This window comes from Equus quagga, chromosome 9, assembly GCF_021613505.1.
Source record: "Equus quagga isolate Etosha38 chromosome 9, UCLA_HA_Equagga_1.0, whole genome shotgun sequence".
NCBI classification, from domain to species: Eukaryota; Metazoa; Chordata; class Mammalia; order Perissodactyla; family Equidae; genus Equus; species Equus quagga.
In genome coordinates, this window is record NC_060275.1 from 26488123 (window position 1) to 26558150 (window position 70028).

At 52.3% G+C, this 70028-nt stretch overlaps 1 protein-coding gene across 2 annotated transcripts; it reads left to right on the forward strand.

Moving 5' to 3' along the window:
• Positions 1-11237: 11237 nt before the first annotated feature.
• SMAD7 (SMAD family member 7) lies at positions 11238-40344 on the forward strand. Of its 2 annotated transcripts, none has more exons than XM_046672009.1 (4): positions 11238-11850; positions 13141-13194; positions 18880-18954; positions 38318-40344. In XM_046672009.1, the coding sequence occupies exons 1-4, from the start codon at positions 11238-11240 to the stop codon at positions 38854-38856; spliced, it is 1281 nt and encodes a 426-aa protein (XP_046527965.1). In that variant the 3' UTR covers positions 38857-40344. The 2 variants fall into 2 exon arrangements, with proteins under 2 accessions (XP_046527965.1, XP_046527966.1); XM_046672010.1 differs by having other exon boundaries at positions 18883-18954.
• Positions 40345-70028: the final 29684 nt, after the last annotated feature.

Consider the following 70028-nt stretch of genomic DNA (forward strand, 5'->3'; position numbering starts at 1 on the left):
GGATGACAGGGCTCTGGGGACCGTGAAACATGATCCTGTGAACTGCCGGGTACAAATCGTGAGTGCTGTTTGAGTCCCAGAAGGGAGGTCAGAGTGACCAATTGTTACAGAGCCCCAAGGGACCGGTGACCCACAAGTGGGTCCTTTTGCCCAGACCCACCCTTGCCAATAGCATGAGACCAGGTTTGGAATAGCAGAGCAGAAACGTTAGTCATTGATCACTGAATGGAGGAGGCAGAGCTCCAGCTCCAAAACACCTTCTCTCCAAGGGAAGGTGAGCAGCGTTCCTATGGGATGTGAAGGGGGCGGGGTCTCTGCGTCATGGTTTGGGGTGGGGACCTTTGGGGCTTGCGCAGATCTTCCCTTCTTGCACACGGCATCTTTTGAACACGTTTCCTTTTGTGCATAGCACCCCGTGGCCACCCAGACCTTTATGGTTTGGATTGGTTCTGCCGTTTGGCCACCTGGCCTTGTTCTGGCTTGGTTCCTATGAGCACGTACAATTTAAAAACAAAGCATTAGAGAGGCCGGCTGTGGCTGAGTGGTTAAGTTCTCGTGCTCTGATTCAGTGGCCCAGGATTTCCCTGGTTCGGATCCTGGGTGCGGACCTAGCACTGCTCATGAGGCCATTCTGAGGCGGCGTCCCCCATAGAAGAACTAAAAGAATCTTCAACTAGAATATACAACTATGTACTGGGGGGTTTTGGGGAGAAGAAAAAACAAAAGGAAGAAGATTGGCAACAGATGTCAGCTCAGGTGCCAATCTTAAGAAAAACACAAAGCATTAGAGCGGAAAATGTTTTACGGACCTCCCTGGGTGACACAATCATTCATTCACTCACAGGGCACCTCCCGTGTGCAAAACAGCTAGGGTCAACCAGCCAGCCAGAGCAGGACGGTTGTTTTCCTGTTTCTTTTCACCTGTACATTTGCTGTGTTGTCTTTTGGATGTTTGGGACAACTGTGCATTCCTGGGTGCAGAGACATGTAGATGGAGGGAGAGAGGAGTTCCGGACTTGAAGGTGCTGCTAACCAGCTGCGTGAGCTTAGAGAATTTTCTCTCCATCTTCTTGGAGCTCTGGATGAGAGGAGGCGTGTGAAGACCCTCAGACAGGAAGGGGACCAAGGGGGGAAAGGCAGAGAAACCGAAGTAATTAGGAGAGTTTTAATTAAGTCCCCTTGACTTATGGGACACCTTATTCCTGAGAAAGGTATTTAGACTTTTCCAGGTCTCTCTCGGTCTGAGATTCTATCCTTGGGCTTTAAGCAGTAGTTCGTCATCTTTAGGGTTTTGAATTGAGGGACCCTCAGTTCAATGACCAATATTTAATTTTGCTAAATAAGTCTGTAAATAAATACCATCTGTTGTCACCACTATTTCATAAAAGCTAGGGCACATTAATTCCCCAAACTACAAAGGACATCATCTCAGAATAAACGATTTATTCTTCTGTTATTGGTCAGACCTTCATTTTTTCAGTCAATATTGGTGGGTGCTTCCTGGAGGCCGGTCAGGGTGCTTGATGTGCTATACTGGTACCTGTCCTCATGGAGTTGACAGTGGTGTTGGGGGACAGACAGGGATCAAGGAATTGGAATTAAATGTGTAACTTCAAGTTACAAAAGCTACAAAAGGGAAATGGCTGGGGCTCTGAGGGTGGATAACGACAGATAACGGCGGAGGCGGGGTGACCTAATCCCAAAGACTGGGAGCCTGGAGGAGCAGTGGGAGAGGAGAGAGGGGCATTTCGGGCTGAGAGGCAGCACAGGCACAGGCCCTGGGGTGGAGGGAAGATACTGAGGGGACAGAGAGGGGAGGGAGGGGCGCCAGGCCACTCAGGGCTTTGTAGGCCAAGGAAAGGAATTCGCGTTTGTTCCAAGGGTGGTGGGAAGACCACTGGGTGGTGGTGCAGTCAGACCAGCACTGAGACCGACGTCAGCAGAGGGGGATTGTCGGATCCGAGGGATCCACCAGAACAGTCACCAAAGAGATGCTGGTGGCTTGTGTCAATGCTGGTTGTGGTGGGTGGACCTGGGGAAAAGCAGACGAGCTGAGAGGTATCTTGAAGGTAAAACCGACAGGATTGTTGAGGCTGGTTTGGATAAGGGATGCCGAAGAAAGTTGTTGCTGTCCAGGCCGATCCTCTGTTTCTGACTCCCACCAGTGGATGGAGTGGGGTGGGCTTTCTGAGAGTGGAGCTCTGGAGGAGAAGCAGGTTCTGGGAGGAAGATGCCCTGTTTGGGATGCAATGGGCTTAAGGTGCCTTTGAGACATCCAAGGGAGGTGTCAAACAGGCAGGTGGATGTGTGGACTGGAGTTCAAAGCAGAGGCCAGCCTTTTAACTTGACTCCCTTTCTGCATCTTTGGCTGTCATGGGGCCACCTCCTGGAGAGGAGTGGGTGGCTGGGGTCGTGGCTAGAAGGAAGCCTGACTTTTCTCTTCATGTCCTTTGTACTCTTTGAATTGTGTAGTACCACTATGCTTGTATTACTTATTCAAAAATAAATAAAATAGAAAATGCAAACTAAAAATACCAAATAATTTAGCGTTTGAAAAAATGCACTACATTATGCAAACTTGCCCCTGGATGATGCGTCTGGTGTTTGGACTGGAGATGGCGAATCTCTAGGCTATGTAACTTTTAAAATCCCTTCTAGCTCTTACCCCATTTTACCGTAGGTTTCCTTATCTTTTCTCATTAGTCTACCAGACTCAAGCAATGCTGAATAACATCATATTCCACCGACCTTGAAGGCCTTCAAAATAAAAGTTTACGGTGGGGGGGGGGGGGGGCGGTCTCAAGACTGAACTTGGCAGTGGCCAGTCCCACCCACTGGGTATCTCCTTCCCTGTGAACCTCTTCGCACTTCCTTGCTGCTGTCATAATTCTCAATGAATTTATTTCTAGGACTCACAGTAATGCTAGAAAAGAAGCAGAAAGGCTTTTTATTGTGGTCTCCCTTATCCCCCTCTCATTCTAAGAAAAAGATTTCCCAAGCTTGTTGGTTTGTTTTTAAACTCTGATGCTGGCCTCGCTTCTTTGACAAGCTCCCACCTGGTCCTAGGAAAACCCACACAAAGTCCCAGACTCTAGAAAAAGTGGCTTCCTTCTTCCTTACCTTATCACTCAGACGCTTATCTCCTCTAAGAATTTATTTCCTAGGCTTGGAAGGTTAGGCAAAATTAGCTAACAGGGCGGCTCCGACCTCAGAATCCATGATAATCGTGGTATTAGCATCTGTATGCTGCATCGTTTACATAGCGCTGTGCTGGCGGAGTGTCCACACCTCGTCCCAGCCACCCCACGGTGAAGGCTTTGTTCTCTGACCCCACACGGGGTCTGGCACACACAAGGCCTTGTGAATTCAGTGTTTGTTATAGCAGGAAGGCAGACAGACTACAGAAACAGGCCTCGCAGCTAGAAATGGCAGAAAAGTATATTGAACCCTAAAACTGGGTGAAGGGTCCCTTCTGCTCCCCCTGGATCCTCAGCTGTAGAAATGCCTTGGCCATCACTCATGGGGCTGGGCTCGTTTGGTGGGTCCCAGAACGTGCCAGGGGCAGCATGTGTGGTCACCTATGACTCCTTTGCTCTACTACAGACGAGACATCATTCAGCCCTTCTGCAGGCTGCCCAGTTCTGATTCACCATTACCAGATGTCTCATCGCTCAGATCCTAACCGGCACTTACTCGGCAGAATCGAGCACCAAAGTCATCCCCTAATGACTTTTGGCAGGGCAACGGGAAAGATAAAAATAGGGGAAAAAATCAGAACGGAGCCAAGGTTAACTTGGTAGTCCAATATGACTGGGAGCTTGGAATCTGGAAGAGTGTGGCTCGAGATTCCAACGAAGACCCTGCCTGCAGCATGGACAGTGAGGAGTAACAGCAGGGCACCTCCAGGTGCCTCGGAGTTAGCTCAACCTTTTCTTTGTTTTTTTTCCCCAAAGTCCCTCAGTACATGGTTGTATGTCCTAGTCGTAGGTTCTTCTAGTTCTTCTATGTGGGACACCGCCTCAGCGTGGCTTGATGAGCCGTGCTAGGTCCATGCCCAGGTTCTAAATGGCGAACCCCAGCTGCCAAAGCAGAGCGCGTGAACTTAACCACTCGGCCCCAGGGCTGGCCCCTTAACTCAACATTTATCCCCTTGCTTTACTGTCTTTTTAAAATCAAGTTTTTAGTGCCAGTGGAAATCATCCACACTGCACGTCTCTTCATTTATACGGCAATAATAATTTTTCACGGTTGGCATTTGAGAGCATTATCTAAGTACCATGAGTGAGCTGTCACAGGCCAACTTCACTGCTGATGTCCCTTCCTTCCACTTGTGTTACAATGGGCATTGTTTCCTGACATGAACTAGGTTGACACCAGTGAGGCATGACTGTTGATTTGAGAAACGGAGATCATGGAGATTTTCCTGGTTCTTTGAGGAGAAAAGTTTCTGTAACTAGAGATGACCTAGTGTCGTTCCTACAATATCTTTCTACAAAGAAAACTTTCTTCCGAGGGAAAAGATCACCCAGGATACCCATTCCAGGGGCCTCACCTCCACTACTGACTTCCTTCAGCTCGGGAGCGTTTATAGATACAGTTATACAACTCAAGAGACGAGCACAGCTTGGGTTTTGAAGAGAGCTCAAAGGTGACAGAAAACTACAGTTTTGTTCTTCTTTTGTGGTTTCCTTCTGAACAAGACCATTCGTACCGTGAGCAACTCTGCCTGGTTAGTCAACGCAGCCAACCTGGTCCAAAAGATTTCTTCCTTTAGGAAACCTTTGGAGACCCCCTCCAAGACGGAATAACTCCCTTGATCTTCTGTTCTCCCCAGCAAGCGCCTGCATTCCTGCTGCCAGGGTCACATTTTGTGAGTGTTGGCTGTTTTCGTATTTCCAGCCTTCTCCGAGACTGTGCACTTCTTGAGGGCCGACGGTGCTTGATACTAACTGGATGTCCCTCCAAGCTCTCACCTGGCGCCCGGCACCCCATCTTGAATCAATGCTGGCTAAATGGATGGAGAATCATGTGAGCTCAATTCTGTTCCAAAAAGCAAAGGCTCTCATTTTCTCAAATCGGGCAGGCTCCTTCCTGTGCCTCTGTCATCGCGACATCAGTATTTATGAGGCTGTCCGTCCCCGGTTAGGACTTGTGCCTGACTGATACCTAGAATGATTTTTGATTAGGACTGGCGTGTTTCCTCATTGACTCTTGCCAGGGTCATGACGAGGCAGCTCCACCCTTGCTGTCTGGGATGACACATCGGCCTCTGTTGTCATCGGCCTTCCTGTAGTAACTGCCCCACAGAGAGAGAAGCTGTCTACAGCCTCACTTCCACATGTGACCTCGCCAGCTCGTCCTTTTCTACAAGGACATCAGAACAGCAAATTTCAGGAAATGAGAAAAGCAGGCAGGGATTCTTTTTGAAAAGAACTTTAAGTGTGTATATTTTTAAATAAAACCCATATTCACATGGCGCAAAATTCAAAAGGTACAAAAAGTTATGTACAGTGAAGTTATATCCTGCCATGTTCTTCAGCCGTCCAGTGCCCCTCCTTGAAGGAAACTGTGTCTCTAGACGACTATATATTTGAATGTCTATGTTGTCCTTGATCTTTACCTTTTGTGCATGTTTCTCTTGTCTCCTTCAGAAACCATTCATTTTATCCCGCTCTTTCCCTGTGCAACTCCCACTACTTAGCTGAGTGCCCTGGACAGCCACCTGGCAAACGTTATGGATCAGTTGACAGCATGTCTGTAATACAAGAATATTTGATGAGTCGGGGCCTATAGCATCTTTATTTGATTGTGAATTAGATGCATTTTCATTCACTTCTGTTCTTATTCTGCCAAGATAAGCCAAGAAGCGTTGATTGTCACATCGGCCCCACTCACGCTGTCTTCCTTTCATGACCCATCGCTTCCATTTGTATGGCTGCCAGTTCAGGATGGTTTAGGGCTCACTCACACATTTTTTTCAGGAGACAGTTGTGCAAGAAATGTCGATATTTTCCAATGCTTTCTTGGCCTCTTCAATTGTTTCTTCTTTTGGCTTCTGCATGGAAAGGTCCTCATTCCTGCCTCACCCCTGCCCTCGGACCCACCGACACACACTCCCATGCGCTTCGGCCTCCCTCTGCCCTTCTCCTCCAAGGACCACTGCAAACGAGAACAGTAGTGAAGACAGGGAAGACAGGACGGGAGGGTATTTTGAGCTTTTGCTTAGGGTTGCTTGTAGGTGTAGAGAGTTTTGCAGATTCTTTTTTTCATCCTCCTCTTTCTCTTTCAAGTCAGTCTCCCCCTGCCAGTTGTGGAGGGGTTCACCTGCTTCTCCTCTACTTCCTGTGTGCTCTGCTGCTCTCCGTCTTCATGCACCCAGGGGGCCTGACTGCTCAAGACCAGGGGCCTTGGAGCAATTTCCCTCTCGCTTCCTCTCTCCTCTAGATGCTCAGCCAGCGGTCAGTCAAGTGGCGGCCCCCGCAGTCCTCCGGGTGCCAGGGGCCAGTGATTAAGTAGCCAGGTCTTTAGCTGACTCCATCCTTGTTTGTCATAACTCTGCTGCAAGTTATTTTGGTCTCTGTGACTTGTGGCTGCACCATGATTAGGGTTTGATTACTATCACCAAAGTGACTAAAAGATGAAAATAGAAGCCACAACAGGAAATAAACAACTGCAAATGAGATATTTTATTCCATATTCCCTGCCAGCAAATGATTAGAATCAAACTCATTCACAATAGTTTGGTGAACTCCTAAACTTTTTTTTTTTTTTAAAGGATCAGAATAGTTTGAAACAGGGTGCTTGTCAGTCTCGTGTGCCTGTGGAAAGGAAAAGAACTCCCTTTCTAGGCACACCAGCCAGCTGGGAGTTCCTCTACCGTCCAGCGTCTTTCTTGGAACGGAAAGAAATAAGAACGCGATGGGGTGGGGCTGGCTCTTAGGAAGGCTTGGGGTGGTACCTGATTCAGGGGATGCCAAGGAGCCATCAAGCAGCACCAACCATTGTAGCTACTTGCCCAGCATCTCACCCATCGCCTACCTTGGGTAGTAAAATGGAGGAGGAGAACCACGTATAGAAGGCAAGATACGGGTGACGCCTGAATTAAAACACCCACAATTACACTATATGGGGACATGTCTGTGCAAGTATATGCACGTTCCACCCAGACAAGCTGTGACGTCAGATTCAGCTCCTGAAACACCCACTAAACCTACCTGCCCTGTGTGTGCTCGGGCCTCTCATCACAGAGCATCAGATCACTGGCCAGATTTCCAAAAGAGTCTTCGGATTCTCCGTTTAGCCAAGAAGCTTAATTAGAATTATGACATTTGCTTTCTCTGTTTATTTAAGTCCTTCCTGTCACTTTGCAGCCTGGCCTAGTCTCTCTTGAAAAATGAGGACCTTCTAGTGAGGCCCAGAGCAGAGAGAGGGGATAGGACCCCGAGAGGGCAGGAAATTCGCCCAGAAAGCTTTTTAAACCCTGCCAAGTGCTCGACTAGCTGTGAGGGTCACCAGTAGCACAGGCTATTTAACCAGTGACTGGCAGAGCCCCAGCCAGGAACCAGGTTTTCTGACTTCTAGTCTGGTATTCTTTCTGAGCCTTTCCAAGGGGAGTATATTATACATTTCTCAGACACTTCAAAAATCCCGTTCTGTCTCTTCCATTTTTCCCTGCCAATGACGATTTGCTCACCTGGATCCAAACCTCCCCCTCTTCCATATTCTCCTGGGCTTTCTCAGCTGTGGTCTTGGCAAGTTGCTTCTTTAGAAAGTTTCATACACACACACACACACACACACACACACACACATAAGGTTTCAATGCCCTTCTCAATAAGTAACATTTTCATTTATAACAAAATTATGATCTTATACAATTGCAGCCTTATAAAGTAAATGTTTAGAACGCCAGCTTCTGCCCTGTCCTACACACCTCTGCATGGCTGGGCATCCCAGTGTCTTCCAGGCCAGTAAGTTTAGGGCTCCCTTGCCTGAAGATGATCATGTAACCAATGTCTCTTGTTTTTCGCTAACATTATATCTCCAACGGTGCTTTTGGTGGGGTTGGGGGGGGGGGGAGTGGTCCAAACGCCCCTTTAGATCCTATCCAACTCTGTTGATTCCTAAATATTTATTAAGCATCTCTTGCATGTCAGACTCTTTTTAAGTTGCTGGAGGGTAGGGGGCTGAGCTACAAAGCTAAGAGTCATCTGTTCCTTTTCCTTTTAAGAACGTTTAATTTAGCTGGGAAAAGAAAAATAGTGCATTTCATCTTTTCTAAAGATTCGTTAAAATCTCCAATGAGTTTCATTGTCCTCATGATCTCACAATTCCAAATGACTTTTAAAAAAATCTGACTTCACTGAATAAGATGTGAGGTTAGATCACCATGCCAACTAGTGGCCTCAACAACACCGATGCGTATATATGTAAGTCATTAAGTATCACCAGGTTTCACCAAGTAAAAGCGTTCTGGTCCCTTCCCCTACCAACCCTTATGCATTTCCATGCAGCAATCTGCCAGCTCGGTCTATGCTTCTCCCCAGGCTGGGGTTAGGGATAAACTCTCTGACTCTAAGCACCTTGAAAGGTACGAGGCCGAGGAGGGCGCAGAAGCAGCCCCCGCATGTATATGCATGCCCTAGGCAGGTCTGCTCCGAAGGTAACCTTCCCGCGCCGGGAGGCGGGGTGGAGGAGGTCTTCCGGGCTCCGGAGGAAACCTGCCGGCTGCAGGCGGGCGACCCCCCCCCCCCCCCCAAACTTCTCCCGCCAGGATGCTGCCCCTCGCAGTTCGTCAGTCAGCCAAATGCATTCCAGAGCTGTGCACAAGACACACTTCTCCAGGCAGTCCTAGAAACCCGAGCCCGGAGCGAGAGAGGGCGGGAGGGAGCGCGCGGCCGCCGCTGAGGTCACATTCGCGCCGCCTCCCCGCCCTCGGCGGCCCGGCTGTTCCCTCCAGTGCACACTTCCCGGGGCCTCGGTCCAGTCCGGTGTAAATGTCTTTTAAACCGAGACAGCGGTGTCCTCCCCCTTCCCTCCCGCGCGGCCAGGGGATCCGCCGCCAGGGCCTTTAAAACAGGACGAATGAATGAAGCGCGTAGGGCGAGCGCGCGCGGGACGGCCACGGCGAGGCTCTGTGGGTTGGGTCTAAATTGGGCCACCGACCCGCTCGTTCCGCTCCAAAACTCGCCGGCGAAGCCCGCTCAGTGCTCTCGGGTCTTCCCATTTCTCCTCTGATCCGGCCAGGTCTCAGTCGATTCTGGGAGCTTCTCTGCTCCCCACCTTTATTCCGTCCCCCCATTGGTCTCCCCTCTGCAGACCCAGGAGGGGGTGGCGAGGGCGGGGGGGACGGCAGGGGGAGAAATAGCTTTTAGAAACCCGATCTGTTGTTTGCGAAACACAATCGCTTTTTTTTTTTTTAAAGCGACAGGGTGTCTAGACGGCCACGTGACGAGGCCGGAGCCGGGCGCGCCACTGCGCAGTGGAACCAGCAGAGCAGAGGGCCGGGGGGGGGGGGGGGGGGGGGGGGGGGGGGGGGGGGACGGGGAAGAGGCGGCGGCGGCTGGGGGCGGGGGAGGGAAGGGGGAGGAAGGGGGCGGGGGCGGGAGGCCTTGCGGGAGGCGGCGAGCTCCGGGCACACTCGCTCGCTCGCTCGGCGCACGGAGGATCCTGTCCCCGAGCCGCGCCAGCCGAGCCAGCCGGGCGCCGTGCTCGGTCCGCTCGCCGCGCCGGAGAGAGCTGCCCGAGACAGAGCCAGCCTGCCGGCGCCGAGCTGCCGAGCTCCCGGCCCCGGAGCCCCTGAGTGCGGCGCGGCGAGCCCCCGGCGGCGGCAGAAGGACTCGAGCGCCAGGAGAGGGCGGACGGGGGACAAGGAGGCTCCCGGAGCCCGACGAGGAGACTCTCGGAGGAGGAGGCGGCGTGAGGACACCGGGGCCTCCTGCCGCCGCAGCCGGGTCGGGGCGAGCAGCCCACACGGGGAGCCCCGGCGGCCAGCCGCGGCCAGGGGAGGGGGCGCCGGTGGCCCCCACACTAGCGAGCCGCTTGCTCCTAGGAGGGCGAGAGCGCGCGACCCGCCAGGGGCCCGCCGCCGCCGCCGCGCCGCCCTCCCCCGCGCTGTCAGCCCCGCCGGGCGCAGCCGCCGCCGCCGCCGCAGCATCTTCTGCCCCTGCGCCCCCGCCAGCCCCGAGGAAGTCCCCGCCGAGGACCGGGGCCCCCGGGAGCGCAGGAGGAAAGACCAGAGACTCCCTTAAAACAGCCAGATGCGGAAGATTGAAGCAGCCTAGCCAAAGCGTTCTGTGGATTAAAAAAATATACGATTTTTTTTTTTTGGCCGAAGAAAAGGAGAGAAAGACCAGTGGAGCTTTGCAAGGAAAAAAGGGGGATGTAACTCGTGGATACGTTTTTTCCACCCCTCAAACGTCTCGTTCTACTTTGTAAACATTTTATTTTTTTAAACCCCAGCTCCAGCCGGACGCCCCCAGACCTCCGGGGTGCGAGGAGGTGGTGTTTTTCATTGGCTTTGCATATTTGGTACTTAGATTTTGAGAAAGCCTCCTTATTTCGCCAGACATCTCATGCGGGGTGAAGTCCACTCGGCCCCCTCCCCCGAGTCTTCGTGTGCACGGAATTCGAGGAGATCCGGTTACTAAGGATATAGAGGAAAAAAATAAATCGCGTGCCTGCTTTTTTTTTTTTAATTGCCTGCTTTTCCCCACCCCCAAATTAAGTTGCTTAGCAAGGGGGAAAAGAGGCTTTTTCTCCCTCCAACAACCCAGCCGAACGCCTTTCGTTTGTTGCCCCCGCGGATCTTCCATGTAGGAAGCTGAGGCTGGCGAGCCCGACACTCGGGAGCCGCTGCGGGGGGGCCTCTTTTTGGGGAGGCGCCGACCCGGGCAGGCTTCGTCGCCCCCAGGGAAGCGGCGGCCGCGTTCCTCCGGGGTGCGCCGGGGCCCGAGAGCCGCGCACGGCGCGGGCCGCGCGGGGTGGGGCAGCCGGAGCGCAGGCCCCCGAGCCCCGGCGGGCGCCCCCGGGCCCCCGCGCTCGCCCCGGCCTCCGGGAGACTGGCGCATGCCACGGAGCGCCCCTCGGGCCGCCGCCGCTCTTGCCCGGGCCCCTGCTGCTGCTGCTGTCGCCTGCGCCTGCTGCCCCAACTCGGCGCCCGACTTCTTCATGGTGTGCGGAGGTCATGTTCGCTCCTTAGCCGACAAACGACTTTTCTCCTCGCCTCCTCGCCCCGCATGTTCAGGACCAAACGATCTGCGCTCGTCCGGCGTCTCTGGAGGAGCCGTGCGCCCGGCGGCGAGGACGAGGAGGAGGGTGCGGGGGGAGGCGGCGGAGGAGGCGAGCTGCGGGGAGAAGGGGCGACGGACGGCCGGGCTCATGGGGCCGGTGCCGGCGGCGCAGGCAGGGCTGGCTGCTGCCTGGGCAAGGCGGTCCGAGGTGTCAAAGGTCACCACCATCCCCACCCCCCAGCCGCGGGCGCCGGCGCGGCCGGGGGCGCCGAGGCGGATCTGAAGGCGCTCACGCACTCGGTGCTCAAGAAACTGAAGGAACGGCAGCTGGAGCTGCTGCTCCAGGCCGTGGAGTCCCGCGGCGGTACGCGCACCGCGTGCCTCTTGCTGCCTGGCCGCCTGGATTGCAGGCTGGGCCTGGGGGCGCCCGCCGGCTCGCCGCCCGCGCAGCCTCCCTCGTCCTACTCGCTCCCTCTCCTGCTGTGCAAAGTGTTCAGGTGGCCGGATCTCAGGCATTCCTCGGAAGTCAAGAGGCTGTGTTGCTGTGAATCTTACGGGAAGATCAACCCCGAGCTGGTGTGCTGCAACCCCCATCACCTTAGCCGACTCTGCGAACTAGGTAAGAAGTTGTTCTGTGCCCCCCCCCCCCCTCCCCCTGGCGCCCAAGCGGTGGAAGAAAAGCCCCTGCGGGCTGTGTGTTGTGCAGCCACCTCTGGAGGGGAGTGTACATTCCCTCCTGGGAGGAGACTTGGGGGACAAAAGTGGAGAAGGGATCCGGGGAAACTGGAAGGGCATTCCCCGGGGGTTCCCTTCGTTTTTTCTCCTTGGTTGCCCCGAGGGGGGCTTATGGGCACTGGTCGTGCACACACTCTACAGACATGTGGTTAAAAATGAGACGCTGTCATTTCCGGATCAGCTAGGGGGTGCAGGGAGAAGTGGGGGGTCACGCCTCCCCCGCACCCGGAAAGGCGTTGAGGTGTGTGGCCGAGTTGGATTCGGTCCAAGCCCGCGAAGGAAGGCTGGGAGAAGCGAATTGTAAACGCTGGAGAGTCTCTGCTTCTTTAGTAAATACGGAGAGTCACGTCGTGCACAAGTGGCTCGGAGACTGCCCTGGCTGCGCAGCTTTGGGGTTTTTGGGACAGAGAGGGTGAGCATGGGAGGCCGAACTGATATCTGCTCTCATCTCTGCCAGCCCAGGGTGGAAAAGAACAAGCAGTCAGGAGAAGTTGGGAGTCCCCTACTTTTTCCTTTCTTTCAGCACGGGAAGGCGCAGGCTATAGGACTGTAGACTACAGGTCTGCCCCCAGCGCCTCCGTGACGTTGCTGCCCCTCACTGCGCTGGGGCCTGGGCTGCGCCGCTGAGACCCCCAGCCGCCTCCTCTTTATCCTCCCCGCCGCCTCCATTGCTTTCCTTTTCTCACCGTCTCCGTGCGGGCGGATGGGGGCGCGTCTCCCGGGTGGGCTGGGGAAGGGGAGCCCCGCGTGCCTGGCGCGGGCGCCCAGCGCAGCGGCGGGGGCGGAGGTGACTTGCGCCCCTGGGGGGCGGGCCGGGGCGGGGGACGATGGGAGCGGGGCTGAAGTTCGGGGATGGGGAGGGGGTTTGTAGACCCCCGCCCTGGGAACTGCGAAGTGCGCGGCCGCGGCCGAGCCGGTGGTTTCCAGCCGGGCTGGCGGAGCGCGGCGGCCGCCGCCGCAGACGTGGAGGAGCGCAACGCCGAGGCTGGCGCCAGGCGGCCTCTTTTGTTTATCTGACAGCTAAATATCAAGGCACTCACCGCCTCGCGGCCCTGCCTCCAACCCCCACAGCTAAGACAAACAGTTGGGCTAAAAGAATGCCTCTGTTATCATAAGTTTCTATCTCTCTTTCTCATGGCCTGGCCTTTATTTTCTCTTACTTTTTAAATTCCAGAGTCTCCCCCTCCTCCTTACTCCAGATACCCGATGGATTTTCTCAAACCAACTGGTGAGTAGATGCTTTTAAAAATACTCTTCCTGTCTTAAGTTAGAAATGGAGCCTCTTAAGTCTAGAACACGGATTCTAATGTCTAGGCAGCGGCTTGGGGAGGCGCTGGGTTTTGCCCGGAGATGGTTATAGGTTTCCTCTGTTGAAAGCCTGGTGGATTTTTCCTGTTTTTGTTGTGGTATATATATATATACATTTAGGGGGGTGGGCAACGACGTTTCCGAGATATGCTGTTTGCATTTTGCTCCTTTTTCGTCTGTTTGCACTCCGTGGCCGAAGTTGGCTCCGCATTAACACGTGGAATTTGGTCCATGCAGAAGTGTCTTGGGAGCCAAATAGGACAGGTTGCTGGGAGAACATGGAGACTTTGGGAATACTGGAAACATCGGAGGGAAGAATGGATAGTCTGATAGAAGGGAAGACAGTTTAAAAAAGTGCAGAGAAGATCGTGGTTTGGAGTAAGAGATTAGAAAATGTGAAAAGTGGAGGCAACAGCATCCTCACCTGCCATTCAGCACTCTCCCGGATTTTCTCAGAATCCTTGATAGGGGCTATAAAAGTTTTTAGCATAGCTCTGCCTGCCTGTTGCTTTGTCACCCAATGGCATGGAGCCAGGGCGAAAGCCCGTCTGAGACTGGCACCAGCCCTGTTGCGGTTGTCTGCATTCAGCTCTGGTTGGCAGTACCAGGGCTCACCCTGTGGTGCTAAAAGTGCCAGGGAGAAGAGGGTCAGCAAAACTGGGACGTGGAGGTGACAACAGGGACGAGCCCCTGTGTCTTGGCGCCCCTTCTTACAGTAGGAGATTCATTTGCTCAGAGGATGGATTGGATCTGGTCTTAGGGCCTGGATACCGGTGCCTGAAACATGGAACTTTTGTGAAGTTTTTATTTTGCTGAGGTTCTGGGAGAAGGAGAAGTGAAGGGTTGGGCCCCACTTGGCTCTTGGAATACTACACGTCCTTCCGCCTCCTGCGTTCTGGCTGTTGGGCCTTTCCCCCCACTAATTAAAAGTTTTGCTGGGGCGTTGTCATAAATTAAATACTTTAATGAACGGTGTAACCGAAGCCCGTGCTATGCAGCCAGCCCTCCCTATGCTATGCAGCCAGCCCTCCCGGGACTCCACCCGCCCTCAGGTCGGGAAGGCGGTGCTGCCTGCCTGGTGCCTGTAATAAGTGGCTTGCGGAGCATGTGTTATTTTGCTTTCGATTTACAAAACACCAGATAAATGGTCATTAATGAGGAGATAACCAGCTCTCTGTATTTCTAACAAACGTTAACTGAAATTACCAAGCTCTGTTTCCTCAAAGAATGTAACTTGACTGGGTTTTTGGCGTGGAGACTCGAGAATTCTTTCATGAGGTTAGTTCTCCAAGGAGCCAACTCTGTCCTGGTTTTGTTTTTCCTGCTGTAGTCTTCAAATTTGGAGGTTTCCCTTAAAAGAGAGAGACCAGTCACCCTGGCCCCAGGGGTAAAGAGGACTACTGGTAAATGTTCCCAGAAACTTCCTAAAACCCCAGAAAAGAAGGGCCACCTTCTCTTGGGTTTCCTGCAGAGATACTAGGATAAATCTGTTCGCGGGATTTAAGCGGTCACTCTGCCAGGCCAGGACCTCATTTTCAGTGAGTGGAGTGATATATTTATTCATTAGCAAGTGTTGACATTAGGTAGCAAAATGTGTGTAAACAGAGAAGCCACAAAGACAGGAATGTGCCATTTCCAAGGGGGAGAAAAGTTCTCCAGATCAGCCAATAGGAAGTGATTAACCTGCCAATCGGAAACTCAAACAGCTGGTTACTCACCCAAAACGTTTTTGTTTAAAACAAAACAAAAAAAGGAATGAATAAAGGTGCCATGGTCTAAGGACATGAGGTGGCAACAGCCGAAGCCCCCGTGGAAGGAACTGTCCTGGCCCGTTGGAGGGCAGCCAGGTCTGGGAGTGGAGGGGCCCTGGACAGGTCTGAGGCTGGTTTTGCTGGCTGCTGTGGCCAGGGGTGTTGAGGTCAGACATGCAGATGGGATGCTGCCTCGGGTTTTTATCCTCACCTTGTACTTGGGAGGAGAGTATCTGGCTGGGGAATTTAGATCAGCCGCTTACATTCTTAAGTTTCTAAGCCCTAGGTTGAATTTGTGGTCTTGGGTTACTAGGTGAGAACCAGGCATAAGGTTTTACAGTGGACAACTGTTAAAATCTGAGCCAGTTACACGACTAAAGGAATCCCGTCTGTGAAGTCTCCAGCTTGGAAAGTGGCAGTGGCAAGGGGCTGGGCTCGGCAGCCTTTGGAGGAACTCAAGGGCTGAAAGCCCAGAGCTCCGTTTTGCTAGGGTTCAAGCCATTCCACTGCAGCGTTTGGGAGGGCCTGACCTTGCAGACTTGGGTGCTAGGTGGGCCCAAGGCAGCATGATCTTCTGCAAAGGAGTGTGTTAGATATGGCTGAACCCTGGGGCAGGGTGGCTGTGACTTGGGGCTATCAGAAGTCAGGAAGGGCCACCCCCCTCCTCCATTGCACAAGGAATAAGAACACGCTGTTTAAAATTAGATCTCAGTTTATGGGGTGTATAATGGGGATGCTGTGGGGGATTTCTCTCTGGGCTCTGCTCCCTGTGTCCACTGTATCTGATGGTCTGAAAGGTTGGAGGGATGTTGCTGGGTGCACTGTACTTGCTTAGGCTGGGGACCCAGGTGACCAGTGCCATAGGCAGATGGAGCCTCCAAAGCCTGGTTGAAAAGTCTGGCACCTAGCCCTGCCTTTACCTCTTAACTCAGGCTGCGCTTAATTTTTCCAGGCCTCTGTTTAAATCCAGATGATCGAAGAGTTAGATTATATGATTCATTCATTTGCTCATTTATTGGTTCATTCATTCATTCTACAGGCCTAAGGATGTGCCTGCCTAAAAATGGGATGGTTCCAATGCAGAGGATTGTCCTGTAACCAGGTTGTGAATTGGGGCAGAGCTAGGACACTTGGGGTATAGTGATGGGCGGGGCGGGTTGGGGGTGCTCTTCTGTCCTGGACAGTGCTTAGGATGCTCAGAACTAAGTCGACAAGAAGGTGCTGGCTCTCCAGGAACCATTCTCTTGGTGAGAGAAGTGGGATCCCCAGCTCCCTCACCTTGTACCCTTCTCAACAGCTCATTCCTTGGCTGCTCCCCTGGCTTGTGTCTCCAGGGCCTCCCTCTCTGCTGGGAGAGGGGAGTGAGTCTTTCTCCCACAGAACCCAGCGCTTACTGGGTGCTTGGTAATGTTTAGCAGTGGATGAGAGCCAGGAATGCCCTGGAGCTGAGTGTGTGCCAGCCTGGGCTCGGGGGAGCAGGCAACACAGGCAGAAGCTGAGACCCTGACTTGGGAGAGCTGTCTTGGCGGAGCTTTTTTGTGGGTGAGGGATGGAGATGTGGCTTCTTGGACCTTTACGAGCCTGGCAGTTGCTTGAGGCCAGTCTGGATGCTGAAGACTCAGCCTGACTACCTGCAGGAAAGACAGCTGGGACTCTGGCCTGCCTGAGGAGGGAGAGCTGTGGGATAGGCCCTGAACTCTTGGGTATAGCCCAGCTCACTGGGTGGCCCCTTGGGCTAGTCAGTGACACCTCAGTTTCCCTGGGTGCGTGTTGAACAGGTATTCTTTGCTGCTTCACAGGGGTGGTGGGGAGACCTAATTAATGTTTGTAAGTCCCTCCTGAGATCAAAGGCCCTGCAAGAGGGCAGAGCACCGGTTCATAAAAACACTTGTGGTTGCCAGTGTGGAACTGGCTTACCTTTGATCTGAGATGGGCTGACACCCTCAATGTGGTCCCAGGTCTGCCAGGAGATGCTGGGCTCTTCCTTTGAAACATACCTTGCCTCTGGCATTCAGCCAGCCAGAGCTGGGAGCGGGGAGTGGCAGTGGAGAAGTCCTCGTGTTTAATGTGGGGGTGTCTTCCGTTGGGGGGGTAGGTAGAAGTCTATCTCTAGAACATGGGGAGACCATCAAAGTAGTTTAGAAAGTTCAGCGTATACATCATTGAACAAGCAGCTCCATTTCCTGCCTTCCCTATTGTTTTCCATTTGATTAAGTGTATCCTGTAAAATTGTATATTCCTGTTAGGAATTATTCTTTACCCTGATAAAATGAGATTACACACACAGTCTTTTCTCTCTCCCCTGCCCGCTGCTGCCACTCCTCTGCTCCCCCTTCCCCTGTTTAGGAGAATTCTTGAAAAGTTGTTCTTCCAGCCTGAGAGAGAATGCTGGAGAGGGATCAGAGAGAGGATCTCAGAGTTGAGGGGGGCAGGCAGCAGAAACCCAGAGGTGGTTTGGGGCTATGTGTAGGCCAGGCTCAGCACCCCCAGCTCCCTTTTTCAGGGATTGGAGACAGCTACTGGGCTGCTGACAGCTCCCCTGGGCTGCCTGTCTCTGGGCTCCTCTCACTTGGCTTCCTATTTGCCAGCGTGGCCAAGTGGTTCCAGTGGGAACCTGGTAATGCACACCCCAGGGGCATCCTGCCAGTGGCCTGGGGTGGGGGGACTGGAATTTGCACCGTCCAGCCTGGTGTGTTTGCTGGGGAGCTGGGAAGCTCGGCTCCTGAACCGGCCTTTCTCTGTGGATTCCAGTAAGTTTGGCATTGGCAGTGGTGCCTGATGAACTTACAGGGTCTTGTGTATTTTTGTTCTGTGGGATTAATTAGTTGTGGTTCATGGTCTTTATTTTTGTCTTATTGCTTAGAGGGAGGTTATCCAGTCTATTTCTCAGCTGGATTTGCCATTATTCTCCTTAACATTTAGGTCACGGTGCTGAGCACCCGAGGGTGACAAAGATGTTGAAGAGAAGCCTATGGTGTAGTTAGGGCAGACAGGATCTGAAGGTAAAAGATGACTAAAGACAGCAGAAGGAAACTCCATGTGCTGGGTGCCAGAAGATTTTATAGGGACTGAGGGCGGGGAGCCTTGCAGGACTGGGGTTCCCGGGAAGGTTTCCAGAGATGGGGAGTTGGGACTAGGCCTGGAAGGAGCTAGAACATTTCCCTTCCGGCTGGCAGCCTTGCTGAGAATGTTCTCTGTCCTGGTCTGGTGGTGACTTCACACGGATGTCTCCATGAGTAAAATTGATGGAGTTGTACTTGAGATGCATATGCTTTGCTGTGCTCGTTACATACTACCTCAGTTAAAAAGGAAAAAGTCCTTTCCATCCAACACAGTCTCGAGAAAGTCCTAAAGAACTGGCAAGTCTGTCTTTAAAAAGATAAGTGCGAGACTCTGGTCTGTGGGAGTGGCAGAGAGGCCACTGGTTCCAAGCAAAAGGGGGCTTTGCCCTTGATTTTTCTCCGGGAAAAATGGCAGAGAGACAGCAGCCGGGGCTGAGAGAGCAGAACCCGAAGCTCCTTTGACCTTGGGAACTACCTGGTTTCCTCAATGGGGGACTTGGCAATAAAAGAGAAATTCCAGCCAGTCTGCGATTGAGCCTGACTTGACTAATGATTAACTGGCCGCCCGGAGCCCAGACGGGTGACAAGGTGCTGTGGTCTGTCTTATGATGGGCAGTGAAGCCTGAGCAGACCATTAATAATCAGCATCGTGGCTGGGAGTCAGCCGTTTGGAATGTGTGGTTTCTCTTTAATGCTGTTTAGAATGTGCTTAAAAATTAATCTTGGTGTTTTCATTTATTTATTTATTTATTTGTGTATTTACTTATTTCTCTCTCCCATTCAAATCTACAGCAGACTGTCCAGATGCTGTGCCTTCCTCCGCTGAAACAGGGGGAACGAATTATCTGGCCCCTGGGGGGCTTTCAGGTGAGTCTCTTTTTCTTACTTTCCTGGCAATTCCAAGACTTCTTGAAATGACTGGAGGCTGGAGGAATGGGGGTGGCCCTCTGCCACCCCAGCTGGCCTGGAATTAATTCTCAGTTTTCTGTGCTTTAAACTGAGTGCATCCGTGGTGACTCTGGGGTGACTCTGATAACCCTTCAGCTTATCGTTTTGCAGTCCTTTACATATCACGACGCTGGGCCCGCTCCATACCTGGGGACCGGTGTGCTGTGTTTCCTGGTTATTGCTAAGCAGCTCCCTGCTCGAGGGGCTTCCACTTGGTGACTTTGGTGACATTAGTTCATGGGAGTAAGCTCTTTTTTGCTCTTGCCCTTAGTGCATCACGTGCCTTGAAGGGGGTGGATCCACCTTTTGGGAACTTGTTGAAGACAGATCCCAGGTGTGGAGGTGGGAGTTTAGAGGAGGTGTTCTTGACGCTTCTCTGCCAGTTCTGATTCCCAGTCCAGCTTAGTGCAAGATTCTGTAGTGCATATCTGGGGATGGGAGTGGCAGGGTGGGGACACTGCAGGCAGTAGGTGCTACGCTTCTCCCCAGCAGGGAAAGTTTTCCTCAGGGCCCGAAGGCGGGAGGGAGGGCCTGGAATGCCAGTGCTGGAGGGCTGTGGGATTGGATGAGGCACTCTGGTTAGCTTGAGCATCATTGTCCCCAAGGGACGTGAGAAGAGAGTGCTAGACTTGGAGAAACTCATTAGCCATGTAGGTGGGAGGCATTTCCATCTTTTTTTAAAGACCTCCTGTTTCCACCTGTTTTTCCCACCCCAGTATGCCATCACTGGATTTTCTAGGAACTAGCTAGAGCAAGAGGGAAAGTAACCTGGAAAGAAAAAAAAAAGGGAAATTCCAGCGGAGTTCCAGGCATTTGTCGTTTCTTGCCTTTGGGACATTGGGTGTAGGATCACGGCTGCTCAGATGGAAGCTGTGAAACTGTCTTTGGGGGTACTGTGGTGCGCCCTGTTTAGTGAAATGACTCACTGGTCAGCTGTGGCTCAGGCTCGGTTCGTCCTGGCCAGGTCCCTCCCAGACTCTCCTCTCCAGGAATTGAGCTTGCTGAAAATGTCTTTAGGGAGACCTTGTTTGTTTTTGTTTCAGTGCAATATATACTCTGACTGTTATCTGAGACAGAGAGTATTGTTTACTCAAAGCTCCTAATGAGAACTGAGCAGGAAAAAGAGGGACGCAGAGAGGGGAGGGGGCTTTCAGCGTGAGGATGGGAGTGGACCGAAGCAGGCAACAGGGAGAATGTGCAGCGACATGTGGACGGCGTGGACTTGCATCCTTTCTGCTTTCTAAGGCTGAGAGAGTTCCTGAAAGAAAGAAGAGCGAGGAGAGGAAAGGGTCTGGGCAAAGTAACACACTCAGGATGTTAGATGGTTTTATTTTTTAAATCCTAAATGTGCAGGGAGGAGCGCCAGCCCCTCTGAACCACATGAAATAAGCAAGGGAAGTGGTAGCTTTTGAAAGGGGGCTTTTCGGAAGGTTTGTCCTATTGATAACATCTTGTCTGTCTCCTCTGCTGGAGGAAATGACGCCACAAGGCTGAGCCACCGGGCTGAGCGCGTCCTTACCCAGCCCTGAGAGCTAAACAGTGTGACCCGCTGAACAGCATGCCCCCCGAAGCCCCTTCTGACATGGGTGGGCTTTAGGTTCCCCAAAGTCTTTCCAGTCCTAGAAGGAAACTGAAGGTGAAACAATTTATTAACGACTCCGTGCCACCCCCAGGGTAATTGCAACCCTTTAGATTAATGAGGAGCTGCGAGGCAGGAGCGATTGTCTCTGAAGGGATCGCCCGGTTTAACAAAACTGCAAAAAGGAAAAAAAAGGGGGGGCCTCCACATGAAAGAGCATTTGTTTTGAATTTTAGCTCTTGATTTACTAATTCCCAAGGCTTCAAAGTTTGAGCTCTTTCTTCTTTCCGTTTGGAGTTGGAGCAGTTTATTAATAATGTGCCGTGGGGGGAAATTGAAGAAACTGGTTTTTGGGTTGGTGCCAGTGGTTTGGGGGTGTCTGGAGGGGAGGCAGTGGGCACAGAGAAAACCCGGGGCTACACTGTTTGTAGTGAGAATGCTCCCCCAAAGCTGATTGTAGTGGCCCGGGGCCAGGGCAGAGGGTTTTGCAGATGGAGGAAGCCCAGACCTCCTCCTTTCTAAGAAGTTGATCTTTCCATGGGGGGGAGGGGGCTGGGTGTGCCCGCCTTGCAGAGGATGAGGCCAGTGGGGGCTGCGGTGGCTGAATGGGGCAGGGCTGGGGAGGAGAAGGGGTTAGCAGAGGCCCGGGGGTGGGAGACTGCTTTGGAGAAACAGGGCCAAGTGGGCATCAAGGTGGGGAGCCAGGAAAGCGCCCACAAGCATCACCCCCTCCTCCCCCTTGAAATATCCTCTCTGAGTGTCTCTTTCACAGGCTCTGTGTGCTGTTTTCCTTCCTGTCCTGCCCTGGCTGAGTGCAGCCTTAATGAATGGGGCTCAGTTTAGGGTGGGAGGAAGGTCGGCAGCGGGAGCCAGGGCTTGATTCTCTTGGCAAGGGAAGAAGGGAAAGAAAAAACAGCCCAATGTGAAAATGTGGTGCCTCAGAGGTGGGGGTGGGGGTGTGCTCAAAGGCATGCCCCCTCCTGAAATGCAGGGTTGACTCCGAGGCTGGCCCTTCCCTTTCCTGCGAGGAAGGGGAGTGGGCGGGTGGGAGCGCTGGGCGCAGGCCCGCTGGCTGCAGGTTGGAATTCCAGCCTTGCAGCTTGGGTCTGGCCGGTGAGACGACAGGCCCGGGCCTTCGGGACTCGCAGTGAAACATACCCCACCCCTGCAAGTTTCCTCAGTCTGGGAAAACGGCACATTTTTAGAAGGCTGTGACTCGGTTCCAGGAGATTGTACTTTCATTTCTGACAGCCGGCTCTCCAAGACAGATGGATTGTTCGGTGCATGGTTTTGTGTGTGTGTGTGTGTGTGTGTGCACGCACGTGTGCTGCAGACGTACAGATAGATGATCCCGTGCACAGACACACGAGCAGGCACATGCTACAGGCAGGCTCTGGGATAGGCTGGGGTCCCTCTCTCGTGGGGTCGGTGGACATCAGGGCAGCTTCTCCATTAGGATATGCTCTTTGGGGGCAGGGAGCATTTGTGGATTGTTTCTGAACTGTGATTTGGCAGTCTGAGTTAAGCTCTCTGGGTATGGTGCCTTTAGAAAGGCATGCAACTCCAGAACAGGTCCTTGCTGCTGGCATGCGTCCTGGCCCAGGAAGACCCACCTTGGAGAGGTCTGACGTAGACGGGAAGCTTCTAGCTTCAGCTCGGCGGTGGAAATGGAAAGGATTTGCTCCCAGAACTTTCACTGTATCACTGGTAATTAAAAGCATGTGTGAGGAGCTGTCTGTCATCTTTGCAGCGTCCATCTGGAGTTTCTAAGGGGGCTATCGTGTAGCTTGTCCGCTGGACTGGTTTGGGGAGTTGAAAGGAACACCATCTCACTTGCAAGTTCTAGATTATTCACCCATCCTCCAGCCTCCTCCTTTATATATTAATGTCTGGAGCTGGCTGGGCCTTAGCCCTCCTGACCTCCCCAGTTAGGGCAGAGATTGGAGGCCGGCAACCATTTGTAGTTCTTGAAACTTCAAAAAAGGTGTCACTGTGGATTTCAAGGAGGGAGGTGGGAAGCAATGGAGACATAAGTACTGATGTGTTTTGGGGGGATGTTGAGGGAACCCCATCTCCTGCTTGTGCCAAGTCATGCTTATGGGACAGACACTGTCCCACCAAGGGAGGCCAGCTCCTTTGCTAATCTTAAGATCCATGTATAGCTTCTAGTTCCCAAGTGTGGGTGATGGAAGTGTCCCTAGGTCTGCATCTGCTCCAGGAACGGTTCTCTCTTCCTCTGATCCCTGCTGGCATCTGTGATAGCCTCAGAAGAGAGTCTCTAAAAATTCCTATATGATCTGAAAATGCGGTCCTGGCTCAGTTCATGGTCAACTTGGGCTCAAACCAAGTGGCTTAGGAAAGATCGCTCCACCTTGTTTTTAAGGAAAGTTATTCAGCTGCATGTGAACAATTATTTATTGTCTGGCTTGGAATGGTGATAACAAACTGGGAACCTGGGCCTGCGTGCCTGTTGCTGCGATTTTGATGTCTCCCTCCCTGCCCGGAAACCAGCCGTTTGTGGTTTCATGAGCCTTCTGATGCTGTGGGGCCACAGGGAGTAGATTGAGCTCATTCAAGTGTCCAAGAGCATGGGCGTTGCGGGGGAGTCAGATGGAACAGAACGTGTGGCCATGAGCGAGTCCCCTTACCTACCCCCCCCCCGGACCGCTGTGAGAAGTGACAGTTTGGATCTCTAGGGACCCAGTGTACATGCGTAATGACTCGGGCCTCGGGCCAGCTCACCTGGTGCACACCCACTCCCCGGGGAAGACCAGTCATGGACAGCAGCTCAGGCTGTTCGTCATCTCTTCTGCAATGCTTGAGGTCATGCACTCATCCCTGGAGAAGGGCTCACTGATAAAACCTCTTTTGTCCTGGAAAGAATGAGGCAGTCAGGCAGGGGTTAAATGCAGGGTGACAGCATTTAAAGTCTCTGGAGCAAATTTGGGCTGCTCTGCCGGCCAGACTAGATGGGCTGTTGCCTCATGCATCCTGTCACTGAAGCACAACAGGGCTGGCCAGCGTAGAGGGAGGGGGGCCAGGTGACAGCCAGGTTCCGGTGTAGCTTTTGGCTACAGTCTAGCACACTAACAGTCTACCCGCCCTCCTTGGGCTTTTTCTTAGCAGAGCCTGGCTGTAGCTGGGTGGACTTCTGGACCTGTGGGACCTCTGTGGCAAGCTCAGAGCCAGTGGGGCAGTGAGAAGGGAGGAAATGCCAAAGGATTCAGATGAAGTTTGGCTTCCTTTGCGTCTTTATTGTTGCTGTGACCGTAATAGTGCTCCTGCAGTGTTGTGACCACAAGCTGCTGTTTGGTCACTTCTGAAGTCTAGGCCTGGAAGCTGGAGCCGCACTTTCCAAGCAGGTGTCTTAACCTGGTGGGACAAAAAAGGCACAGAGCAGTGGTCCCCAGTCTTGTCTGCACATTAGAACCCCTGGGGTCTTCTGAGTCACGGTCTGTCGGCGTAGTCCCGGCAAGCAGTATTTTTTGAAGCTTTCCAGGGAATTGCAGCGTGCCAGCGAGTTGAGTTCGGAACCCCTGGTGTAGGGGTAAAAGGGGTCCATGTTTCTGTGGGGAGTGTCTTTGTTGGCTTCTCTTGGTTGCCGGGCAGGTTTTCTGTGATTCTATATATGCTTCCATAGTGAAGAATTTGAGTTCTTCTTCTCAAATAAGGTTTTTGCTTGACTGTAGAAACTTGACAGGGTGCCTCAACTCTGCGCCTTCCTCTAGTTGGCTTTGCTGTTGTGAATGACATTGTAAAAGTGACCCCTGAGACAGGATTTCCTTTTGGGGTGATAAAAATATTCTGGAACTAGGTAGTGGTGATGATTGCACAGCTCTGAATACACTCAATGTCACTAATGGTAAATTTTATGTTATGTGTGTTTTACCATGATTTTAAAAAGTGACCTCTCGTCGTTTTTAAATACGTGAAGGTATTTGAGTAATCCATAAAGAACAGTGACTCTAGAGAATTAAAAATGGACAGACTTGCTAGGTGCCTGGGTCCACTGTTGACGGACACTTACTTGTTTTCAAAGCACCTCTGGGGTCTTTGGTGGTGATGGTGGGGGTCCCATCGATGGGCCTGTCTCTCTGACTCGCTTTACTTGAGGAAACAGGCGCATCTCAGTGTTGAGCTTTCTACCTTCCCTTTTCCACAAGGGTTGCACAAACGAGAGGCAGGAAAGTTCCCTGTGGTTGGTTTTCCGAGCCTGACCTTTCTGCAGGGGAAGTGAGTGCGCTTGCTCCCTCTCTGCCCCAAATGCTGTTTCCCCCTGGCCTGCCCAGCCTGCTTCTCTGGCCAGCCCAGGGACCCGTGAGCAGCCCGATGCAGGGGCTGCCTTCCAAAGTGTGGGGTCCTCCTGACCCCTCACTGGGTGATCCCGACCCCTCCTCCCGCCCTGCTGCCAGAACCCCTGGTCTGTGTGACATCCTCGCTTGGGTTATAGGGCTGCAGAGGAGGCAGGTGACTTGCCCGGGAGCCCTCCCTTTGCGGGAGCCTTGTGAAAGGATACTGTACAGCGCGGCCACTGGGAGGTCACCACTGGCCCTACCATCTTTCTCTCTCAGTATTGAATGGCTAGCCCGGAGTCTGGCTGTGTGCCTACTGTCACAGAGGCTTCCTCTGCGGGCTATTTTCAGCGGGAAGATATTATTAACTGCTGAGGCACAGTTCTCAATTTAGTGGCTAACACACCAAGAAAGCAACATTCCCTTGGTCACAGCCACTCCACCTAAACCCATTGGCTCCTTTGGGGGGCTTGGCCGGCCCCAGCCCCCTCCGCTTCTCCCTATGAGGTCTCCTTGGGGATGTGGGCCCCTAGCCCAGTTCCTGGAGAAGCTGCGGTCGTAGATTCAGTGTCTGCCCTAGAGAGAACCAGGCTTTTTATTAAGCCAACTTTTTAAAGGTATAGAAAATGATAGCATTTATATTCTAAGATGGGGAGATTTTGTGATAGGGATGGGGTACTGGTTGGAAAAAGGAACTTTCTATGGAATTTAGGATAGTTGTTTAAAACGGGGTGATAACTTTCACCTTGTAAGTGAACAGGAAATATTGGGACAAGACAGGAAATTGCGTCATCCCTTTTATGAGAAGAACTCCAGAAAAAAGTTGTTCGTGAAAGGTAGTGACTGAGAGAGGAGGCCAGGCCTGTTTTTTCCCCCCCTTCTTCCCTTCCACTCCCACGAGAACTTTTAGACCATTTTCTTTAAGAAAGAGGCTGTTTGAGAACTTTATGTTATTTTTATTATTAAAAAAAATATTTTACCAGAAGGGTCACCTTCAGTTGAAATGTTAACTGCAGCCTTATTTCCCGGTTTACTGAAGAATCTTTCATGACTTTTTAGCTTCCTTCCCCAAATGGTGAGGCCAGGCAGCTCTTGGCTGCAAGTGAATTTTGGTTTGGCTGCTCAGTCCTCAACACTGAGCCCCACCCAGTGTCATTAGCTCGGTTTTAACTTGCAAAATAAAAAAAATTGTTATATTTTTTTGGTGGGGAGTGGGTAGGAATTTACTTCTGTCCTTAGCCTTTTAGCGGAGGTGTCTGGCACTTGGCAGTCGGAACTCAGGGCTGCCTTTATTTTCAAGCCACCAGCCCCCATTTGGCCAGAAGACTGCCCTTAACTCCAGAGATTATTTCTTGGTGCTGGTAAGGAGTGCACAGGAGACAAGCATGAGACACCACCCCGGTATAGCTGTGCCTGGTGCCTGTACTGTGTCCTGGGGGAGCGAGTAATGTGGCCCACCAGTTGCCTAGAAGCTTCCCCCCAAAAGAGGGCTTACCACGACCCCACAGTGATGTGGAAAAGAAGGTGGTATTGTCCTGGATATGAAAACACTGTTTCCATTTACTCATCTCTGGGTTTCTGAGTCCCCTCTTTTGACAATGTCTTTGTTCTAATGACATGGGACAGTGTCCCAATTCGGGCTGCCCAGGAGCCATCTGTAGGATGGAGACCAGAAAGAAAGACTCGTGTGTGGCTTGCTTACTCCCCACTTACCGCCCCCTCCCCCCTAGCTTTTCTCCTTAGCGTGCTTTGTTATGTTTTCATAACACAACAAGGGCCCTGGGGTGTGTAAAAGCATCGTTGAACACTTGGTGAGGGTAACTTGTCCAAACAGAGCGGGACGCCAGGGCACAACACCGTGGGCAGGTGGCGTGCCCGCAGAGGTTGCCGGCCCAGCGCCTGGCTCGCAAGCTCTTCCCGGGCTCTGCTTCAGCCAGCTGGGAAGTAGCTGAGGACAGGGGCCGCTCTTTGCCCGCCTCCATGGGGGGCCCAGGACAGGCCTGGGCCCTTTTGGCTGACCCCTGCCTGGAAGGCCTGGGTCCCTCCCAGGTGGAGTCACACCGGCCTCCCTGTCTCTGCTGGGTGTAAAGCTGGGCAGCCTCGGGAGAAGCAGCATGTCCCTGGGCTTCATTCATTGAGGGGTGGTTTCCCGAGCCGGCGAGGCGTGGAGGATGCAGTTCTCGCACCCTGATGGGATGAAGAGCAGCCGATGTCGCGGCTTGTCTGAAGGTGCCCTTGGGTCAATGAGGTGGATGGCTTTTGAATAGGAGTTGGCTCCATCAGGAGTCAGGCAGGGGGCAGCATCTCAGGACAGAAGGAGCCAGGGCCGGGGGCTCAGAGCCAGGCCGTAGGGTGAGCTGTTGTAAGACGGGGTAGAGGTGCAGGGGAGGGCCCCGGGTGATTACCTGAGCCCGCAGGGTAGGCAGAGGGCTCTCCTGTCATCGGCTTGAGCCTCTGCTTTGGTTGTGTAGTCCGCTGAGAATTGAGATAGAGCAAAGCTTGTGGATAAACAGAGGTGGTCTCCCCTGGTTCTGGTTGGAGGGCCGCCGCACGCCCCCCCCCCCCCCCCCGCCAACCTGTTGATTGTGAGATAACAGCAGTAACATGAGGAGGTATGATTATAACCCAGACCCTGGTGGTACCTGGGAGCGTAGCGCCAAGTAGAGGTGACTAGCCAAGCTCTGGCTCTTCCGTGGGACTGGAGCCGGGTCTGAGGGGACATCCAAAAGGATGGTATTTAATGTCTTGACAGCCACAGGAGAGGTGGGACATCTTCAAAGCCCGGGAGTTTCACTTTCCTTTGGTGACTTCTGTGGGCTTGAGCTCATGAAGACCATCTAGAGATGTGCCTTGCTATTTCATTTTAAATCTGTTGGTCAAGCCCGTTTCTGAGGTCCCAGCCCCGTGGGTGAGGCCCGGCCCACCTGTGGTTGGCTTTGCACGAAGTAATCTAATACACCGTTCCCAAGGTGTTTCATTTTCGCGCTCATCCTGCCCCTGTCCATTCCCCCACAGCGACTGATGGCTCCATTGGCAGAGTTCACTAATTTAATGAATCTCCTTCCTCCTCTGTGGAGCCCCACTGGTCAGAAAAGTCCACAATGCTGGTTTGGCCTGAGGTTTGATCCAGGGCAGAAAGAGAAGTAGTGATCTCAACTCCAATTTCATCTTGTACAGTTGAGGGTTTCTGTCTTTCAGACAGAAGACCACTCAGATAACAGGCCCCCCTGACTGTTGGCGGCCCTCGTGCTTGTTCGTTTCTGTGTTGCCTTTTTACTTTTTAACTTGGGATGGTCGCTCAGCAGGAACAAAAACATGACGCCAAGATATGACTGTGCTGCCAGTGGTCTCAACCTTTCTGCATTTGCCACTCCAGAGGTGAAATTATTGTCCCCATAACCTTTCCCACCTTCCACTACTTCCAGTTGCCTAAGGAAGTTTGGGAGTATCTCCTTCCCCAGTAAGTGAACTTCTGAAGCAGGGAAGTGTCGTGAAGAGCACTTGGGGACCTTGCCAGCCCCAGGGCAGCTTCTTAGCCAGCCTGGCCCCTCCCCCTCATTAATCAGTAACCAAGAGGGAAAAGCAAAAGTTGAGTTCTTCCCTGTGACCTGGGTGCACAGTACAGTTCTTAAAAATAGATGGGCCCCATCTCCAGCTCAGTGGGGTCACAATTAAAACCCCACTGGGGGTATTTCCTGGGGAAGAGGCCCAGAGTGGGGGCCCTGCAAAGATTCAAAACCTCACCCCCACCCCAGTGTTTGCCGGATCCGAGTTCCAGGAGGGGGCTTGGAGAGAATTACAATGGGAAGGAAAGTGCCCTCCAGGTTTCTGTCCCCAGAGGCTGACCTGCTTTCCTGGGCTGGGGGAGGGGACCCTGAGCCACCGACAGGCCAACAGGCCTTGGGTGAGCCATTTTTGTGTCCTGGGCCTCTCAATTTTCTCATCTGCAAAATAAGTGGTTGGACCTGGTCTTCAGGTCCCTTGCAGTCCTGGCATCCTGGGATCTGTGATCTTTGGTTCTTGGATTTGAGTGTGTGGGAATGAGACCTCTGTTGCTGAGGTGGTGGGTAGCTAATGACTTCTTCCTATTTGCAAATAAAAAGATGGTAGTTCTTCACGTTTCTTGGTTTGCACTCTTCCAAGAATGAGTGAAGACTGAGGAGTCTTTCCCCATAAAAATGCATATGCATACCAATATTTGCATACATTTCCAGGGGGCCTTTGGCCTTGCGGTGGGTGGCTCACTGATGGAACCCCTTGTACTCCGGAAGGCAGGTTTATAAGGGGGGGATGCAGAGCATTAGGAGAGGCGGGGCCTTTTGCTTTCTCTTTTCTTTTGGTGGTAAAATAATACATAACATTTACCAACACTTAACCATTTTTAAGTGTAGGGTTCAGCGGCATTAAGTATATTGTGTTGTTCTGCAACCGTCACCACCATCTACCCCAGAACCTTTTCACCTTCCCAGACTGAAACTCTCTACCCACTAAACACTAACTCGCTGGTCCCCGTTCCCTTCCCACCCCTGGCAACCACCATACTACTTTCTGTCTCTATGAATTTGTCTATTCCAGGTACCTCATATGAGTGGAATCATACAATATTTGAGCTTTCATGACTGGCTTATTTCACTTAGCATAACGTCCTACAGGTTCACCATGTTGTATAGTAGTTTGTGTCAGAATTGCCTTTCTTTTTAGATGTGTGTGTATATATGTTTTGTTGATCCATTCATCTTTCAGTGAACACTTGGGTTGCTTCCACCATTTGGCTATTGGGAATAATGCTGCTGTGAACATGGGTGTACAAGTATCTCTTCAACATCCTGCTTTCGATTCTTCTGTGTATATACCCAGAAGTGGGATTTCTGGGTCATGTGGTAATTAGCTAGTTTTTTGAGGCACCGCCATACGGCAGGGCCATCTTGGCTTGTGCTTGGACGGATCAGATGGGGCCGGCAAGGAAGCCCGACTCCCCATCGTACTCTTGGATGCAACTGGGTGTGCTTGGGGGTGAGCCTTGGGGGGGTGGAGTGAGGGAAGAGCAGGGGTGGGGGTAGAGTGGGGGGACTGAGTCTGTCCATGTGCGTTGGAGGAGGGGCAGCCTGGCCCTCTGCAGTAATACAAGCCAGATTGGAGCCCATACTGATGTGAGGCCCAGAGTCCTCTGAAATGGGGGGGGCACACAGCACAGAGCAGCCGGCGATTTGTGTTGGACTCCAGCAGCCTTGTGATGGCAGTCCAGGCTGGGGGAAACTTTCGTCTGTCTTTCTTCCCCCTGGCCACCTCCCTGGAGGCCAGGAGTGGAAGGACCTGGGAGAGGGGCCCCTCGGGCCTAGGAGGTCCTGGGTGCTCTAGGGGTGAAAGCACTGGGATGGCTGAACAGTGAGTGTGTCAAAGCCGGAGAGATTAGATTACGGAGGCAGACAGAAGTAATGATTAACTTTTCCAGTCTGCACACTGTCTCCAGTCTGTCGTACTGTTGTTTTTCCCCATAAGTACAGTGCGGCCCGGCCCGGCCAGGCCAGGCCCTGGTGTTGGGTTGTAAAGAGAGAAGGAATGAGGACTGGGAGTGACAGGGGGCGGGGAGCCAGTGAGCTGGCTGGAGAAGGGAGCCTTTTCCATCAGATCCTGCGTTGGAATTTATCGGCCGGAATGCAGTAAATGTTCAAAATGCCACCCCATCCAACAGTTTTCATAATTGTTATGGAAGAAGGGGGGCTGGGGGAGGGGAGGGATGAAAAGGACTTTTGTTTCTCACGGTATTTTTCCACGTCTTCGGAAGGGTTTCCCTACCCTCTAGAAAAACGAGAGTTGAGTTGGAGCTGTGGAGGGGGGGCGGGGCGGGCAGGGCAAGCCTGGGTCTGGGTCCTGAAATGCCTACCTTTTGGGGAGCTGGGAGGTCAGTGTGCACCAGGTTTTCTTCAAGGAGGCCCACAGCAAAAGCAACTCCTGCAGCCCCCAGACCCGCAGAACTAGGCGAAGACTCCCCTATACTTCTGGGGTTTGTGTCCTTTCGGAAAATTGGCTTTGTAGGCATCCCTTTTTATTAAGATTCTTACCAAGTTTTAACCTGTAGCCCACATACTTACAAGTGGTCAATAAAAAGAAGAAAGCAAGGGACTTTTTGGTGATTTAAGTAAAGGTTCTTTTGTTGGGTTCGTGTGTGCAAGTGTGTGTGCATAATGCACGTGTGAAATTTGGGGGGATCTCTGGACTGTCTCCAGGTGGGAGGTGGGTGGGTGGGGTTTTAAAGATCGGACTTTCTGTTGTGTGATGGTCCCACCTCTTGTTGTGTCTTCCTGGGAGTGATCAAGGTTGTACCCAGGGAACCCGCAGGTGAGCAAATCAGACCCTGCAGGTCTTATCTGAAGAATCAGAAGAAGAGAGCGGCTGAGTTATTTGGGGGGCGATGGTGGGAATTTTGTGGTGCACTGTGGAGCGGAAGAGTCTTGAAATTCAAACTTGAGAAATGGTGAGGCTGGATGCAAGTGAACAACAGCCAGAGAGGCCCATTTACTGTAAATATTATGAATGGAGTTGGCTGGCCCGGAGTCCCCACCCTTCCTCTGAGGCCTCTCGGAGCCGGGCAGAGCTGGCCTCCTCAGAAGGCAGGCAGCCGGGTACACGCTATAATTTGCATGGCTGAAGGCTGGGGCACAGGAAGCCGCGTCAGCCCGGCTGGCGAGACAGACAGGAGCTTTTGATTTGTGTGGCTTCCCTCCCCTGCCCGGCACTACCCTCAATTATATTCTCTGATGGCAAAATACTGCCCTTAGGAGGGACCCCCGGCCTGGGGGCCTCAGACTTGGATGTTGGTGGGGCTTTGGGAGGTGGGGGTGGGGCCGGTTTGGGGAGCAGGGAAGTAAATTTTAGCTCTAGTAACTGATTACTCATCGTAATTTGTAAGGCACGGTCACGAATCAGTCTTCTAGACCAGCAGGATCTGCCAAATATGTGAGCTCGGGAGGGTTTGCAGGAGGAGGGTGGCGATGGGTGAGGAAGTTTGTTCGGGGCACCAAGCCTGGGCAGACAGTGGAAGTTTGGCAATAAGGAGACCTCCCACGGGACTCCCCTTTTCCTGAGGGCCATGAATGACAAGACAGAAAGAACGCGAGTTTGTAAACTCTGAAATGTGAAATAGAAAGTTGGTTGAGAGATGGACCTGGCAAAATCTGACTCAAATCTCCTTGCCCTTTGATTTTGTTTTGTTCTGTTTTATTGTTGCAAATTAAATGCAAAAATGTGCCCTCCTCCCCAAAGTGATTTTCTTACTCTCCGGAAGGTAGTAAAAATAAATGGAACCAGCGGTGGGGAACGCAGATTGGGTGCGTTTGTGAATCACAGAATGTAGCCAGAGACCATCAGAGTCAGAAGGGCGCCCGTGGGGCTGTTTTGCCCCGGCCCCCTTCAGATGAGTTACGGACAGGTCAAACTGAGACTGAGCGGGCAAGCCACTTGGCCTAGGTTGCAGAGCAGCTTGCTGGCAAAGAAGCCGCCAGTTCACTCCCTGCTTCATAATGCGAGGGAGCTGGACCCCTCTCTCTAAAGCCCTAAAGTAGGCGTAGTGTTTTCAAACTGTGTTCTGAAGGACACTAGTATTTTTTGCCTCCAGCATTTGAAGAGGAACCCTTGGGGACTGGGGGCGTTAGAGGCCTGAGGTGGCTGCCCATTCACAGCTCACACTGGGCAGTATTCTGGCCTCAAATCCCAACTCTGCTCTTTGGCAAGTGACATGTGCCTCAGTTTCCCCTTCTTTAACATAAGGGTGGTAATAGTATGCAACTTCACAGGGGTGTTATGAGCCCCTTGGAACAGGGCCTGTACGTGGTAAATGCTTATTAGGTGTAGGCATCGGCCCAGAACTGTTCTCTCCCACCTGGGGGGGGGGGGGGGGGGGGGGGGGGAGGGGGGCAAAGGGGAACAGTGGTCAGCGTTTTCTGAGTGTTTGGAGAACCCAAGAGAAGACAGGCTCCTATGAGATGAGACCCCTGAGTGTAGCCGCATGCTGAGTGCTGGCCGTTTCTGTAATCGTTTTAACAACCCTGTGAGGCTGGCACTGGGAACTTAGGGATCAGCTTAGGTCACCACTGAGGTTCCATGGGAGGCAGATTTGAACTGGGGTAGGGGGCACAGGGTGTGTGACTCCATAGCTGGTCAGCCCGAAGGGTGGGATTTGGGGGAACACAGTTGGGCCTGGGGACCTGAGGAAGCACCCTGGCCTTTGAAGGAGACCCTGCTCCCCGCCCCTCATCCAGCCAGCTCAGTGGAGATACCTCATTGCAGAGCCCTGAAAAAAAAAATTCAGCTTTCTTGTTCTTCGTTTCTACCAACCAGAATTCAGTCTCTGTTCCATTTGGTGAAGGAGCTTGGGCTAGTTGCGATGGGTTGGGTCTGAGCGTTTTCTGGATAACTGAGAGTTAACCTGAGACGTTTTGAGTTTATTTCAACCCCTATGGGTAACGTGCTCCAAACCCCAGAGCTGCCTGGGCAGGTGTTCTTTGGTGTTCTGAATAAGGTTGTCATAAACATGGCAGATCAGAGCTGACCCAGAACCCATATTGAACCCAGACATCTCAGCAAGTTTTTATGTGTTTGCTTTAAGTTTTTGGTCATTTGCCTCTTAAAAAGAAGAGACCAACAAGGGTCCTTGTTAACTGTGGGTTCATTGGGATGAGACTATATTGGATGGATTGGCACTGGGTCCCCTTGTGTCTCTTTCCTTGTCCCTGAAGTGGGCTGGCTGCTTTGAGAACAGCCAGTTTCCTGACCAGGGTGGGGAGCAGGGCTGACAGGTGCTGTTAACCTTTGAGACGTCTGATGCAGGGAAGGACAGGATGAGGCAACCGTTGGTGGCGCCAGAGTCGAGAGGAGGGAGGACCCTGGACCTGAGGAGGGCGAGGCGGGGTGATGTTACCGTTCCAGACTTTCCAGGTTTAACTTATGGGTGTCCATTTGTGCCCTCCGTTTGTCCTCATCAGCCTGCATGAGGCAGTCTTTTCTGCCCAGGCTCCTGTCTCCCTGGCTTCTCCATCCTCAGCCTTCTGCTCTGCTGGACTACTGGGCAGGGGACTCACAAGTCTGTCTCACTGTGGGATTTTGGCAGAGAAATATCCTTTTATAATCCAGGTGCCTCAAGGAGATGAGAGTGGGTGGAGACCCCTCCTTGCGCACCTTCCACTCCAGCCCCCTTGTGCCTGGGCAAGAGGCACATTTAATGCACTGAGTGCCAGCGGCTGTGGTGTTGTCTGTACTGGCTTGGTTTCCCAAGTGTGTCCCTGTCCTGAAAGGTCAGAATCTCTGGGACAGGTTCCCCCCCCCCCACCCCCATCAACACCACCCCTGTGTGGGTACCACTAGGCTCGGATGGCCTCACTCTGGGGCACACCTGAGTTCTCCAAATTCCACTGGGTATTTTCGGAACAGCCCTGCCTCTCTGGCCTCATGGTTGACTTCATAAGCTGGAGACCAGAAGTGGTACCATCGAGGCGCCGAAGTTGGCCTTTCCTCCCTCCCTTCATTTTTCTTCTTCTTCATTTCCTCACATCTTCAAATAAAAAATTTAAAAAGGGGAAAATTCCTCTCTTACCTAAAATGTGGCCTTGAGGTCTGGTCACCCCATGCCATTGAGATCCCAGGCATGAGGTTCATTCACCAGCCTCTGGTCTTCTAGAAGGGTCTGGTCTGTTCATTCATGGCCAAGGTAATTAAATCACTCTTTGTAGGAGGCAGGGACCTCCTTGTTGAGTAGTCTTCCCGAATGCACGTGCCAACGTAGGGCGACATCCTTCCCCTTCTCGACACCCACCTCCCCTTTCCTTTTAAAGCATAGATTTTATGCTCTCAGGGAAATGGGGAAGGGGAGGGGGGAAAACAACCTTAAAGGAATTTTAGGCCGATTCAGCATTTTTCTGGGATTGCTCCAAAAAAATCCCTAAACTGTAATAAAAAGAAAAAATTGTGAGCAGGCATCTGATTAGTTAGCTTTTTACAACGCAGCTTTTCTCTTGAATACTTTAAAATGCACAAATACACTTTTAAAACAAGCCCCTGTTCGGTTCTCTGAGGGGGAGAGAAGTTGTTGAAAATACTGGAAAAGGTTGTAAAGCTCGGGGAAATTAATGAGGGACCGCGAGTTTGGCCTTTGGAGGTTAAGTGTCAGCAGCCAGGATAAGAAGCCCAAGCTGGGCTTCGAGACTCTTCCTTAGTCCTGGTGAGGAGGGAGACTTTTCTGTGTGAGGTCCTCCCAGCTCCTCGCCGTGAGGCCTGGGAAGCCCCCAGGACTAAGCGTCTTCACAGACGTTTGTGGGGAGATACTTGTGGGCTGAGGGCCCAGTTCAGGGAACTGTGTTTCTGTGAAGATGATGCTGAGCGCTTCCCAGAAATGAGCCCAAGTAGCGGGGAATTCGGGGCACATCTCTGAATTGGCAATGTGGGATGTTGTCCCTGCCACCCAGAAGTGTGATTCTTGCAAGGGGCCTTCGCCGTCGCGATGGGTTCGCTGGAGAGCGGGTTTGTGTGCTCAGAGATAGTCCCAGGAGCAGGGAGAATAGAGGGTGTCGGGGTGCCCGGAGGCTGCAGAGTGACACAGGGGCGGCCTGGAGGACCCGGGAGGGGGAGGAGCAGGCAGGGGTCCTTGCTGCTCCAGATGAGGGCACCTAGCAGGCTTTCAGGGGCCTTGTTCACACACAGGGACACCCACACGCTGCCATTTATCTGGGCTGGGCCATTAACCTCAACAGAAAAAGGCTTTTTCCAGGGGATGTCTGGCAGCAAATTGCTGGGTGGACTGGCGGGCTGCACAGATGAAAGAGAAACCCGCCAGAACGCCTCCCCCCCCCCCTCCACTCCCCCTACGGCGCTGGGCTGAGGCCAGTCAACCTCAGGCCCCAGCCCCTGCCTAGCTTCCTTTGCCCCCAGAGGCCCACTGGGCACACGAGGCCCTCTCCCCTTGTCGGTGGGCCTGGCACGGGGCCACTGGATCCCAGGCCCCCCCCCCCCCCCCCCCCGCCCCCCCCCCCCCTGCCCCCCCCCCCCCCCACTCTCCCCCTCTGCTGGTGGTGCCATGTTTCGGGGGTCTGGGCTGCATGAAACAAAGTATTGTGAGGCTCCGCCGAGGGTCTCCTGAACCACCCCCCCCCAGTGACTCGCTCAGTCTTCCTCTCCAGGTCAGGTTCACTGGCCTGAGTTCGGATCATAAGCCAGAGCTTCTTACATTTCAAAATACTCTCCTCCCCGAAACGGGTGGGCGGATGCCCCGTGCCTCCCAGAAGAGGGTTTTCTCCTTCCCAGCAGACTTGCGTGCCTGAGTCTCCTTATTTCCGTGGACGTTGTGGGTCCTCGGTGCAGCCTTCCGAGCTGCACTCCCTCAGCAGGAAGGTTCAAAGACTGCCAGCACTCACGAGTTTATTAGCAGTTGATGGATACTCTGCAGAAACAAGTTAATGCCCGATGAGTCACCTTCTGCTCGCAGCCCTTGTCCCTCTCTTGTTTTTCCATATGTTCCAGTATGCGCGCGTGCAAACATACTCTACACGCTCGTATGTGTGCTCGCACTCACGGACACGCACGGTCTCTCTCACACTTGGACTTCATAGCTGCATGTGTTGGGGGTGACAGGCCAGTTTTCCATGGTCTGTTTTCAGTGGGGTGGGGATGGAGGAAGGGGAAGGAGCCCTTGGCTACCCCGTTTTGTGTAGCTGTCTGGATAGGCGTTTGAGAAGGCTACTTGGGGTGTCTGTAGGAGACAGCTGCTCAGGGGGTGTGTGCGTGGCTGCCTTAGTGGGTCTCAGTGCACATCTGCGGACTTATTCATGGGGCACCTCCTTGAAAAGACTGGCTGCTGCTTTAAAAAAAAAAAAGTTAATGGAACTGACTGGTTCCCAGGTCCTAACATGCCTGGAGATGTTGGACGGAGTCGGTGTGCTGAGCCACCCTGGGTTACCCGGCCTGTCTGCCAGGGCAGCAGGACAGGGGGCCCCGAGCTCCCCTCCACCCCCAGCGCACCATCATCGACCCTCCATCGTTCCAAAATCAGAGAGGCCGAAGAAACCGAAAGCCAGCTCACGGCTGACCCCCCCCTTCATGCCCCAGCCCCCTGAGAGTGAGAAGTGAGGGCTGCAGAGGGGGCCGGAGGAGGCCTCCGCCGCCGGGCTTTTCCCCATTTTTGTTAACAAATACAAGACTTCCGGTCTCCGCCCTGCCACCACAAACCACAGCGTTCCTGCAGCCCGACCGAGCTGGGGAGATTTATGGTTCCCAGTCTGAGGCCTGCCCCTCTGGCTCCGGCTTAAGGAGGAGTTGGAATGCCAGCTGCCGGGGCTCCCTCTCCCTCCATGTGATCCCCGTTTTAGACCTCCGAGTGCCTGTTTAGGAAAATCACCTTACCAGAGTCACCCCAGTCTCCCTGGCTGCCTGTGGGAAAAACCACGTCTAGGGAAGCCGGGGTGGGGCCTCTAGGGGAGGAAGGGAGGAAGGAGGGGGCAGGGTACTGAGTCTAGATGCTTCTGGGGAGGGAGGGGAGAGAGGGGTGTGGGCAGAGAAGGGCCCTTCAAGCATGGTTGCACCCATTTTAGACACATAATCTTCTGTCTGGGTAGGAGGAAGCTTCGTGAAGGTAGTCTGGGTTAACACTGATCTTCGCGTTGTGATTTGGCATTTTGACATGAACTCACCCTTTGTGTACAGAGCTGCCACTGGCAGACACACTGAGAGTTGTTTCTCTATTAGGAAGATAGATGTTTTTGCCCCAAACCACCTCCATTTTAATTTTTACCAGATGGCGCTCCCTTATGACCAAGGCACTAATCTGAGAACTAGGTGACAAGCACAGAGACCATATAGCAGGCAGTCCCAGAGTCTGCAGAACTTGTTCCAAGTCTAGCTGTGTCACCCCAGGGCCTGAGCAACAGGCTTCCTGGGTCCTGGTTTTCTCATGAGGATGACAAGGGGCTGGAGCAGCTGACCCTCAAGGTTCCATTCAGTTTAAAGAACTGTAATTCTAGACCATTTCTCTATGAGGCCTTTTCTAGCCCTAAAGCCAGGACCAGCCAAGTTACTAAAGGTCCCCTGGCTTCTGACTCTGCAGGGGTGGGGCTTCCTTTGGCCAGGTGGGCATACGTGTTGGTGTCCTGGGTCCCTGACAGGATGAGGGGAGTGGAGGGAAGAAGCACCCCAACCCCATGCTTAAAGGCAGGGCTCTTCCATCAGTGGGCCAAGATTTCCAGGCCTCAGTAGGAGGAGGACTCGAGCCTGCAGCAAACCCAGTACCATCACCTCCTCCTTCCATCTTGTACTGAGAGATCAGCTGGTTATGGGGGTACGTGTGTGTACGCATATCTTGATTCCAGGAGGAAGAGGAAAAATGTCAACCCCCATCACTACCAACCTTGTCCGCCATTTTGTTTTATAGATTCCCAACTTCTTCTGGAGCCTGGGGATCGGTCACACTGGTGCGTGGTGGCATACTGGGAGGAGAAGACCAGAGTGGGGAGGCTCTACTGTGTCCAGGAGCCCTCCCTGGACATCTTCTATGATCTACCTCAGGGGAATGGCTTTTGCCTCGGACAGCTCAATTCGGACAACAAGAGTCAGCTGGTGCAGAAAGTGCGGAGCAAAATCGGCTGTGGCATCCAGCTAACGCGGGAAGTGGATGGCGTGTGGGTGTACAACCGCAGCAGTTACCCCATCTTCATCAAGTCAGCCACACTGGACAACCCGGACTCCAGGACGCTGTTGGTACACAAAGTGTTCCCCGGTTTCTCCATCAAGGCTTTTGACTATGAGAAAGCGTACAGCCTGCAGCGGCCCAACGACCACGAGTTCATGCAGCAGCCGTGGACTGGCTTCACTGTGCAGATCAGCTTCGTGAAGGGCTGGGGCCAGTGCTACACCCGCCAGTTCATCAGCAGCTGCCCGTGCTGGCTGGAGGTCATCTTCAACAGCCGGTAGCCACGTGGGGAGAGGACAGAGTGTGAGCCGAGCGGGCCCAGTCCAAACTACTTTGCTGCTAATATTTTCCTCCTGAGTGCTTGCTTTTCATGCAAACTCTTTGGTCGTTGTTTTTTTTCTTCTTCTTCTTCTCGTCGTTCTTGTTTATGTTCTGTTTTGTTTTGTTCTTTGAGAAATAGCTTATGAAAAGAATTGTTGGGTTTTTTTGGGGGGGGGGTGGTATGGTTGGCAGGATGCCGCAATATGAAGAGGGGAAGCAGAAATCAGAGTCCCACCAAACACAGTGTACGCATGGGGAGCAGGCCCTAACTTGGGGGTCGTTTCCCTTGTCACAGTGTGTGTGTGTGTGTCTGAGTGAGTGAGTGTGTGTGTGTGTGTGTGTGTGTACGACAGATGGGGAAATGGCATGCTCTGTGTGTTTCTTATGGGTGTCCCTGGCTGAGAGGTTTGTGCTCCCAAGCTGTGTCTCTCTTGCCCTTTGGACGTGCTCAAGGGGCACAGGCAGTACCTGGGCAAGCCACACGAGTGTCCCAGCAGCCTGGGGAAGCCCCCGCCCCGCCTCTCCCCTTCTAGGACACGGGCTGTCTGCAGGTTTCTTAGAAGGAGCCCTGCCCGAGGCTGAACCAGAACCCATTGCCTCCATGCTTGTCTTATTCTCCTCCAGCCACCCCGCTGCCATTGTCGTGTCTTTCTTTTTTTGGCCATCTGCTCCTGGAAATCTCTGAGATGGGCTTCCCAAGGGCTGCCGGGGCAGCCCCGTCACAGTATTGCTCACCCAGTGCCCTCTCAGGCCCCTCAGCCTCTCCCCTGCCCTAGTTACATCAGGTTTTTCCCGGACTCAGAAAACCAGCTCAGCACTTTCCTCCCCTCCACAGCCTGTGTGTTGAGCTCTGCTGTCAGACCAGCGAGGGGAGCAGCCCTGGGAGGGAGACTTCTCAGCAGCCTCCCTTCCCACCAAGAAGGATTCGGTCCATCGTCACCCACGGTACCATCCTGGGCTGACACCTAACTCTTCTTTCATTTCTCCTACAACTCATACACTCGTATGATACGTTGACACTGCTCTTAGCTCAATGAGCATGTTTAGACTTTAACATAAGCTATTTTTCTAACTACAAAGGTTTAAATGAACAAGAGAAGCATTCTCATTGGAAATTTAGCATTGTAGTGCTTTGAGAGAGAAAGGACTCCTGAAAAAAAAACCCTGAGATTTATTAAAGAAAAAAATGTATTTTATGTTATATATAAATATATTATTACTTGTAAATATAAAGACGTTTTATAAGCATCATTATTTATGTATTGTGCAATGTGTATAAACAAGAAAAATAAAGAAAAGATGCACTTTGCTTTAATATAAATGCAAATAACAAATGCCAAATTAAAAAAGATAAACACAAGATTGGTGTTTTTTTCTATGGGTGTTATCACCTGGCTGAATGTTTTTCTAAAGGAGTTTATGTTCCATTAAACAATTTTTAAAATGTATACTTGATTCCATGTTGTCCTCCAGCTCCTTTGTCTTCTGGTCGGAGGGGTGTGGGGAGGGGCCTGCATCCCAATCCAGGGCAGTTGGGGTCTCCCCAGCCCAGTGCTTGACTGGGGAAGAGGGGAAGGTGGGCCACAAAAGGGGGCCACCCAAAACAGCCTGATCTTCCCTGTATGCCACAAAGACCCCCTACCTGCACAGACACCCCATTTCTTGTTAGGCAGTAACCCTAGGGTGTAGCTGGCTGGGTGTCCTGAATTTGCAGTGGGGTCAACCTCAGGGAGCCCTGGGTTACAAAGGCAGGTGATTTTTTTCAAAGCTTGAACAGTCGAGAAAAGGGGATTTTATTTGGGTGATTGGGAAGGAGGTTGTCTTGGGAGACAAGATGGGGAGGTATAGTCCCAAGAACTTAGGTCCATGCAGGTCCTGCTTGCTAACTCCTCACTTGACATTAAACCCTGAGCCTGGCGCTCCTTTCCCGGAGGAGGGTCACTGCCACGCTGGATTCCAGGACAGGTTCCCTGAGCGCCTAAGCCCTGGAGTAGAGAGGGGGCGGGGGTTGAGTGTTGGCAGTGGATGGAGGGGTCAGGCCACCTCCCTGGGTCCCTCTGAAGTTCTGTACCAGGTGCTCCAGGATGTGGAACAGATCAAAGAGGTCACTGAGTCCAGGTCCTGCTCGCATCTGCTTGAACGTGTCAGTGGCAGTCTATTCCCTGGTCCAGCCCAGCACTGATGGCACTTGCTGCGAAAGTTCCTCTCTAGTGCTGTCCCTGGGATTCCTGCTGTGTGATCTGGGCCATGTTTTGGACTCAAGGCCTCATGGAAGAGAGATGGATCCAAACTGGACACTAAGTAGAGGACTGTGTAGGTGTCTGTGTGTGTGTGGGGGGGCTGGTTCTTGAACCTTAGACCCAGGAAAGGAGTTTTCCTGAAGTGAGGATTAAGGTTTTGGATATCACAAATGGGTACAATTTCAAAAAAACACTTTTGGGGGGCCAAATTAGGGTTGCCAATTTTTTTATTTTGCCAAATAATGATACAAAGCACTACAGCTCACTGGCACCACCATTTCATTCGAGGGAATGAGAAAATGCTGTTGCGAGAAATATTAATACCTGTTGATTTATGCTCCAGAGCATTAGTGCCAAATGGTCATCTGGGTCAGCTTGTTCACATGAGGTGATGGAGAGCTCACTACCTCTGGAAGCAGCTTTTTGCTTTTCAGCGGTTAAACCGAAACCTGCCTCCATTTATTCTAGTTCTGTAACGCAGAATAAGTGTAAAAATCCCATCTCTGGAAAACACCCAAAGAGGGTTCCAATTAACTCCAGGGTGGTAGTGGTGGAGGAGGAGTGGGGTGGAAGGTGTTGCATTAGGGAGCTGTCAAAGTCATTTTAGTTTGCTCTAACTTGCATCAGCACGCCAGGAAGCTCTTTAATAATAATAGCTACCATTTATTGAATGCTTAACTAGGTGCCAGGTGCGATGATAAGTGTTTAAGGGAATTATTTAATCCTCACTAGGACCCTCTGCAAACATGAACCTTTGAGGGGTTAAAGACTTGCCCAAGGTCACATAGCGAGGAAGTGCTTAGGAAGATCAAGGTCTGATTCCAGTCTTACTCCTTGGTCCATACCCTGGAGAGATGCTATTTGATGGAATCTGGTGTGGCATCAGTCCCACAACTTCTCGAAATCATTAGAATTCGATGCCCCATGCTGCCCCTCTGGATTCAGGAGGCAGGAGCTGTGGCAGCAGCACCTCTATGCCCCGCCCTGTTATCTGGACTTGACTTTCAGCCTCAGGAGGTTGGAACTGGAGTGAGGGCGTGTGGATCCTGGCAGGGTGGCTGACTCGAGGTCAGGGAAAACCTGGTGTTTGTGGTAACCCCGCTTTCCTCACCTGGCCAGAGCGGCCGTCACCCACAGGCATCCCCTGAGCCAGGACTGCTGTGTGGCCATCCTGCCTCGGTGATGCTAGAGGACAAGACACCCACACCTGAGATGGTTGCCAGCAGCACAGGCGAAATGTAGACCACCTGGGACTCACAGAAGAGGCGGGTTCCAGCCCAGGTGGAGTCTGGATTAGTGGCGGGGAGGAGAAGGTGCCCTATTAGAGGGAAGTTTTCCTGCCGCTTGGTCCTCTTCCTTCCTCTCTCAGTTCATCCCTCCAATTTCGGGGCGTCTCCCAGGGTTCTGTCTTTGGCTCTCTGCTCAGGCCACACCCTCTCCCCAGGCAGCAACGTCACTCTGGGGCTTCATCTCCCTTCACCGATGGATGCCTCAGCTGCCCCAAACGGAAACCTGGATTCTCCCATCTCCCTCACCCCTGTCGTCCATTATAAAATACAAAACCAGACCCTGTCCTCCCAGCCTCCTTCAACCCATAATTATAAAATGCAGACATCTCTCACATATGTTCCCTTTCTCTATCCCCACTAGTATGATTTAGCTACGGGTCTTCTGGAGTCTCCTCGGCCTGTCTTCCTCTACTCCAAGTGCACTTTCAGCATCTGCCTCTGCCAACCTCACCTTTTATCCGCTCCCCCATCCCTCAATGCTCCCTCCCCAACCCCTGACCCTTGGTCCCAGGCATGCAGGGCCACTTGTGACTCTTCAAGCCCGCCTTGCTAATGTACTTCCAACCAAGTGCTTTGCAGCTTCTTCCGTTGGCCATCTCCTCCTTATCCTTCAGATGCAACTCAGGCCACATCTCCTCCAGGAAGCCTCCCCACTTTTAAAAATTTCTGCCCCAAAGAGACGCCAGTGGTGTAGGATTCTGTCTCCCCTACTGAACCGTAAATTCTTGGTGCTCTGGGGTCTCGGCTGGGGCCCCGGTTAGGATCCACTGCCCTATTCCTGGCACAGTGCTTAGACAGGACTTGTCCCGTTAGTGAGGGAGGGAGAGGCAGAATTGTGGGCTTCACTTGGTCTGGGAATAAGAAAAATGATAATAGCCAGCGCTGATTGTGTTCTGACTGTGCTAGGCTGTGTTCTGAGCCCCTTGCATTGGATTGTCCCATATAATCCTTACAACCACCCTAAAATAGATACCCCTATCATCAGCCCCATTCTACAGATGAAGAAACTGAGGTTGAAAGAGTTGCCGAAGGTCCCCCAGCTGGTGAGTAGTAGCATCAGATTTCATCATCTCTGTGCTATCTTATCTCTCCAGGCAGGCCTGGGTCAAAGGGTGACTCTGTAGAGCATATGTTATTTCTAAAACAAGTTCTGGTTTGAAAGGACCAAGCTGATCTGATTGCCACACAATAGGAACAACATCCCACATTTTATGCGCCAAAGGTCTTCCCTGGGTTATGCCAGCCGTGGCCCCACGCTACAGCACTATGCAGGTGGGCCTCAGCTGACCCTCCAAAAGGTGAGTGATTTGCCCAGGACACCTGCGCACAGCCTGTGGGGGCGGCTGGAATTGCACCCAGGCCCACAGCAAATGCAGGCTTCCCGAGGGGTCAGGTGAGCCTCCGCACTCAGCCTACAGGGGCGTTTGGTCGGTCTGCGTGTTGTCAGTGCCACAGTGCTAGAAGCACAGCTCTCGAATGTGACCACATGGCTGTGGGGGCAGGTGGGGGAGGAGGTCTGACATGAAATAGGATGTGACTCAGGGTCTTGGGTCTTGGAGTCAGACTGAGGTTTGAGTACTCACTTGAGCAAGTCACTTAACCTCTCTGAACCTCAATTTCTGAAGCGTAAAATGGGCCTTATACCTGCCTCATGGGGCCAAGTCTGTGGTAAGTGAGAAAATACATCTGGAGAGCTGGCCATATGATAATTAGGTCGAACCACGTGGGATTGCTAATGTCTGACCGTTTCGACCTACAAAAATGGCAATTTCTTATTGCTTAATCTACTAGATGCAATTCAAGGCAGTGGTGATTAGGGGTCCCCAACCTTCCTTTTCCCCAGAAGAGCCGCAGGCAGGGGCTGGCAGTGCCCTCAGTGTGTTGGCAGCAAGTAGGCTACGAGAAGACAGGCAACTAAGCCAACTGGCAGTGGGAGGTGGTCAATGTGGGGGTGACCCCTTGCTGCTCAGGACACCAGAAAACTGCTAAGCCCAGGCAAGAGCAGGAAGCAAAGGCCAGCGGGACCCAGGGCAGGAGGGCTGGGGTGCCCTGGCCTTGGAAGGAGGGGGTGTGGACCCCCTGGCGGTACCCACTGAGCTGGGAGCAGCCTGCACAATCCCGGGTTTCCTGGCGGCTCCAGCAGCAGGCCCAAGCTGCCAGCTCAGCAGTTTTTCCAACCAGAAGGCCCCCATCTCTTTCTGAAAGTAATGATTTTCTAAAAATGGATTCCTTCCCCTCCCCCAGCTGCAATTAATCTACAGAATACAAAGTGGCCGCTGGAGGAGGACCCTGGTGAGTTCGGACCAGTGCACATGCTTTGATTAATTCAGGGATGATTTACTGGCTGGGGGGTGGGGGTGAGGGGTCTGGCTCACTGTGGGGTCTGTGTGGTGCCCATCGGAGCCACAGAGACAAGGAGAACCGGGAGCCTCTTTCTAGGGTGACGGTATGATGAGGCTTCCTCTGGATTTGAGAGCCCTAGGATCTTAGACCCCAGCTCCAAGGTTGTCCCATGGACATGCGTGCCCCAGGCCAGGTGAAGTTGATAAATAAACCTGGGGCAGCTTCCCGGAGCTGCCATTTCACTAGGAGCTTTGGGAGAGAAAGAATATGACTGTTTTATCCTAAGACAAGCCCATGTATATTATGTAGTAGAATGCAAACTTAAATGAATTTTTGAGAAAAACAAGACACTTGAAGGATGTGTCCTTGCTCCTGGTGTTGCTTTCAGTGTGGTCCCAGGCACTGTGGCCACCATAGTGGAAAAGTACAAGATGGAATCTATGCCTTGGATTTACAGGCAGGGCACAGAGGCCTTGGAGGTAGAAACAGAATGTGTCTCTTAGGGCTGCATTGAACCCCAAAGAAAATATGGCTAATCCGTAGATAACAATATTATGTTAGTTCTCAACCATGCAGAGAATCCTTTCACACACGTTCTCTTAGTGATTCTGGGTGGGAGCTCTGATTATCCCCATTTTAGAAGAAGGGACTGAGGTTGGAGAAGCTCAGTGACTGAGTCATGTCACCCAGCCTAGAGGTGGCGAAGGCACGCCTGGCAGTTCTCCTTAAGTCTACCCCTGGGGTCTTTTCTTCAAGCATGGCACTCATCTGCTCTGTCCAATGCCTCTTTCAAACTCCTCTTCCTCCGCTCAGCCTGCCCAGATCCCAGCAGTAATGAATGGCGTCCTCAGGGAGTAGCCATGTGCTCCCTGAATTTCCCAGCCTCCCTTGCAGTTTCTTTGGGCCATGTGACCAGTCCTGGCCAATGGGCTGTGAGGAGAAGAGTCATGTGCCCCTTCTGGGCTAAAGCATCAAAGAACTGGTGACTCTGGTCCAGCTTGCTCTCTCCTTCTGCCACAGGGACTGGAACACATGTTTGGAGATGATGGAGGCATCAGATGAAAACTTCCTGGATCCCTGAATCACTGCCCCAGAAAGCTGCCCGACCCAGGGCGGACTTTGTGTGAATGTGCAACTTTTATGTGTGACCAGACCGAGATTTGGCAGTTCGCCTGTGCAGATGAATCCATGGCCTGTCCCGCACACTCAGGTCTGTCTTGCTTTCTCCTTCTGTGGAAATTGGTCTTGAATCTCCAGCGTGACTGGCGCTCCTTCAGGTCAGGCACCAGCTCTCATCCTTACTTGACTCTTTCATAGCAGACAAGCCCAGCTCTGGGGTCATAGTAGGCGCCGAGTAAATACCCACTATGACTGACATGAACTGAAGTGCTCCCTCCACTGGGGTCCCTCGAGGGAGTGCTGGAGTGCCCTCCAAGGGCATAGTCTACCTGCACTTTCGTGAAAATCCCCCTAGCCCACAGTTCACCCCCTAGAGTCACTCGCAGCACCTCTCCCTCCAACCACCCATTTCCACGGGGCAAGCTTCAGTTCCAGCCCAGGCCAGCGTCAGCGTAGACCAGCCAAGACCGGTGGCCTCCAGGGCCTCCTCACTCCACCGAGGAGAGGGAAAGTTCCAGAGCAGAGCTCTGGCTCCACAGAACGCGTCAATAGGAATCCTCAAATCTCCTTCCCAGTACGTCACTCCTCTTTGCTGCTTTATTTTCTTTACGGCACTGTTGGGCAGTATATGTATTGTATTATATACTTGTTTAACAGTTTATTCTATATCTGTCTGTTGTTCTGCTCTTGTCTGACTCCCCAGCAGAGGGTGGGCTCTGTGAGAGGTGCAAGGACCTGGCTCTGGTCCCTGCCGTACCCCCAGGATCTAGAACGGTACCTAACACTTAGTAGGCACTCGACAAACATTCCTTGGATGAATTAGTGTTGAGTGACAACTTAACTTTCCAATTGAAATACATGCACTCAAGTTCCAGGTGAATTCAGTTTTCCCCCAAGAAAAGCAGGTTTGTATTTGCTTTATAATATTTGTGAACAGAAAAGAGTGCATTCTTGTATTTTTCCCCCAAAAGATGAATGTAAAACTATGCCTCTTGGGATGATGGCAGTGCAACAGCCACCTCCACAGTCATGATAGTAACAACTGAAGGCCGAGTACGTGCCAGGCACTCTCCACAAGGCACTTGGTGTTGCTTCTAAGGTGGGTTGTCATCCCATTTTGTAGAGGAGGAAGTGGAGGCCCAGGGAGGGCCTCACAGCTAGAGAGTGGTAGAGCAGGAGGCAGGTCTGCCTGACCCCACAGTCCTTGCTCTGAGCCCTGAGCCCCCTGGGAGGCTGCAGCTGCCTGGTTTCTTTCCTCAAGATTAACATACATCCTCAGGCCCAGTTCACACTGAGGCAACTCGAGACTCCAGGGGTATCTCTCCTGAGAAGTTTGCTCTGTGGCGAGGCTGTCCTGCCCCATCAGGGTCTAGAATCTTTGCCATGCCTGAGCCTCGTGTCATCAGTATCAGATCTCCTAATGACACACTGTAGCCAGGGAAATTACAGTGCCCAGGAGACTTGCCCCAGAGGCCCTGCCCAGGGTAATTCCAGAGCAGGAGAGAATGCTGGGAATAACAAGAAAGACAGGGTCAGGCTGCCAGCCTTAGGTAATGGAATGGTGTGTGGTGGTAACGAGGCGTCGGGGATGGAGAATTTTATTTTATTTATACTTTTTTTCCCCCCAATTTAAAAAATACTGAAAAACACAAGTAAAAATATCTTCAATCTCATCATTTAAAATTATACCTTCCAACGCCAGGCCCCAGAGGTGACCACTCTCAAAGGAGGCTTTGATACATTCCCTTTCTGAACTCGGCCTCTGCTTCCATGTATGCACATACACAATTTTCATGAATGGAGTCATGTTATACATGTTGGCTTGAACCTGCTTAGGTCACTTAATGACACATCACAGACGTTTCTGTAGATCATTCGTTTTCATGGTCGTCTAGCATTGGAGCTGAATTTAAAAGATGCTGGTATTCATTTAAAAGATACACCACTTGATACTGAAGGAGAGTGATGGTATGGAGCAACTGGAACTCTCTTGGGAGGAAGGGTCGGGGTATAAATTGATTTAACTATTTTTGGAAAACTGTTTGGCTGCATCTACGAAGCTAAAGAGAATCGTACCTGCCTCAGAAGTGCAGACATACATTCACCAAAAGACATGTCCAAGAGCATTCACAGCAGTAATATTCAAATAGCTCAAAACTGGCAACAAGTCAAACGTCCGTCAAAAGTAGAATGAGTTGTTTTTTCTTTGAGGAAAGTTAGCCCTGAGCTAACATCTGCCACCAATCCTCCTCTTTTTGCCGAGGACGACTGGCCCTGAGCTAACATCCACGCCCATCTTCCTCTACTTTATCTGTGGGATGCCTACCACAGCATGGCTTGCCAAGCAGTGCCATGTCCACTCCCGGGATCTGAACCGGCGAACCCCGGGAAGCAGAATGTGCGCACTTAACTGCTGCGCCACCGGCCCGGCCCCCTAGAATGGGTTTTTTAAAAATGCAGTTTATTTATACAGTGGATGTCATGAAACAATAGAAATGAAAGGACTGCAACCATACACAACAGAGTGACTCTCACAGACATAATGCTGAGCTGAAGAAGCCCGACACAAAAACACACACTGAGTGATTCCATTTGTGTAATGTTCCATTCGTATAAGGCTCAGTGTCAGGCAAAATGAATCTGTGGTGTCAGATGTCAGGAAGGGGGCCTGAGAGGAACTTCTGGGGCTGATGAGGTTCTGTTTCTTAATATACCTGGGATGTTCAGCTTGTGAACTTTATTGAGCTGTACACTTACAGTTTGTGCTCTGTATGTGTGTTATACTTCAGCTAGAGTCTTTTCTAAAGAGGAGATGAATGGCATGCGATCCCTTCCCAAAAAACCAGTCTTGTTTCCCCTGGGTTTGCCCCTTTCTCTCTCTTCCAGGACGTAATAAGCACACACAGCAGGTGCACCGTGCCTTCATTCACATGTGGGGCGGGAGGCAGTGAGAGTTGGATGTTCTGGTTTTGGAATCCTGGGACCTGGTGGTATGCCTGGGTGAGGACTCCAGCTGCACTGTCCCCCAGGCTTGCTCGGGTGGTCAGTGGGCAGCAGGGGGAGAAGAAAGAGCAGGAAGAGAAGGAGGAGAAGGACATCCCTTTTGCTGGTCTCATGACTGTTGAGGGGATAGACAAAGAGCCTGTGGACGGGCAACTGCACGAGTGGTGGTGTTTCTCAGGTCCTAGGTATATGACAACAGCAATAATGTCTACTGCTATTATTATTACTCACAGTACTGAATATTTCCTGAGCACTTAGCAAGTGCCAGTGCCCGTGCTAAGAGCTTTGTATGCCTCACCCCTTCTCATCCTGTCCGCGCCTCTGCGTGTAGATGTTCCTGCCCCAGGTACTTCCTGGAGGTTCACATACGTGCTCACATACATGGAGCCCCCTACCTACGATATCCCACAAGCTCCTGCTTAATTTTGATTGTCCAGTTGTTCATTTGAGGACCTAGTATGTGTCAGACACTGCGGTAGAAAACTCGGCATGACACAGCCTCTGCGGTGTCTGAGCAGGCTGGTAATTGGGTGCTTCTCCACACCCATATTCTTTGTTTCATTTCTTATTTTGGGGGTGCCAAAATAGGTAATGCATTTGTTTTGCTGTTTATTTTTATCTCTTTAACAAGCTATGTTCACTATTTAAAAATTAGAGACTAAATTAACCAAGAAGGAGGAAAAAGAAATTTAGAAAAATTACCTCTAGTCCCACCAATTACAGAGAACCTGTTAATATCTGAGTACTGCCTTTTTAGACTTTTTAAAAATGCATTCTTTGGGGCCGGCCCGGTGGCACGGCGGTTAAGTTTGCACGATATGCTTTGGTGGCCCGGGGTTCGCCGGGTCAGATCCCGGGTTCGGATCCTGAGTACAGACAAGGCACCGCTTGGCAAGCCATGCTGTGGTAGGTGTCCCATATATAAAGTAGAGGAAGATGGACATGGATGTTAGCTCAGGGCCAGTCTTTCTCAGCAAAAAGAGGAGGATTGGCAGTAGTTAGTTCAGGGCTAATCTTCCTCAAAAAAAAAAAAAAGCATTCTTATGTGCCTACCATATGCCTACCAGGTGCTAGAAGAAAATTCATTAAATTGTCATAAAATGACACTATTATCTTGTTTTGTAAACTGCACCTCCCTCCCCACCACCCCGCAATGATACAATGAGAACATGTTCCAGATCCATGAATGCACAGCTACTCCTGATGTGTTCTTTCATTATTGCAGGGAGGCATGAATGTTTTTCCAAGGCTTTGAGGGACATTTGTATTTCTTTTGTCAATTTTTTGTTTATATCTTTTGCTTATATTTTCTCTCAGTTTGTTAGTTTTTGTGGCCAGTTATTTTTTAATTAACTTTTTTCAAAGTAATTCATACACACAATTTAAAAAGTCAAAGACCATTGAAAGCTTTACAGAGGCTCACAGTCCTTTTTGCCCTCCCCTGAGTTTTCCAGAAATAACCATTTCAACTCTTTCAGCTGTTTCTTTAGGTATTTATCACCATATTTCTTTTGTTTTTCAGTGTTTTAAAATATTTTATGTTTTTAAATGTTGTAGAAATAATATATCCAGCCCCAAATATTCAAAAGGTACAGAAGTGTGTTGAAAAAAATACTGAAGCCCTGGTCAATATCTTCACTGCTACTTTTCAGGGATAATTTACATTAGAAACGTGATTATGTCACCATATTTCTAAGAAATATTCTTATTCTGATGTTTCTTGATACATCAATTTCGGATGTTATCTATTAATCTTCTAGTAACTTTCTAGCTGGGGATGAGCTGTCTTGAATCTTCACACTACTTCCCTTCTCATCAATCGTTAACACTTACATTGTTAGGACTACACCAATATTGTTCACTGGTGAGCCAGTCTAGATTCATCTTCTCACACAACTCTTTGATACTCCTGGAGTTAAGACTTGCCTAGGTTCTTTTCATTTGCTTAGAGTTCATTGTATCTTTTGCCATCGCTTTCCACACTCTTCAAGCACTTCTCAAGAATTTTCCTCAAGGTCAAACCTATCAGACAATTTGTCAGTTCAGTGTTTTTCTGTCCTGAAGTCTCTGCTCTGCTCTAGTCTGAGACGGGTTGCCTCGTGGACCTGACGCCCGGGAGTCACCCCAAAGCATCCTTTTACTTCTCTGTTGGCTTGGGTCTTTCGTTCCCTGGGTCCTATGAGTTTACCTTCCTTGGTTTCGTTCCTCATTTTGGTGCCAATCATGTTTAAATACTCTTTGTACAATGTCTTCCTTCCTTCTTTCCTTCCCTCCTTCCTCTCCCCCACCCCCAATCCCTTTCCCTCCTCCGTCTCTTTCCCCTCCTCCTCCTTCCAGGCATGCCTGACGACTGTGTGGCAGAGGAAAGGGAAGGGCCCACTGGCAGCCTCAGCCTCTGCTCTGTCATCTTGAACAATTCCACTCTGGCCTCAACTTGCAGAATACACTTAGCACAACTGAAGCCCAGCGGGTAACCAGACGCCCCCTGATCAGAAGGTTGTTAGGGGCTGTCTCTTGTTCCCAGAGCTTGCCCCTCAGGGACTCACTCTCCGCCCCACACAGCTTACCCTTCATGCTTCAAACCTCACAGAGACCCCTCTGCAGAGGCATGCTCCCTCCTGTTGCTTTCTCAGTGGCTTTTGGTGCCCATCGTGTAAAGGGGCCCTGAACACAGAATCCAGCACCTCACATCCACCTGCCTGAAAGCCCAGGCACCTTCTTCCCTTTCCCTCTGCTCTTCCCCATGGGGCTTCTCTCGCCCTGGACGGGAGGTTTCTGGGTGTCCAGTCATTATAGTTCCCCTGCCACTGCCTCAGGGTAGGCTTTCCTGGCCTCTGGCCTGAGCAACTCAGAGGCCTCCTGGCCATTTTCTCTGCACCATGCTTGTGCCCTGCTGATCCATGCTCCTGGTTATGGCAAAGGCTTTTTGTAAAACCCAGCTCTGAGTTGTTTTGTTTGTAAAAGCCACTCACGTTCACATCTCCACCCCTTAGCATAGGCCCTTTGGCCTGGAATGCATCCCCCCCGCCAACTCCAGCTGACTAAAGCCACCTCTTCTTTCGAGGTCCGGCTCAAATATCTCCTCCTCCAAGAAGCCTTCCAGTCTCTCCAGCTGGCATGAATCATATTCTGCAGTTCTTTAAATGACACTTTCTTATAACCCCCATCCTTGTCTGCCATGGGAAAGCAGAAAAAGGAGTCACAGAACCCAGGCCAGATCCTGTCACCAACTAGCTGAGCCACAGGGCACTTTCCCTCAGCTCATGCATCTACACACTCCCCATGGAGAAGAACCTGACTTTGTTCTCTTGTGCCCCATGCTGAGAATTTTACTTACGTAATACAGTTACATGCTGAACCTCAAACCCTTCAGCAACATCCTCCTGTGCGCGTGTTCCGTTCTGATAGTCTGGGCGGGGAATGGGACAAACCAGGACTTGGAGGTGGGGGAATGCCATCAAGAGGACGTTTCTTATTGTTCATCTGCCTCTGTGTCGTCTGGGCTCTCTATCTGGCTTGGGGAATTCTCTTCATTTGAGTTAAGTTAAGAGGCTACAGAGCAAGATGCCTGCTTTCCCAGCTTCCCTAGCAGCCAGGTATGGGCATGTAACCTGGGATTGGCCAATCGGATGCCTCTGCTCTGGTCTCGGAGTCAGGATCTGGGAACAGAGAAGCAGGGATGCAGGAGAATCATTCCAGATGTGGGCAGTGGCCACATCCTATTTCTGGGGAACAGCAGGGTCCTTGGGGCCAATAGCGTGGTGCAGCGTTGTCCAATGCTGAGGTCAGTAGAGAGAGAAGAGTCATCTAGTTCTCTGGTGAGGCCGGTGGATTCTCAAGGGGCCAGCTCTGTGGTGTGGTTTTAGCGGGCACCCCCGCTCCGGAGAAGTTCTCCGGCCCGCCGTTGACCCTGTGCCTCCCCAGGATCCTGTCAGGACTTTTCTTTTGTGCTCAGCCAGGAATCATTTTCTGTAGTTTGCAGCTACAAAGACTGACCATGGATAGAGGCCAGGAGGGGCCTAGGGCATGTTGGCTGCAGAACCATCCCACAGGGACGGGAGGGCTGGGAACTCTGCCCCTCCTGATGGAGAGGATGGCCACGGTATCCTTCCCACCCGGATGGTCACTCGGGTCCTAGGCAGGCAGAGGCCGCTCAGCAGGGGCAGAGTTGTAAAGTTACAGAAGGCCTGGCAAGTGCTCCAGGAGGACCCAGCCTCAAAATGGGAGTGTCCCAGGCAGTTTCCCTCCATCATGAGAGCCATGTAGCTTGAAAGCCAGGGCCACCATTTGGAGCAGCAGGGGCTAGGGCCCCACGGTCGGGAGGATGGGTTCTTACCTTGCTGCAGTTCACTTGCTGTGCAGCTTGAGCAAGTCACTCCCTTTTCTGGGCCTCAGTGTCCCCCCGGAGCCCTGGGGTGTGGGCAGATAAACTAGGGGGCTGAGTGCCCAGAGCCTCTGGGGTCTCCTCTCCCCACCTGCCCCTGCCCCATCCCCTGAACTCCCTGACGGCAGGTCCTTGCTCTGCACACAGTAGGTGCTTAGAATACGTGGGTTTACAGCACCAAGGAATGCCTGGCTCTGTTAGGGGGTACGGCCGAGTGGCTGAGGTCATGGGCCACGCTTGAGGATCGTTTCCTGGGAACTCAAGATCTATCTCTCCTTGGTCTCTACGGGAGAGGAGGGGAGACGAGAGGGAGAAAGAGGGGACGGCAGGCCCAGCAGTGGCCCCGAGGCAGCCACAGCAGGCACTTTCTGGGAAGCCTCCCCCAGAACCCAGCCCCTCGCAGGCCGAGGAGGCCCCGTCTCCAGCCCGTTTCCCTTGAACTGGAGCCAGGCAGTCCTCACGCATTACTCACTGGCGGGGCGGCCCTGGCCCAGGGCCAAGGCAAACAGGCCTCCAGCCTGCCTGGGGGCTGGTCTGCCCCGGCTTGGGAGGGAGGAGGCGCCCACGCCTGGCCCCTGCTGTGGCCAGCCTGACTGCGTCCCCCTGCCAGCCCAGCCCCGGCCTGGCTGAGGGGTCAGGCTTTGGCCCAGCCTCCAGCAGGGTCAGGCCTGGCAGTCTCTGTGGAGCTGGTGCTGCTGGAGGCCTTCCTCCTACCAGTGCTGGGTCCTCCCTCTCCACCCAGGGGGAAGCCATGACGCCTACCCATATGGTCAATGCAGTGGCTTCACCTAGCGCCTGCCACTGACCAGCCCCTGGCACAGCAGAGGAGGAGGGAGCCAATGCCCCTGCCCCCCCATCACCCACCCTGAGCTCCAGGTCTGCATCTCAGGACAGGAACATCTATAGGGAATGACTAGTGATGATATGGATGTCCATCAAATCTTGTGCATTAGAAGGAGTGCAGGAAAGGGGCAGATCACATGGGCTTGGAGAACTTCCTGGAGGAAGTAGGGCCTGGCAAGGCCTTGAAGGATGGAATAAGTTTGGATAGCCTTGATGGAGAAAGAAAGAAGGGGCTGTGCAGTGGCTGTGGATCTCAGGATGTGATGGGGCTCCAGATTGGGGCAGGAGTAGAGGGTGGGGATAGGAGGGGAAGGTGACTAGGTGAGGAGGAAGAGGCCAGGTACTGTTGGTCTTGAGAGGGCCCAGTCGGTCTTTGTCCAGAACCCACCTCTCTACCCATCCATCCATCCATCCATCCATCCATCCATCTACCCATCCACACATTCATCCATCTATCCCTCTATCCCTGCAAACTACAAATATCTATTGAGCACCCATTATGAGCCAAGACCTGTACTAGATATTTTCACTGACTCTTATACATACAGGCCTGGCTTATAGTAAGTAGGCTCAATAAATATTTGTTTAAATAAATGGGAGAAGTGGGGGATCAGAAGAGACCTATCTCTGCCCCCAAGGAGCTTATCATCTTATGGAAAAAAAGGTATAAAATTACAAATTGTGACAAATGCTATAAAGGAAAAAAACAGAGTGCCAGAAGAAACAAGGTGGGGGTAAAGAGTATGGGCTCTTAGACTCCTGGGCAAGTAAATTAACGTCTCCATGCCTCAGTTTCTGCATCTATAAAATGGGAATAATGATAGTGCCTACATTATAGAGTTGCCCATTAATTTTTTTTTCAGTTATCAAAATCAGAAAGTTTTAATATTGGCACAATTTTCTAATCCATGGTCTATAATTAGTTTCAATTCTCTCAATAGTGTCTTTTTCTTAATTGAGATATAGTTCATATACCATATAATTCATCCATTTAAAGAGCACAATTTAATGGTTCTTAGTGTCTTCACAGAATTGTGTAACCATCGCCAGTGTTAATTTTAGAACATTTTCATCACCCCGTACGCTTTAGCTATCACCCACTTACTTCCCCCAACTCCCGCCCCCCACCAGCCCTGAGGAACCATTAATCTGCTTTCTGTCTCTATACACTTCCTCGTTCTAGATAGTTCATATAAACGGAATCATAGAATACCATCTTTTGTCACTGGCTTCTTTCACTTAGCATAACGTGTTCAGGACTCATCCATGTTGTAGGATGTGTCAACCTTTCATTTTTTTTACTTTTAAAAATGTTAATAGACTGTTTTTTTAGAGCAGTTTTAGGTTTACAGAAAAATTGAATGGAAAGTACAGAGTTCCCACATACCCCTTCCCCTCAACCACAGCCTCCCCTGCCATCCCACACATCTCATGCCCGAGTGGTACAGGACGCCTCCAAGAGTGTTACAATCAATGAACCAACATTGACACGTAATCGACCAAAGTCCATAGATTACATTAAGGTTCACTAATTTTGGCTGAAAACTATTCCACTGTGTGAATATACCACATTTTGTTTATTCATTCACCCATTGGTGGTTATTTGGGTCGTTTCCACCTTTTTTGCCTATTATGAATAATGCTGCTATGAACATTCATGTACAAGTTTCTCTATGACCATATGTTTTCATTTCTCTTGGATATATACCTAGGAGTGGAATTGTTGGGTCATATGGTAACTCTATGTTTAATATTTTGAAGAGTTGCCAGACTATTTTCCAAAGGGACAGCACCATTTTACATTTCTACCAGCAATGTATGAGGGGTCTAATTTCTCTACGTTCTCACCAACAATTGCTATTATCTAATTTTTTGAGTCTGGACATCCCAGTGGGTATGAAGTGGTATCTCATTGTAGTTTTCATCTGAATTTCTCTGATGACTAATGATGTTGAGCAACTTTTCATGTGCTTATTGACCATTCACATATCTTCCTTGGAGAAATGTCTATTTCATCTCCTTTGCCAATTTTTAAATTGGGTTATATTTATCTTTTTTCTTTCTTTTTTTTTGCTGAGGAAGATTAGCCCTGAGCTAACTGCTGCCAATCTTCCTCTTTTTGCTGAGGAAGACTGGCCCTGAGCTAATATCCATGCCCATCTTCCTCCACTTTATATGTGGGACGCCTACCACAGCATGGCTTGCCAAGAGGTGCCACGTCCGCACCCAGGATCTGAACCGGCGAACCCCAGGCTGCCAAAGCGGAACGTGTGAACTTAACCGCTGGGCCACCAGGCTGGCCCCTGTTTTTTCTTTTGTTGCTCATGCTTTTGGTGTCATATCTAAGAATCCTTTGCCTAATCCAAGGTCATGAATGTTTACCTCATTGTTTCTTCTAAGAGTTTTATAGTTTTAACTCTTACATTTAGGTCTTTGATCCATTTTGAGTTAATTTTTATGTATAGTGTGAGGTCAGGGTCCAACTTCATTCTTTTGTGTGTGGAAATCCAGTTGTTTCTTCTGTTGAAAAAACTATTCTTTCCTCATTACTTGGTCTTGGCACCCTTGCTGAAAATCAGTTGACTATAGATGTATGAGTTTATTTCTGGACTCTTAGTTCTGTTGCATTGATCTATATGTTTCTCCTTGTGCCAGTACCACACTGTCTTAATAACAGTTGTTTTGTAGTAAGGTTTGAAGTTGAGAAGTCTGCATCCTCCTACTTTGTTCTTTTTCAAGGTTATTTTAGCTATTCTGAGTCCCTTGCAATTCCATCTGAATTTTAGAATCAGCTTGCCAATTCCTACAAAGAAGTCAGCTGGGAGTCTGACAGGGACTGCACTGAATCTGTAGACCAGCTTGCAGAGTATTTCCATCTCAACCTTGTTAAGTTTCCTGATCCATGAACATGGGATGTTTTCACTGCTCTAGACCTTTAATTTCTTTCAAGGTGTTGTAGTTTTCAGAGTATAAGTGTTTCACTTCTTCGGTGGAATTTATTTCTAAGTATTTCACTGTTTTTGATGCTATGGCAAATGGAATTGTTTTCTTAATTTCATTTTTGGATTGCCCACTGATTTTCAAACAAACACTTATTGTGTTCAGCACCATGAGAGGTGCTGGGGATACAGCAATGAGCGTGTTATGAGGATGAATGAGATCATATATTAAAGTACAATAATGTATTTTTTATTTTTGCTTTTCCTGGCTCTCCTCTTTTCTTTAAATATGTCCTAAGAGGGCCTCCTGCAGAGGCGAGAGGGAGCTATTTAACCTTAGGAAGAGATTTGCGAGTCGGTGGTGTATCTCAAAGCAGCTGGAGGACATGACTGTTTACAAGGGGAGCAGACCTACCCGCTCTGGGTGGCTGTGAGGCCGGAGCAAGACTCCAGGGAGGCTGAGGGAGCTGCCCTTGGGACATGGGCATCCTTGGGAGGTCTGGGAGAGGCCAGGCTGAGCGGCCCAGGGGAGGCCTGAGCTCCTATCAGGGATTTCTGCAGGGAGCAGCCTAGCTCCCAGCCCTGTGCTGGGCTTCCTCCTCCCTGAGTTTTCACCTTTCATCTTGTGGCTTCCCCTCATTTTCACATCCCCTTGAGGATCTCTTTGTTTTTGGCCCCTGTCTCTTCTTACCGTCTTTCTCTCCCTCCTTGACCATGGCTCTCTAGCAGGCACGGGATGGGCAGCGGGGACCTCTTGGGGACCCTTGGATTGTGCAAGGGCCTGCCCATCAATTTGGGTGGGGAGCAGGAGGGGGTGCCTCCCTCCTTACTACCTCCTTCCAAAAGCAATGGGCCAGCAAGTGGGGAGATTTCTCACTGCCCCAGCTGCTTTTTCCTGTGTCTGATTCCAGCCTGGGCCCCTCACCCTGGCCAACTGCCTCACAAGTGGGAGAGCGGCTGGAGGCCTGGCCAGGCAGGAACCTGTGTCCTGAGACAGCCAGTGCCAGTCCTGGCATCTTCCTCCCTCTGCACAGGGCCTCTTCCTCCTGTCTGGAAGGCCCCAGCAGCTTCCTCATTTCAACTGCCGCTTCCCCTTCGGTCCAGGCCCCGTGGCGCCTGACGGCAGCCTGACAGCCCCCAGCCTCACATCTGTCCACCAGTCATCCCCGTCTTCGTCTGTACCAGAACCTCCATACCCACTCCCTCACGTCATGGGCCAAACCACAGAGGGCTGAGTAAGGCCCAGCTGTGGCTTCAAGCCCTGGGCCTGGTGGGGTGGGGATGCCGGAGGAGGTGTGGCCCTGCCCCTGCCACCTTTCTGCCCTCCATACACGTCCCTGCACATAAGATGGCCAGGTGTCATGCCTGGGGCTGTGACCCAGTGCAGAGAAGGGAGGTCAGTGAGAAGGCAGGGCTGGGGCAGACTTGGTGCGGGACACCCCAGGTTCTCGGGGTGGTGGAATGTGGCAAAGCACTCTGGGACCCTCAGCTGGGTCCTGATGGGACCATTCCTCCTTCTGACTGAGAGGTGACTTCAGTACTGTGGGAAGGCAGGGGAATCCCCCCACAGGGCTAAAGTGAGATGCCACAAGGTGAGGCCAAAAACGTGGACTGTGGCCCCGGACTGTTTGGGTTAAAACCACCTCCTGACTAGCTGTTGACCTTGGGAAAGTTGCTTAACTTCTCTGGGCTGCAGTTTTCCCAGTGGTAAAATAAGATGATGATCATAGACAATATCTTAGATTCTAAGGCTTACAGCAAGGTTTCTCAGCCTTGTCACTATGATATTGGGGACCAGATGATTCTTTGTTGTGAGAGGCTGTCCTGTGTGCACTGTAATCCTTCTACTCATGAGATCCCAGTAGCATCCCCTGCCCCTAGTTGTGACAAGAAAAAATGACTCCAGACATTGCCAAATGTCTCCTGCGGGCAAAATCGACCCCAATTGAGAACTCCTGCCTTAGAGGCTTATATAGGACTTAAATGAGTTAACGTACGCAATGTGCTTAGAACAGTGCCTGGCCCAGAGGAAGCACTCAATAATTCTTATCCATTGTTATTATTACAAGCAGGCGACAGAGTCAAAAACAAAATACAAAACAAAAAAACCGAAGTCAAAGACAGAGATCATGCCAAATACTCTTAGGGACTGGACAGTAGGGTCTGGGATGAAGAAGGGAAGAGATTGTGTATTTAAAAAAACTCCATCCTTGGAGTGACCAACTCTTGCATTATTGGGTCTGTTAACCAGAATGTGGATCTGGGGGCCCCCCATAGGTGTGCTGGGGCCCCGATGACACGGGGAGAGGGAGACTCAGCCCCATCTGGTTTCTGGGGCCTAACTTCACTCCGAGAAAAGCTCATCCAGTTTAAATTTATCCTCAAGGGTTCAGACAATAGAGTGATCAGCTGAGGCCAGGGCCCACTGGCCAGGCATTTCTTCACTCAGCAACTCATTCATTTGTTCATTTGGGAAATGCTCACCAAGTGTCCCTACATGCCGGACACTGTGCTGGGTACATCAGAAAGAGGCAGGAGTTTGAGCAGTGGTTTGAAAGTTGGCCAAGCTTCAGACAGGAGAGGAGGAGGAAGAATGGCACTGACCATGGACGGGATGGGGCAGAGTCGGGGGGCATAGCTGATTAGGCAGAGGCCCTAAGAAGATAAATTCCTGGAAAGTGTGGTGTGGCTAGAGGGGTGGATTGGGATCAGTTTGTGAGGGGCCTTGGGTACCAGGTTAGAGACACAGTACCTCTTTACTCTGGAGTCCTCGAGGAGTTTTGAGCAGAGGTCTGGGGAATCCCAGGTCTGCTCCTGGGAGAGGTCCTTCAGCCAGGGCTCGTGTTCCTGTTCCTGCCCCCGGTCTCAGGGTAGGGCCTAGAACAGAGGCTCCGCGGGGCTGCCCAGGCTGGGCCCTGGCCTGACTCGTGCCTTGCCTCTGAGTGATGCTCCACCTCAGTCTCTCCAGTTGAGAAACTGGACTGTCCACCTGCCTCCTAGGGCCTTCTCTCCGCTTGGGCATAATTGAATGCTGCCTCCAATTGCTTTGAACTCTGTGGCAGTTGGACAGCTCGGCAGGAGGGACAGCATGGAGGCCTCTGTGCTAGTGGAGCACCAGTCTACCTTCAGGTGCGCACAGTAACTAGGAGCCCCAAAGAAGAGCCAGGGGCCCCATGGGGACAGGGCAGGGCAGGGCAGGGCAGCAAGAAGCTGAGCCTGTGTAAGCACTTCCTCCTCGCCTCCATCTTGGCCCCTCACCTCCACTGGGGCTCTGCTCTTGCCTAGGGCACCAGGCCGCAGCCACCTGGGCGGGGCCACACCCACAGGGCTGTTAGAACCACCTGGGCGGGCTTGGCCATGGGGAAGGAGCTCACCAAGTCACTGTCCTATGAGTGGCCAGGTTCAGGCAGCACAAACATGGCCGGTCTGTAATGAAGCACGAGTGCAGAGCCAGGCACAGAGAGGTTGGCCCACCCACCCGAGGTTGTCCAGGTCTCAGGCCCCCGGTCTACAGAGTCACACTGTTGTCCCCACGGGCACAGCATCCCTTTGGCTCCAAAGAGAATTTGGAAAATTTGACTCGGGCTTCTGAATCCTGCCTGCCCCTTGGCCGGGGGCCCAAGCTGCCATGGAGAGGGCAGAGGGTCCGGTGGAGGCCCGTCCGAGGCCCACACAGGGGGCCAGGACTCCAGTCCAGCCCAAAGGAATGTCGGAGGCTCTATCACCCATCGCTGTGTCACCTGAGCAGGTCCCTTTCCTTTTTGAGCCCCTGTTTCCACTGGGGCCAGTGGGAGTCATGAGGCTTGCCCTCCCTCCCTTCAGGGTGGTTGTGAGGATCAAATGAGATCACGAAGATAAAAGAGAATAGAAAAGAAGAAAGCTTGGAACACACGTAAGTGGTTGTTATTGTCACTGTTGTTATTATTAGCTTCTCGCCAACCCCACTCGGAACAGAGCCATCTGGGCAGGTTCTCAGCCTTACCTGGGAGCCCCAGGGGATGCCGGGTAGGCCTGGGCCCTTCCAGGGCCCCTGCCGCACCCCAAAGCTCTCTTCAGGGGGAACTTGGGGGTCCAGAGCCTCCTCTGTCCCTCCCAGTCTTCTAGCAAAGACCCCCTGGGAGTGGAGTGGGGAGGGGAGAGGGGCCTCGGCCTCTCTGTGGGAGGTGGGTCCCTCTGGGCACTGCTAATGTCACCTGGGAACACCCACACTCCCAAATATACACTCATGCTCACACGCAGACACATCAAACACACACAAAGCAGCACCTGTGAGCATCACTCAGCTCTTGATTGACACAACTATCTCCTACACACACACACACACTTACACAGAGGCAGATACCTTCTCCAAAGCAAATTCCATCATCATCTCCTTCCATCCGGAGGCCAGCGGGGCAGGCAGGGATATTATTACCTGGGTGGTTGTTGTTGTTATGATCGTCCTTAGAAAAGTCTCAACTCGGCAGAAAACATCAAACAGCGGCCAGCAGCCTCAGATAGCAGAGGCGACAGGCCCTTTGGGGCCCTTTCCAGTGCAGACCTGCCTCCTCGTTTGCAAAAATGACTTATTATTAATCTGCGATTGAAACTGTAATTATGCCATCACCGTGTCAACAAGCTGGAACATGGTGAGGACTGGCAGAGCCATCTGGAAATGTGTTCCTACTCTTCACCGTGACCATGCTGGCATCTTCCCCATCCCATGGAGGGGGCTGTGCACACACCTGCCAGACTCAGGGCCCACCTCCTCACAGGCGTCCCGGCACTGTGTGTGTGTGTGTGGGGGGGTGGGTCTGTGCCTCTCACTCGGAAGAGTCTGGCGAGGTGAGGTGTGGTCCAGGTGTGCTCCTGAGGTGAGAGCAGCCCTGAGGGAGCACCGGGCAGCTCCAGGGCCTCAGCCCGCAGGTCCAGCAGAGGGATTCGGACATCAGCGCGTGCTTCACGAGTCCTAACTGATGGGCTGGGTCCCCAGGCTGGGCCAGTCCTCCGTGCACTTCACAGACACAGCCCTGGGGTCCTGCCAGTCCTGTCCCGGCCTCTGCTGGGCCCTGGGGCGTGGCTGGGCAAAGGTCCGCTCACAAGCTGTGTTCACCTCCTAATGACCAACTTTTATTGACCACTTTCTATGCACGGAGTCTGGTGCAAAATACTTTCTGTTCATTATCTCATTTACTCTTTTGAAACCATTTAAATCCAAAAGGAAGTAAATATTAGTATTAGCTTCACAGACGAGGCAACTGTAGCCCAGTGGAGTTAGGCGGTCTGCCTAGGTCCTGCAGAACTGGAGTTTAAAGCCAGGTGGCCTGCCTGCCAGCCCCCTGCTCCCCGCAGCGCCCTGCCCCTCTGACGCAGCTCACACCCTCCCCTCTGAGCCTGGGGAGGCAGAGCCCTGGCTTGTGCTCCTCTGCCTGCCTGCCCGAAGCCCTGGGTGTAGCAGGTGCTCAGGAAACTGGCCACCAGCGAGGGTCAAAAGTTCTGGATTGGTTGTTCGGGACTGGCAGGAGAGACGTGAGCTCTCCAGAACCCGTGGTGACCTACGGGCTCAGGCCTGGGACCTCCCTGGGGGCTCTCCACCTGTAGGCACACTGGGCTGAGACTTCTGGGTCTGGGAGGGGTCCTTTGGTGCCAAACACCACATAGTGGGCCCCAGTGTGGGCAACTAAAGAAACGACAACCCCAATTGGCTCAGAGTGCAAGGCCTTTGTGTGTCTGTGTTGTATGCATGTGTGTGTTTGCATGTGTGTGTGTGTGACTGCACCTGCAAACCTGTGGGCATGATTTCACGAGACAGCAGAGATGGGGGGTCATGGAGTGAGCTGTCAGCCACGCTGAGACAAGAACCCAGGGCTGTAAACTTCTCCCCGGGTCTTCTGTGCATCAGACAGGTAGGATTCCAGGCCCTGTGGCCGGCATGGGTGGACACAGCTTTGATGGGCTGGTCAGAGAACATGGCCCTTCCGGTCTCATCTGGAGGGTGATCACAGACCCTATGGCCACATCCAGCCACCTCTCACTGCCTTCCAGGGTCATAGGGAGGAACCATGGGTAGAAGGACTATATTTGAGGCAAAGGGAGGGGAGGTACGGAGGAAAGACGAAGGGCTTTGGAGTAAGGTGGGACCTGGGTTCAAATCCCGACTCAACCACATTCTAACTGACTCCTCTCGGTAAAGGTTCTGAGCCTCAGTTTCTTCATCTGTAAAATGGGTATAGGAAGGCCTGCCCCACAGGGTTCTGATGGGATAAAATGAGATAACATAATAGGAAATGCTAAAATGGATGCTACGTCCCCTGCAGTGATACGTGCACTGCCCTGGATTGTTCCATAGGCTCATTCTGCGCAGACTCAGAATTTCTGCAGCACAGGCCAGATGCTCAACTGCAAACTGGTTTTAGGTCTGGAAACCGAGCCTTCGACACCCTCTCTCCCCAAACACCACTGTTCCCCACTTCATGCACCACAAATATCTCAGTCACCTGCAGGTCCTGGCCCGCTGGCTCCCGGGTGTTCCATTACTCTGATTTAAGGCTTCATGCAGTCCATTTCCATCAGGGCCCAGGCAGTGTGCCCAAACTACTTAGATGGAAATGTCCCGGTTCATTCATTTACTCATTCATTCATTCAACAGGCAGCAACTGCGCTGACAGTGGGGAAACTGAGGTAAGCTGGGGTAACTGGGAGCAGGAGCTGATAGCAGGAGGGAGGGGGGAGCCCTGGCAGCTGAGGGTACCTGGGATCCTGCAGGGATAAGCGGCTGGGCAAGAGGGACAAGAGGAAGGGAGGGGCTGTGCTGAAACCAGCCTTAATTGGGCTTAATTGATCCTCCGTGAAGGCTGCTGAGGCAGTTCAGAGACAGGCAGGAGGAACCAGCCGCGCTGGGGAGATGATTTGCAGCGGACAAAGCTTTTCAGCATTTTTTACAACAGGCAGAGCCAAGTGGGGTCCAGGAGGGGAACCCCGCCAGCATGTGGCTATGGGAAGCTCACATTTACCGGGGTGGGCTGCGCATGGCCCTGGGGGTCTGGGAAAGAGGTAGCAGGACTCTGCAGCCCGTGGGCGTCGCCGGCAGGACGTTGGTGGGCAGGCCGGGCGAGCAGAGCCGGGACCCGGGGTAGGAGGGAGGGCGCCCAGCCGGGTGGGTGCCCGGGCGGGTGCGCGACGGGCAGGTGGGTGGGGGTGCGCCCGCCGCGCCGACTGGTACACGGAGAGGGAGTGGGGAGGGCGCCCTGATGCATGGCCGGCCCGGCTCGCCTGGGAACCGACGCGGCGACGCGCCCGCGCCAGCCCGAGGGAGCCAGGGGGTCAGATGGCGGGCCCCTCCCTCGGGAGGCCCAGCCCCGGTGCAGGGGGAGCAAGCGGGCGGGCCAGGCGGTTCTCAGGCCGGGCTGGCTGCGGGGAGGGCCCGCAAGCAGCCTGCCGCCGCCAAGCCTGGCTTTTCTCCCACTCCGTCCGTCCGCGTCTCCCCAGCGGCCCCGACTCCGCCTCCGGTGCACGCGGGACCTCAGGGTTGGATGGGGGCTTGGAATGCTGGCATCCCCGGGGTCTGGAAGGGCGGCTCACAGCCCGCTTCAAAGTGGGAGGGAATTCTTCCCACCCCCGCCAGGCCTCCCCAACCAAGCCTCCCGGTTCTGTTTACAGGGACTTATGGACATGATCCCAGTGCCCAGAGAGGGGAAGTGACTTGCCCAAGGTCACGCAGCCAGGGAGAGGCAGAGGAGAGACTCTTAACTTTTCCCCAGGTCCACACCACCCTCAGAAACAGAGGTCTGTTTCCATAGAGGTGAACGCACTGCCGGCAGAGCCCTGGGGGCAGGCGATTCCTCCATTCATAGCCTCTCTGGTTAGGGCGCCCAGGTTGGGGGAAGAGGCTGGCAGTACACAGGATCAGGGACTCCAGTGTCCTTGGGAGTGGAGCAGAGGCCTTCCTTGAGGGACCAGCAGGCCAAGGATTTGTGTGTGTGAACCTGATTCTCCTCAGAACATGGCAAACTCAGCAGCACGTCTCAGCGTCCTGAACGCAGCTCCCTGTGCTGACACCAGTGGGTGCACAGCCGGCTTCCTACCTGGGTTTGGTGCCCCCATTGCAGGAAGGGCAGCCAACCCTCCCGCCCTGCATCCCTGGGCCTAGCTCAGAGCCAGGCACCCAGCCGGGGCTGGACAGGCTGCGGTGAGAACACAGCACCTCTGACTGCGAGGCTCAGATGCTGGTCTCTGCTAGCAGCTCCTCCGCCGGCCCTGCCACACTCCTGCCAGCCGGACGCCGCCAGCAGCGCTCTGTGCTTTAAGGCAAGGAAGCCTGGCCGGAGAGGACAAGTCCCAGGTGTAAGATCGCAGGGGTGCAAGAGGGATCCTCTCTCTCCGAGGGGCCCCTCCCAGCTGGCAGTGGGGTGGCGGAAGGATGCTTGGATTCAGAGCCCTTGATGTAGATCGGCTTGTGACTTTGTGACTCTGGGCAAAACATTTCCCTTCTCTGGGCCTCAGTTTCCTCCTCTGTACTACGGGAACAACTATATTGTCCCTGTCTTCCTCCCAGAGGGTTGCAGGGCCTACTTGGTGAGTGCCATCTCTGCATCCCAGACCAGCTGCTCCTCAGGAGGGGAGGGGGCCCTCCTCGGGCCCCTCTGCTCCAGGAGCACCATGCGTGCGTGGCCCTGGGCCTGTTCCCGTGGAGCTGAGCGGGGAGGGCAGGGGGTTCTCGGGGGCTCTTGTCCCAGCCCCTCCCTCCCATTCAGCCAGGGGTGGAGAGGTGGGGCCCAGCTCCCCCAGACTCCATGCCCTTGGGGTGGGCAGGCCGAGTCCTGAGGCCGAGGCCCCCTTGCCTGCTGATGCTGCTTGCTGGCTGAGGTGCCCCGGCCTCAGGAGCCCTTCCAGTCCTGCTCACCTGCTCTGCATTAATGTGGTACAAAGAGCAGCCTGGGACACTGACGCAGGCTCAGGAGGCAGAGCAGACAGGCGATAAGCTTAATTAATAGAATCAGGACACGTCAATAGTCTCTCCCTGCCCCCGCCACAGCAGGCTGGCTTGGCATTCTGGGGAATTGCGCATCATCCAGGGACTTCTGCGTGCTGGGCCTGTGCTGAGAGAGGCAGAAGGCAAGACAGGTCTCTCGGGGGCTCAATGCTGAGCAGAGATGAGACGTTGAAACCATTTAGGTATCTTCCTGGGTGGTAGGATTCTGAGAGGCAATGAGATTCCAAGGAGGAGGGAGAGGGCTGTGTGACTGAAAGCCAGGAAGGCTTCCCAGAGGAGGTGGCTGCCAGTCTAAAGGATGACGCTCTGGTAGGAAATTGCAAGGAAGAGTAGAATGGAAGAAGGAGAAGAAATGGGAGAGAATGAGAGTGAAGTCTGTGTCCCCTGCCAGCAAGGGTAGACCCCGGGTCACTGGTTTCTTTACCAAGTTGAGAACTCCTTTGTCAGCCTCAGCGGGGCTGGGGGTATCCAAGTGCTAGCATACTAGGCCCTGGCTAGTTGCTCCTCCAGTAGTAACCGACCCCTCACTACTTCCCCCTGAGAGGGCTGTTTTATTGCCAAGGAAATGGAGGCACAGAGAGGCTGATCGTGTGCTTGTGGCCCCGCAGGAGTGAGGAGGGAGATTGTTGGATTCGGGCCTCTGACTCTAGTCCTCCAACTACAGGAGCAGGACGGGCCGAGGGCCCTAGGGGCTGTGGACTGAAATCATGGTTGCGTGGCCCACAGGCTGCTCCCAGCCCACAGGCTGCTGTCCAGTCTGGCAGGGATACTGAGGCAGGCCCATTGCTGGGAGACTCGTACCTCCAGTGGCTGACTTTGCCTCTAGGATGCCCAGTGGCCTTGCTGAGCCTCCTGAGACCCCATAGTGGTCTAGACGCTTCCACCCGTACTTTCCTCCTCATCTCTCACTCAGGGTTCCGTTTCCACCCCGATCCAAGGGCTCTCCCAGACTTTCCCATCTCCTTCCTCATTTCCTCTTGTGCAGAATCTCATCTTAGGAGGGGACCTCTGAAGACCCTCGTCTCACAGCTAGGAAGACAGGGGGCCTGACCTTTGGGTTTCCCTCCAATCACTTTGAGACACCCCTGGCCGTCCCATTAGGCAGCAGTAGTTTCTACCCAGTTTAAGATGAGGCCCAGAGAGGGGCAGTGGGTTGCCCTCACGCAGTTGCACAGCTAGTGGGACCTTGTGGGAGTGCCCCCTCTGTCTATCTCCTCTCCCTGGCAGCTTTCACTGGGAGAATGAGGAGTGGCAAGGGAACACGGTGGCAGGTGAGGAAGGGGCGGAGTTGCCCGGGACCACAAGGTATCTTTCCAGGCTCATCCTAAGAGGGGTTGTCTTAGAAACCCTGGCCCCGCCTCAGTCTCTCTGACCAAGCCTGGCTGCCTCTCCTCATAAAACCTAAATTTACTCATTTAACAAGTCCAGCACTGCATTAAAACACGGTGGAATGCTTGGGAAGGGGGGACGTCATCTAGGGTCAGTGAGTCGGCACCGCCACGCATGACCTGCTTGGGGCCACCAGTGCCTCTTGGAGAGAACGGAGAAGGCCCCACACACCCTGTCTCCTCCTCCTGAGATGTGGGGGTGCGAGTCCAGGGTTCCATGCTCTGGGGGGTGTCAGTCTGAGTCTGCTGCAGGGCTCAAGCTCCCCATTGCTCTAGGTGACCCTAAGGACGTGTGGCTCTCCTCCGTGGTGCAGGGTGTTCACTCTACTATCTGACACTTGATTGGTAGCAGAGCCCCGGAAAAGCCAACAGTGATGACTCAGGCTCCCCACCCCCCACTACCACCAACCTTCAGGAACTGCTTCCCTGTTCTGGACCTTGAACTCGGATTAGACTTTTGAGACACTAATCAGGGCTAATGCCATCCAATTCTCGCACATCATTCTTATTCTGCATCCTGAAAGGAGTCCAGCACTCCAGGACTGTCCCTTGTCACCTGGACTCTTGCCCCTTCTTGACCTGCCTGATCTGACACAGCCTATCACCCCTCCTTGGTCTCTGTGACGCGAGATTTGTGATCACAAACCCACCTGTAACCTCAGCCTCTTGCGTGAATGTCCCTTGCTCCCTGAGGACTCCGCTTGCCCTGAAGCCCTCCCGGGGAAACTGCTTTCTCTCTTCTGCATCTATCTCAGCACCAGCATGGGCAGGTGCCATTTTTGCTCACATTGCCACTTTCAACCATCTCTCTCCTCTCCTCCTGAAACCCCAGCTCTTTTTGATGCTCACTGCCCCCGGTCACACTCTCTCTCTGGCTCCTCCTGGCTGTTGCCTGCTGACTTCCTGGTCGTGGGCATAGTGGTCTAGACGCTTCCACCCGTACTTTCCTCCTCATCTCTCACTCAGGGTTCCGTTTCCACCCCGATCTAAGGGCTCTCCCAGGCTTTCCCATCTCCTTCCTCATTTCCTCTTGTGCAGAATCTCATCGTAGGAGGGGACCTCTGAAGACCCTCGTCTCACAGCTGGGAAAGTCTTGGGACTTTCCATGAGGGTGACCATTGTCCAAGTCTCAGTTCCTTGACTGCCTCCCCTCCACACCGTCATCCTCCCCAGCCAGTCCCAGGGGCACAGCCTGACCCCCGTCACCACCAGCAAGTGCACCTTGGAAACCTGACGCCGGCCTTCTGCCTCGCTCTCTGACCACTCCTCCTGTTCTCCAGATTCTCCATTGATCCTCAATGGCAATAATTTTTCCACCTCACCATTTTTGGCTTTAATCTCCCCATTTTTGCTTTAACCCTACCATTTAAAAAAACATATTTTATTGAGGTTGTATGAACTTAGAACTTTGTGTCAATTTCCGGTGTTCAACCCCATCAATTTCGGCTTTTCTCTCCCCCTCTTTGCGTCTATTTGGAACATCCCAACCTTTGTTCAGCTCAACTGTTTCCTCCAGCGTTGAGCTTTGCCAGAGGAAATCTTCTAGCTGGGCTGACTGGGTACGTCACTGACCCCCAACGGGGACTCATTGCTGCCTGGAAAGCCTTTTGTGCTTTTTGGGAAATTTGCTGTCCCTCAGGACCTCACACTTCCCTCAACCCTCCCACCCCCTTCCCACTCTCAGTCCATGACTCTGCCTCGTACTTCGCTGAGGAAAGGGAAGTAGAACATCCTTCTTGCCTCCGCAACATCCTCAAAACCTCCCTGTAGTTTCTGTCTTTCCACGTCTGAGGAGAAGCCTGCTGGCCCCTGCCAGCCCCTCCGCCTGGACCCTTGTCAGCCCCTATTGCAATAAGCTGAGCTGTTAGCTACTTGTCCCCAGGAAGTCACCACCAGAGTGTCTGGCACAAAGTCGGCACTCAGTACGTATCTATTCAATGCATAAATGAATATGTATTAGGGACAATTAGGTTGATTTAATAACATTTTCAAATTACAAAATTAGTATGGAATGCACTCAAGGCAAAAAGCTCAAGGCAATAGAAAAGCAAAAAGAAGAAAAAGCAGAAGCTAACCATAATCCTATCCTTCTTTAATAACTCCTGTCAACATTTTGGTTGGCCTTCAAAGGTTTCCACACATGTATTGTTTTCCTCACAAAATGGTCCTTCAATAGATACAGACTGTGACTAAAAGTTAGCTGTGAATGTTTTCCTACATCTTTAAATATTCCTCTGAATATTTTTAATAACTGCACAGGATTCCATTATGGATAACCTTGATTTACTTAACCATTTCCCTAATGTTGAACATTTAGATTATTTCCAGGTTTTGTATTTTTCCTATTTAGTTGATATCCTTATACATAAATATGGGCACACGTTATTTTTCCTGGGGCCGAATGCCTAAGTGGAGACTTGTGGGTCAAAGGGTATGCATATTTTAAGGCTTTTGATTTATATTATTAAATCACAAGAGACAATTTGCTTTGGAAACCAAATAAACACAAACACAATCTCCTGCTTTGCCAAGCATAACAAGCCATTTTCTGAAGCCCTGGAAGGCTCAGCCCCCGGATAGCCTCATGGCCAGCACCGCTTTCCTTCAGTCTTC

Excerpts from the sequence above, each read along its gene's own strand:
- SMAD7 (XM_046672009.1), top strand. The coding sequence starts at position 11,238 with ATGTTCAGGACCAAACGATCTGCGCTCGTCCGGCGTCTCTGGAGGAGC. Across the intron at positions 11,851-13,140 it reads TAGCCGACTCTGCGAACTAG|AGTCTCCCCCTCCTCCTTAC; the intron begins GTAAGAAGTTGT and ends TTTAAATTCCAG. Across the intron at positions 18,955-38,317 it reads GGCCCCTGGGGGGCTTTCAG|ATTCCCAACTTCTTCTGGAG; the intron begins GTGAGTCTCTTT and ends TTTGTTTTATAG.